Source organism: Triticum aestivum, chromosome 3D (assembly GCF_018294505.1).
Source record: "Triticum aestivum cultivar Chinese Spring chromosome 3D, IWGSC CS RefSeq v2.1, whole genome shotgun sequence".
NCBI classification, from domain to species: Eukaryota; Viridiplantae; Streptophyta; class Magnoliopsida; order Poales; family Poaceae; genus Triticum; species Triticum aestivum.
Window position 1 is genome coordinate 532,678,437 of NC_057802.1, and position 72,089 is coordinate 532,750,525.

The window sequence follows — 72,089 nt, forward strand, 5'->3', positions numbered from 1 at the left end:
ATGACAACTAGAACCAGATACTTAATAAAACACACCCTTCCAAGTGCCAGATACAACCCGGTGATCGCTCTCTCACAGGTCGATGAGGAGAGGATCGTCGGGTAGGATTATGTTATGCGACACTACTTGGAGGAATTCAATCTACCCTCTTCTACATGCTGCAAGACGGAGGTTGCCAGAAGCGTAGTCTTCGACAGGATTAGCTATCCCCCTCTTATTCTGGCATTCTGCAGTTCAGTCCACCGATATGGCCCTTTACACATATACCCATGCATATGTAGTGTAGCTCCTTGCTTGCGAGTACTTTGGATGAGTACTCACGGTTGCTTTTCTCCCTCTTTCCCCCCTTTCCCTTCTACCTGGTTATCGCAACCAGATGCTGGAGCCCAGGAGCCAGACGCCACTGTTGACGATGACCCCTACTACACCGGAGGTGCCTACTACTACGTGCAGGCCGCTGACGACGACCAGGAGTAGTTTAGGAGGATCCCAGGCAGGAGGCATGCGCCTCTTTCGATCTGTATCCCAGTTTGTGCTAGCCTTCTTAAGGCAGACTTGTTTAACTTATGTCTGTACTTAGATATTGTTGCTTCCGCTGACTCGTCTATGATCGAGCACTTGTATTCGAGCCCTCGAGGCCCCTGGCTTGTATTATGATGCTTGTATGACTTATTTTATTTTAGAGTTGTGTTGTGATATCTTCCCATGAGTCCCTGATCTTGATCGTACACATTTGCGTGTATGATTAGTGTACGATTGAATCGGGGGCGTCACAAGTTGGTATCAGAGCCGACTGCCTGTAGGAATCCCCCTTCCCAACTCCTTGGCCGAAGTCGAGTCTAGTCATTGAAAAACTTTTACTAACATGGCTGTGTGGCTTACGGGCCCACGTCGCCATTGGGTGGTATTAGAACTTTTATTCCTCGACCTATACTCTGGGACTCTGACCTCTCTTCTATTCGGGTGAAATGATTTTACTAACTCTGACTCTAGGTTCTCGTAACTACTTCCTCCCGGAGAGCCCCTCACTCCAGATGATTGCTTGGTGCACCGAAGGATTTCGAAGATACTCTCCGATGCTCTCGAGACTTTGTGCTCGTTGCTTTCGCAATTCCCTACCACTGATCTATCCCTATGGATAAATACTTACACCTTTCATTCTTACTTTTATTCCCAGTCGATCTTGTTATTACAAAATACCCTGAGAATACTTTGTGCCTACTGCCTTGCAGTTCTTTGCCACCTGAATACCCCTACGAATAATTTCTCGCACTTATCGAGTATCCGCTCATCCCCAAATGATTCATGTATTTCACAAAGTCTTCGAAATACCATTCGATCTTCCGAAAATCCTCAGCAACCTAATTCTCTGGAATTTCTTGCTTGCTTTAATTATGATTAATCCCATAAGTCTGGTAATCTTATTGGCATCCTTTGTCATTATCATTTGAGTCTGTTGATTCAATATGTTGCGATGCTCGCATTCCTCAGCCGAATCCTAGAATTCATCCTTCCGGCTCAGATGTCATTTGAACAGGAGCTGGTTCTCGACTAATCAAATTACTGTCGATTGTATCCCTAAGGCTATTCAACTTATCCATCCCTAATCAAAGCATTGCTTCGGATCCCTTGATTTGGAAATCATAATTCCTTTGCCTTTGAGCTTTGAGTTAGTCAGTTGTTTCTATAATCTGATCTCCTTGCATTCTTCTTCCTCTAGTGGAGTACCGTTGCTCACATCAGATCCCTTGTGGACCACCAGATCCTTTGTTGGATTTTATCCGACAGCGTCCTTCATATTCAATAAGCCTGTGAGCCTTTCCTCGGATACATAATGCCTTTGGTAAATTGTATCCTCTGCTTTGTCAACCATGCTCTACTTTTGAGCTTGTGTTATTTACTCCTGAAGTTTGTGGTATATCTTTCTACGATGCCCCGATGGGTTGAACCTATGCCTTCCTTAATCTGTGTGAACCCGAAAGATTTCGTGGGACATACTTATCTGGTATTGCACCAGGTAAAACTTTCGACAACTAATGTCATTATCAAAATACGAGAGGCGAATGGAAGGTTATGCATTGAAGAAGTGGGAGTCGACCTTGAACCTTTGTGTTCATGCCCATGGACATGATGTAGATCCTATCATGGAAGCTTCTTGTAATAATAACTATTTCATTGATATAATATCCATTGGTATCGGTGAATTGATCCTTTGCAATTGTGGTCCCGACCATATGTTCTTCTTTGATCCCATTTCTCGGGCAAGTTTAAGTACTTGTCTTCTGCAGACCATTTCACGTGTCCACCCTCTACTCTGCTCTACCGTCGAGTATTACACTATGGCATCTCGAGAATATCATGGAACTGCATAACTTCTTATGGGTTCTCCACCAACTGTTCCGATTCCAATTTTCCTGGGTTCTGGGTTGTTGTCAACTGAGAACACCAAATAGTGAACCGAGTCCGCACTACGGTTCAACAACTTTTAGAAATCTTCTTTACTTATGGGTTTGTAGCCGATCACGTCATTCCTAGACTGTTTGTCTATATCATTATCGTGATGATTTTAACTGTGCTACCTGGTCCTTATTCCCGGAGCACCACTTCCGATGATGAGCTAAGCTTATGTCGATTTTCCTCGTCGTATCATTTAGCCTTGAACAACAAGCTTGATTTCGAGTTTGTGTCGTACCCCTGGTTCCAATAACTTTTCGCTTCATTCCTTTGACTTGATGTCATCGTCGATCGATTACCTCTTCATAAATTCTCGCTACAAATGTGTCGTGAACATCATCAACATTCTAAGCTCTTCCAAGATATCTATCGAATTCTGGATGAGAAATACCATCCTTGCCCTCGATGATTTGTTTTATCATCGACCATTTTATTGCCTTCCATTCAACACAAACTTGTTCGTGTTTTGTGTTGTACCTTGATTTCCTTGCTATCCAACTTATGTTAAGTTCTACCGCGGAGTATTACCATCTTTGATGTCAAGAATGTTGTGAGGATTGCTCCACCTCTTAAGAATTCTTGCTATAATGATACTTCTCACCATCACCATTCTTTCTTGGTCCTCGTGTTGATTCCAACCGGGGTACCCACAAGTGAACGGTGTTGTTTGGATTCTGCACTTCTAGCAACCCTATTGCTTTGAAGTTAATGATCGATAATTCATTCTTAGCCTATCGGTTGCTGAACCACCATTCTAACATTGATCATGCTACCTAACCCCATATTTCGGGTGCACCTTTCAACCAATGTTTAATTGTGTATGTTTTCCTCGAGCATACATCATTATACCATTTGATCTGACAAATGTTATCTCCTTGTTCACATAGTTGTGGAAATCCATCTTTTGTTAATCTCGATGAATTGTCGCTGATTCCATCAGCCACCTCCTCATCCTCTCGTTGGTTTACTAATGGACTCTTGTTTCGGAACTCGCTTCCATAGTTCATTTCCCGAGAATCTTACAATGTCATCTCGTCAAATTGTGCCGCACCTTTTCTTCTCAGGCATCCTGAGTCCGAGGTATCATGACACCAATCGGATCTGAATCTCGGTCAGATATGATGGTTGGAACATATTTTCAAGAGTTATAACATTGGTAGTTATATGACCCGGTAAGGTGGTGTCATGCCGAGTACACCTGGCCGGATGACCTGATGTTATAGTTTCCTTATTAGCAAGGTTATCCATTCTTCCAAGAGGAAATTGTAAGACTTATTCTACAAGTTGTTCCTGATGGATCCTTAGTGAATCCAAAGTCTGATCTTTACCCAATGACCATGTCAATGCTATCTCGAAGCATGTCTGTGGTACTCCGATTTTCGACAAGAACATTTGAAGCCCAATGCTAAATGTTTCCTGCTCAATTATCCAAACACCGTTGTATGGGTAATGTCATGCAATTACTCTCCCCTTTCCTAAAAGGTTTTCTACGTTATATCCTGTCATGGATATCATGCTCTGTTTGTCCTTGGGAAGGATATACCCCCTGAGAATTGTGTTTAAACACATTTTCCTTTCCATTGTTCTGTTTAATATGAAGATCACCTTTTCCTTTCCATTGATTTGTTTAACCTTTCTGGTGATCTATATGATCTAAGCAGTAATTCTTCTGCTTATGTAAACACCTTGGTGTACAACCGTGTCAGTAAGACCCTATTGCTTTTGTTGATAGCATTCCGGTAACCACCGATGGACGAGAACCTTGCCTATTGGTCCGCCTCGTTCAACGAGCAGGAAAATGGTTCTCTTCGTCCCTCGCCCTTGGTACCGACGTTGTTGCTGACATAATCGACAGGCTACCCTCTGACATGCCTTGCTTGCATGATCACGCAAGACGTCTCCGCCCTTCCTACTTTTAACCCACATGGGGGGCCCATAACCCACAGTTCCACAGGATCGAAACCTGACTCTCCTGTACACCCCTGTTTGCCATAGTTATTCCTCGTGTTTGACCGGGTCACCTTCCTAGAGATCATCAATTCTGGTATCAGACACAGTACTTATTCCCGTTGCTTTGAACCCCTTTCACGCCCTGTTTCAGGCAACGAACGATTGTCTATCCGTTTGAAACTTCCCATGATACCTCCTTACTTTGCTCTCGATATTTTCTTAAATTTCAATTCGAGAGTTACTTTTCGCCACCTTCCCTAATGATTATCTACCAGATAAGCAACCGTGTAGAGTTCCGTTCTTCCGAATCTACCCCTTATCCTTTCGTAAGTACGATGGAGTTTCCGAAGAAAGGATGACAACTTCATCATGATGACCTGAAGCAGAGAAATGAAGACATCAGCGCTATGGATCGACCACTTCGAGAAGAGCAACCAAGACCGAGAAGATTCGTTAGGATTTCGTAACCAGACCTTTCCCCCTTACTCCACCTCTTAAATCTCGGGACGAGATTTCTTGTAGTGGAGGAGAATTGTGACGCCCAGATAATAAAGTACAGTAACCCTCTACTAATAATGCCACGTCACCATGGTTACTATTGATAAACTCGCGTTGATTCAAACCTTGTTCAAATTCAAATTTAAAATCAACTCAAACTTCAAAAGTTTTCAAACATTAAAACAAAAATGTTCGGACCGTGCCAAATATTACATAGGTAATTATAGTGAAGAAAACACATGTTTAGAAAATGCTAAGATGCTCTAAAATAAATAAAATAGAAAAGATTAACTAAAAAAACTAACTAACAATAAAACAAAAAGGATAAGAACCCTCCCTAGGCCGTTTGGCCCACGTGGCCACTAGCAGGCTGGCCCACCCACTACCCCCGGCCTACATACCCCGGTCCAACCCCCCCCCCCCCGCAAACCTTAAACACCCCCACTCCTCCCGATCCCCTTGCTCCTCTCTCCCCCACGACCCGATCTGGATCGGGGGCGCTCGCCCCCCTGACCTTGGCGACCCGTCACCCCGCCGCCGACGCCTCGCCTCCTCCCCGGAGCCCCCCCCCCCCCGCTCGCTGACGCCCCCCGTCGGCTCACCTCACCGACCGCCCCGCCGCTCAACGTCGCCGGGCCTCGCCGTCATCGCGCCACCACGCCCTGGAGCCGCCTCGACGCCGCACGGAACGCCTCCGCCACAGCCACCTCGTCGTCGACCCCGTCGCCGCCTCGCCGTCCTCTCCGCCGCCGACTCAGCCCCGACCTCGCCACCTCGTCGCCCGTTGACCGCCGGATCCCGCTTCCTCGCCGGATCTCCACCCCGCCGTCGCTCGTCCCCATCCTCCTCCTCACCGGTCTCCAACGAGCCTCGCCGCCCCCTCTTCTCGGCAATGTTGGTGAGGCCCTGCCTCCCTTCGCTCCCCTGCTCATCGCGCTGACCACCCGCGCCGCCCGCGCGATGCGCGCGTGCCCCGTGCACCTTGTTGCACGCCTAGTAGCACTCGCCCACGCCCCACAGCCGCCGTGCTCGCGCCCCGTTTAACCCTGGTCGCCCCCGGAGCGCACCCACGTGCTCCCGTGCGTCCGCGCCGGACCCGATCCCTGCCTCCGGGCACGCCATTGGCCGGCCAACGCCTCCCTGCCTCTTCCACCTCCACCGACCGCCTCTGCCCCCCCAGCTCCACCCGGCTACAGCTCGCCGGAGCTCGACGGTGGCGCGCCGGCGCCATGTCCCACCAGGCGCACGCAACGCCCAAGTCGGGTGCACCCCCGCGGGGCCAGCACCCATTCGGGTGAGCCTGACGCCCGACCCGCTATGGCCCCTTTGGGCCATTGACAACGGGGCCCCACCCCCAGAACGGTTTTACAAAAAAGGGATTAAAATAATAATATTAATAATAAATTTAATTAATTAATTAACTAAATTAATCCTGCTTAGGTATCCTAATTATCTATTGTTAATTAATTAGACAATAATTAGATTCGTTAAACCCTAATTAGAATAAACAGAGTATGACATGCGGGACCCACACGTCAGCTTGACCCGGTCAACACCTCTGTTGACTGATGATGTCATGCTGTCGTCATGCTGATGCAGTAATGCCATTTTCGGATTAAATTAATAATAAAAATTTATACATTGATTTAAATCTTTAAAAATGAATATAAAATAAACCATAACTCGGATGAAAATGTTTTGTACATGAAAGTTGCTCAGAACGACGAGACGAATTCGGATACGCAGCCCGTTCGTCCGCCACACATCCCTAGCTTAGCGAACATGCAACTTTCCCCCTCCGGTCCATCTGTCCGAGAACGCGAAACACCGAGAATACTTTCTCGGATGTTTTCCCCCTTCGTCGGTATCACCTACTGCCGCGTTAGGGCACACCTAGCACCGCGTATTGCCATGTTACGCTTTGTGATGCTTTGATTGCTCTGTTATTTATTGTGTTCCCCCTCCGTTACTTCTTTCCGGTAGACCCCGAGACTGTCGGCGATCCCCAGTTCGACTACGGAGTTGACAACCCCTCGTTCTTGCCAGAGCAACCAGGCAAGCCCCCCTCTTGATCACCTGATATCGCCTATTCTTCTCTATACTGCTTGCATTAGAGTAGTGTAGCATGTTACTGCTTTCCGTTAATCCTATCCTGATGCATAGCCTGTCCTTGCTACTACTGTTGTTACCCTTACCTGCTATCCTAATGATTAGTATAGGATGCTAGTGTTCCATCGGTGGCCCTACACTCTTGTTCGTCTGCCATGCTATACTACTGGGCCGTGATCACTTCGGGAGGTGATCACGGGCATATGCTATATACTTTATACTGTTACATTACTTATGATACTGTTCGGAGATGGGGGCTGAAGGGGCAGGTGGCTCCATCCCGGTAGAGGTGGGCCTGGGTTCCCGACGGCCCCCGACTGTTACTTTGTGGCGGAGCGACAGGGCAGGTTGAGACCACCTAGGAGAGGGGTGGGCCTGGCCCTGGTCGGCGTCCGCGGTTACTTCATAATAACACGCTTAACGAGATCTTGGTATTTGATCTGAGTTGGGTCGTTGAACTTATACGCACTAACCGCCACGTGGGACAAGATATGGGCAACCGGCGTCCTGGTATCAGCCGAAGCCTTCGTGACGTCAGCGACTGAGCGGCACGCGCCGGATTGGACTGGAACGCCTGCTCTTGTATTAGGGAGGCTAGGTGTGCTTCCGGCCGCGTTCGCAACGTGTAGGTGTGCAATGGGCGATGGGCCCAGACCCCTGCGCGCATAGGATTTAGACTGGCGTGCTGGCCTCTCTGTTGTGCCTAGGTGGGGCTGCGACGTGTTGATCTTTCGAGGCCGGGCATGACCCAGGAAAGTGTGTCCGGCCAAAGGGGATCGAGCGTGTCGGGTAATGTGGTGCACCCCTGCAGGGAAGTTTATCTATTCGAATAGCCGTGATCTTCGGTAACAGGACGACTTGGAGTTGTACCTTGACCTTATGACAACTAGAACCGGATACTTAATAAAACACACCCTTCCAAGTGCCAGATACAACTCGGTGATCGCTCTCTCACAGGTCGACGAGGAGAGGATCGTCGGGTAGGATTATGTTATGCGACGCTACTTGAAGGACTTCAATCTACCCTCTTCTACATGCTGCAAGACGGAGGTTGCCAGAAGCGTAGTCTTCGATAGGATTAGCTATCCCCCTCTTATTCTGGCATTCTGCAGTTCAGTCCACCGATATGGCCCTTTACACATATACCCATGCAGCATACTAGGCAAAGACAGGTCCACCGGAGGGCGCCATGTGTCCGGCGTTGTTTGCCGAGTGTCATATGGTGCTACTCGGCAAATGTTTGTCGAGTTCCCTCTACAAGGTGCTCGGCAAAGAGCGACCAACAGGAGGCAACACGTGTCAACCTTTTGCCAAGTACCCCCTTGGCGACACTTGCATCCACACCTTTCGTCGCCTGAACCGTCCAAACTGGCAACAAAGGGGCGACTACGGTTAAATCACACCAGGATGAAGAAAACAACAAAGGATGAGAAAAACAACTCTTACTTTCTCACGGTGATAGCGGTCAAATGACACCCTCGTTTGGGTCGCCCGTGCGACTACACGTCCCCTGAAGGAGACGACCCTTGCTCTCGTAGGGTAATCGATTAATCCTGCGCTCTTATGACAGAGCCGAGGCTAGTTTTGATAGTCCCCATGAGAAGGCCCAAGTTGCCACATGTCATATCCCTGGGGTCACTTGGCCCCATCCCCCTCTTCGCTACTACCACTGGGCAAGAGAGAGATGGGCCTGGAGGCTACTGTCAGTGTAAACAAAACTAGGGTAATAACATTCTGGTGTAGTGGGCCTAAAAAAACAAATCGGGCTGTATGTTTTCGTGTGCATGAAGGGAAGCCTTGGAAGAGCTCCACAACATCCGGCGGACTTGGCCCTGCGGTGGTACGAAGCGTCCTGAGAAGATGATACCAGTTGTGCTCCTACGATTACTTCCCGGGGCCTTCCCATGAAGGACGCGTCAACACGTCCGAGAGGGGAGAACCTCGTCCCCAAAGCAGACGAGCGGTGATCCATGCCCAAAGGACGATTGCTGAGGCTAGGTGGCAGACTAAGGGTGTACCGCTCAGGCCTCCCGCTTATGCTCATAAGGGATCCGTGTAAACCAAGTCATCCGTGGTGGTCATGATAAGATTCGTGTGTTGTCCATGATGCAACATTGGCGGTACTTCACCACCGACCGACGAATACCAAAGGAGGCAGGCAAGTATCCGGGGGGAACACGCTGCCCCGGAAAGACGTCGTCATCACTCGTACAAGCATGCCATGGGCAACCATGTCGCCATGGTACAGGCTACACAAGTCTACTCCAATGTATATTCAACCAATTAGAACCTCCGGCAAGGCCTCCCTCGACGCTATAAATAGGGGAGACCCGAGACTCATAGGGGGCCGATCTTTTTGGCCTAGGAGGAGACATAGGCCGATCTTCTCATCTTGTAACAAACACATTGTAGCTCCATACCATTGCAATACAAAACAAAGTAGAAGTAGGGTATTACACAAAGAAGATGGCACGAACCTGGGTAGTTCCTTGTGTTCATCTGTAGTTCATCCACCATATTCATCCATGACTTAGGATTGGTGGACGTGTTCGGTCCCTGGCCGAACTCGCAAAGGGTTGTTGCTCACAACTCATATGTAGGTTCTTAGAAACCGACAATTTATGATTGGGATATTCATTGAAAGTAACTGAGTCTTTTCTGAACTTTATTATGCATGATTATTATAGCTTTGTATTTCTCTCCGATCTATCCGTTTGGTTTGGCCAATTAGATTGATTTATCTTCAGTGGGAGATGTGCTTTGTAGTAGGTTCAATCTTGCGGTGTCCTCACCCAGTGACAACAGGGGTAGCGAGGTACGTATTTGTATTGTTGCTACTAAGGGTAAAATGATGGGGTTAAATCATATTGCTATGTCATCTTGCTTAAAGCGTTACTCTGTTTGTCATAAACTTAATACCATAGATGCATGCTGAATAGCGGTCAATTGGTGGAGTAATAGTAGTAGATGCAAAATCGTTTCGGTCTACTTGTCACGGACGTAATGCCTATATACATGATCATTGCCATTAAAATCGTCACAACTATGCGCTTTTCCAACAATTTCTCAACAGTAATTTGTCTACCCACCGTATGCTATTTTTATGAGAGAGAAGCCTCTAGTGAAAATTATGGCCTCGGGGTCTATTCAAATCATATTACAAAAACAAAAAATACTTCCCTGCAATTTTACTTCTTTTATTTTAGTTTGCAATTTATCTATCTATTACTACCAGATTTAATCCTTGCAAGTAGCGAGTTTAAGGGGATTGACAACCCTCTTGCCCGCGTTGGGTGCAAGTATTTGATCTTGTGTGTGTAGGTACTATTCACTAGGCATTTGCGTGGTTCTCCTATTGGTTCGATAACCTCGATCCTCAGTGAGGGAAATACTATCCACTACTATATTGCTTCACCCTTCCTCTTCGTGGAAAATCCCAATGGAGATCACAAGTAGCAAAGGGTTCCAATCAAGGATCCAAGTGAAGCTTTTGCTATTGTGATAATCTTCAACTATGGTGAACCTAGTCATGATAAGAAGGTTACAAGAAGCCCATGGTTTGTTTCATCTGTAAGATGACAAACCTTCTCGTGGAAGTATGCCCTTGCCTCATCTTATGGATATATGTGTGGTAGTGTTGCACCTGGGCTGGGTTTTTATCATGTGGAAGTACCTATAGACATAGAGTTCTCAAGAATTGTGGTACAGTTTGTGTGGAAGCCAGGGAAATATCAAAATCGGAGCTAGCCCAAGAGTTCTTTGTGATTTATAAAACTAACTAGATCATTGATGTTGTGTCCATCCATTTGTCCAATAAAACGGTAAAAATTTCAATAAATATAAGGTGCCATGGAACATGAAACTTCAATAAAAACTGAGTTGTGCTGAATTTAAGTACAACTTCCAACTGAATTTTCATGACAAGAATACATACAACTCTGACAAAAAAGGTAAATACATGTGTTCCAACCTGCTAGGAGTTTTAGTTGCACCATGAACCATTGTGGGCAAGAGGGCAACTGTAATACAATAAATACACAGTATTCTCAAGCATTGAAAGCATAAACACAAATGTCTTATCATAAGTTCCATACTCCCATATCCTCCATTATATCCATTCTTATAGGAGGTATGTGTTCATTGCTATCCTTCTCCTCTTTGAACCATACTTCTCGTGACAGTTCATTAGCGAGGACCTTGAAATGTTTAGGAAACCATAAATTAATAATTTTCCAATCATATGTGGATGCACTAAAATCAAGGAAAACAGTGTGGGTTATGATGGGCAAAGACAACCCAACTACCATAACAATCAAGAGAGGAGAATTCATTAGAGAAACCTAGATTACAGCGATGTTTTTGGCGCAACCAGGGTTTTCTAGCTCCACTCATCGGTGCCCCTTTGATGACTATATTTTCTGCCCATGACCATGCTTACTTGAAGCCACAGGGGCTTCCTACGTTTGCACATGGCCCAGTTAACTAGAATAGTCTGATTTTTTCACCGAAGCTACCCCTTATGATAGCCAACCCATTATTGAGTAAGCACGCAATTAATTAGGTAGTAATCGACAGCCCAAAACTACTCAAACATGTGATATAACAGCCAAGAACGCTAAGGGCGTGTGAGGGGTGGATAATGGCTTAGTTTTTTACTGTCCTAAATTGACCTTGGCTGATTAAAGAGAATGATAAGTGGACCGTCGTTGTTAAATTTCCAACACATATCCTAGTGGAGGAACTTCCAGGCTATCCTAGGTTTGATTTAGTCAATGAGGGGGTCATTATTAATGTAATTGAGTGGAATGAGAGCTTGGAGGCTTTTCACAAGCTACATGAGATTTGGGTTCAGATTAGAAACTCGCACACCCAATGGTCCAGGTGGAATATCTTACATCAGTTAACATCCTGCTTTGGCCTGCTTTTGTATGTGGACTGGCAGGGGCTGTTCCAAACTTTCTAAGAAATTGTGGGAGTTAAAGTGTTCTACGGAGATGCTTCCAAGATACCACATGAAAGAATGTTTGGCATGATGAGTGAAAAAACAGTGGCACATGTAATACTTCTACCAATCAATCTGGAAGGAATGGTGGTGGGGGTAGAAAAGTGGCTATGGATGCCTTAAAGGAGGTTGAATTCAAAAAAGAAGATGATGAAAAGGATGGACATGAACGGGGTTGTACACTATTGGTTTGAACAACTATAAGTCGTAGGGGTTGTATATTCCGCAAGGAAGTTTGTATAGCAAAGTGGTACAAGTCTGGACTAGTGTTGCAAGAGGAAAGCATAAAGACAAAGTTGACACCCTGTGTAACCCCTTTCAAATTAACTATTGATGAGGAGTGCATGCAAACAGAAGAGGGAGTCAGTCAGGTAGAAGATGAACACCAGATGATGGTTGGAATGAAAATCAAGAAGAAGAAAAGTGTTAATGAAAAACAAGTGCGAGAAAATGTGGATAGAGAGACTTTAATGGACATGATGTCTTCATATTTCCCAGCAGATGTGCCACATCTTATGTGCATGTTTTCTGATCAAAGTCCATGGATGTACATTTCCTTGCTAAAGTGTGAGCCTTTGTGTTTGAATCACGTTTCTCATGGATGATGACCATCTTGTGGCAACAAGACCCAATTGAGGGGCATACACTGTAGATGTCGACTGTGAGCCTATGTGTTATAAGTAGAGTGTGGGTGATGATCTTCTTTGTGTGAAGTGATCACTTTGATTCGTTACTATCTTGCAAGGGTTCGTAGTTAGAGGCGTCTTATATTTGATGATTCATACAAACCTGACAGTGTTCCACCCAATAGTGCTATATCGAGGCCCATTGTCTCGTGCGGATCCTACTGTGCGTGTAACACGGTAGATACGGAGCAAACACGCACCCCATGTCACTGGTTTAGGTTGGCCCTGTGCGAGGCACGACAGGGCGCATTATTATCCTGTTTCGCCTTTTCATTTCTTTCTGCATAGTTGGATCAGGCCGCACATGGGTTGGGCGTCAAGGTTTTTTTCTTCTTCCTAGTTTTGTTCTTTCTTTTTGATTTTTTCAGATTCCCGTTGTATTTTTATCTTTTCGCCTTTTCCATTTAATTTTTATAGTGGATATTGTTTCCTTTATGTGTTGTATTTTTCTTTTCACCATCTTTTTCTAATTTCATGATTTAAAAAAAATCCATGTCCATTCAGGGACATTTTATTAATTTGTTTGAATATTTTAAATTTATGAACATTTAAGAAGTGTGCATATTTGTAAAATTCATGAAAATTTTCAAAATTTTATGAACCATTTTATATAATCATGAATGTTTAAAACTAATGATTTTATATAAAATTAATATTTTAAATATTTATAAATATTTTAAAAATTCATGAATATTTTGAGTTTGCTAAAACGTTTTAAAATTCTTAGCATTCATTGATTTTTTCTATGAAACAATAATATTTTCTGGAAACAATTAAAATTGGTTCAAAGCCGGGCATGGTCCCGCCTAGACGCTTCCTTTTGTTGAGACAAACGCCAAAGCTTTTTATTTAACCGTCACAAGGTTTATAGGGACAAAATCAAGTCCATTGGGCTGACCTAACCAAACATGGCGACCAGCCCCTAGGGATAATGCATGTTCACGAGTTTTTGAGCCTCGGCGTTCGAGCTCCTAAGTTCATGAATAATATTACAATTAGTAAGAGTGTTCTTCCTATGTATGATGGCACCATAGACCGCAGGATTCTTTTGATGAATGTCCTCGACGACCGCCTGTCAGTCCGACGCCACGTGTATTCTTCTCTCATAAAGATCATCATCCAGCGCCAAGGCCTCTCTGATAGCCAAACATTCCAGTGTAGCTGGGTCCAAAATCTTTGGAAACACGAGTGTTGGGCATTTCCTTACCAGGCCTAAACCAGGTGATGGGCCAGCCCAAAGGAGCCCAGTAACATTTGCTACAACGCCGAGGTGCGCATTTGCTCGCGCGCGGAACAGGGCATCTCCCGCTACGTACGTACTATGGGCTGGCCCAACTAGTTCCTCTCTAGTTTTGGGGAAGTTCTAGAACCTTCTGAGATCGGTTTATTTTTTCCCTTTCGGTTTTTTCGGCTATTTTCTCATTCGTTCATTTTTATTATTTTCATTTTCTTTCCTTCTTCTTTTTTCATGTTCATTTTTTCTTTTCATTTATTATTCATTTTATTTATTTTCATTTTATTTTGCGAACATCTTTTCAAATTTGTGACTATTTTCTAGAAAACGTGAATCGGTTTTAAATTATAAACATTTTTCTAATTTGTAGACTTTTTTTTCAAATTCTTGAACATTGTTTTAAAAATGCATGATTATTTTTCTTAAATCGGGTACATTTACCAAGTCCGTGAACATTTTTTTTAACTTTTAGTGAAAGGAGCCCACATTTTTTTTGGAATAGACAACATTTTGGAATCATTGATCATTTTTTGAAATTTGGTATCATGTTTTGAAATTCATCCACATTTTTTGAATACATATACAATTTTTTAAATCTGGAACATTTTTTGAACTGGTGAAATTTTTGTAATTCATCAACATTTTGTGATTTTTGTGAAAATTTTCTAAAACATTATGAACATATTTGAATTCACGAACATTTTAAGAATATCCAAGAATGTTTTTCGGAAAATAATGAACATTTTTCGTTTGCCAAACAGTTTTTGCAAAATTGTGATCATTTCTCTGAAAATGCAAACATTTTTTTCGAAATCATGAACACTTTTTGAATCCACGAAACATTTTGTGATTTCTTTAAAATTTATAAAAATTTACTGATAAATTTGAAACTTTTTTGAAACTGCGAATTATTTTAAAGAAGAAAAAATAGAAACAGAAAAGTATAAAAAGCAAAAAAAAAAAAGATATAAAAAACATTTGGTGTCCCGACCCCGCGACTGGGCCGGCCCAAAAGGGCTGTCTTGCCGTTGATGTCCAAGGTTCCGCCTACGCAAGCAATACATGTCCCGATTACAGAATCCCCTCCGACTCAGCCCCAACGCGCCAGCACCCAGCAGCAGCAGCGGCGGCGGCGAGAAAGCAACCAGAGCGTTCGCCATTGTTCCGCTCCCTCTCTCCCCGATAGTGCGAGGCAGAAGCGCAGCTGATGGCTTCGCCGTCCCTCCTGACCGTGCACCTGCGCGGGTCTGCTTCGCCGCCCGACGCCGCCTCGTCGGTGGCGATCGAGGTGGAGGGAGGCGACGGGGTGGACCTCGCCCAGGTGGGCCTCGCGCTGGGGCTGGATCCGGCCACTGTCGGCCTCAACGGCTACTTCCTGAGCTGCGGGTCCGGCTACGTTTCCTTGGCGGTCACCTGGGGCGAGCTCCTCGCCTTCTTCGCCACGGGCGGGCAGCCCACGGGTGCCGACCCCGCCGAGCCCGTCGCCGTCGACGGAGGGCCCGTACCTTCGCCCCCAGGTGCGCCTCCCTTTCCGGGAAGATTGCATGTTTGCATCGTGACATTTAGCGTGCCACTAGATGTCAGTAGCAACCTGTTGACTGTTGTTCTCTGATTCTCTGAATTTTTTGCTCCTTTAAACTAGTAGCATAAATAATTGTTCAGGGTCCAATTGTTCAGTTTCATATGTTAGTACACATTATATAGTAGTACTAAGTACTAATCTATTTGAGCAAGTTGGATACTGATTATCACTAAATGCGTTGGGATATTAAAGTGTCGCGGTAGCTATCAACTCAACTGTACTGTTCTTGTTCATAGATTTGCAGCATTTTCATGTGGTTGTTGCGAAGCAATTATCTCACATCAAGTGTTATTTCCTGATCATGTGATTCAGTACGTCATCTGTTTATGCTACAAGAATGCGTTTATGTCTACTGCACTTGAAGAAGTTAAACAAAATGTGATATTTTCCACGAAATTTTGATCTGAATCTGCAAATAATATCTCTGTTAGAGCCCAGAGTTGTTCTGTCCTCAAAGCGAAAGCCCGGGTTGGAGACCGAAAATTGTTCCAAGAAGAGCAAGCTCCAACACAACAGCTCCGCTCAGTCAAAAGCAGGCGAAGAGCTACTTGCCGATGAGATCACCTTTGGTTTGAAGAGAAGACTCACATTGGACGAGGCTAGTCCATCTAAGAAGATTAAGCAAGTAGACTCCGGTGAGTGACAACTGACAACTGAACAAATCCTTCAAGAGTCTTCACCAGTTACTGTATTTATATCACCAATAATCTACCAAATATTCTGAAATCTGAAAGGTTCTTGTTTGGTTTATTGCATTGGTTGGTTAATCAATGAAGTAGAAGCACAGCAGCCAGTTAAATACTCTTGCAGCTTCGCCAGCAGTCACGACAAGCGGCCATCGGATGAGGAGATGGTCATCTCACTGTCGCGCAAGGGAGTCTGGTGATGCCAGTGTGTTCTTGCAGATTGATATTTTAGTGTTACTCGAAAGAACTCACGGCCGTGTATATGGTGATGAACTGACATGTCAAAGAGGCGCAGTGATGTAGTGACTGAGATTTGATTGTCACCTTGTCGCAAGTCATTGTTACTCGAAACAACTCCCGAGTATGATGATAAACTGGCATCGCTAAGAGGCCTAGTGAGATTTAGTGATTCCCCATTACCATCATGTAGTTAGTTTGGTCCTGAGTCATAGTTTCTGGTTTGTAGACACAGTGCTAGTTACAATAGTTTCACGTTTGGATACAGTGCTAGTTAGAACAGTTGTACAATGGAGTATTTCTTGTGTACATCGCAGTATTTGATATAATGCCAGAAAACTTCCCGATGTCTTTCTGTGAGCATAAATAATGGGTGGGCTAAAATGGGTACATTTTGCCTGCAAAACGCTAGCGCTACTATCACTGTCAAATCTGTAATCAGCGCATTTGTTGCAAGACACTAACATCTACAGTATTATTTTTGGTTTTACCAAAACAGAAATATACTTTTTAATCACTCCTGGGTTTTTACGATTTTTTTGGAGGAATAGCAACTGCTGTTTGGTTTGATTGCATCGTATGCACAACTATTCGGTATTTCACAATGCATATGCATGCTGGAGATTCAAAAGAGAGAGAGAGAAGAAGCATTCAGTATTTCACCACACAGAGATGGGTTACTTGATATGATTAATACCCATGTAAATCCCTGAAGAATTATACTTTTTTGGGATAATAATTACAAATTTTGGGGTACATGATTGTATACACAAACGAGAGCAAAAGACATGCATACCACCAACAAAAGTTAGGTCTAAGGTCTTCTATTTCGCAACCGGTTTCTCCACGCACTTGGCAGCACTCCAGGTTCAGCTCCGTTGCAAAAAGAATGAATTTATGACATCATAAAAATTGATTTCAATCGATGACACTTTAGAGGGACGAACTGGATACACTGTAAATGTATTTAGACTTCTTTGAGGGAAAATGTATGTAGACTTGAACATATATGATGAGCACACGGTGACATGGATACTGATGCATTTGGTGGGTGTGTGTTTATTTTGTCGATCTAGCTGGGCTTATGCTGTAGCCACACATAGATGAGTTACCTTATTACATGGACATCATGGATATGTACTCAAGTGTACTCCCTCCGTTCCAAATTACTCGTCGTGGAACCACGACGAGTAATTTGGAACGGAGGGAGTACATGGCAGCACCACCGTATCCATCTTGGTTGATTACAACATAGCCTAAAGGGGTACCGGATTGAGGAAGAGTGCGGTGACGAGGTCCTTTAGGTCGCTACCAAAGGTATAGGCATCCCTGCCTTTGAGATAAATGATCTCGTTTGTCCTTGCCATGTTTACCACCACCTCTGCTGCCGGCATCAGTGCATGGTCTATCTCCATGGTCACCTGGTTCAATATTCTCCACCTATTCTCTAGGAGTGCGGCGACAGCTGCCATAGCTTCATCACCCGTTGAGTCGTTCTCTATCATGTAGCACTCCAGGGTGCTAGGCATATCCTTCTTGTGCTTTCCCAACTGCATACATATGTCCGTAAAAGGGGTACATCTGATGAGTATACACATATGCTCATGCACCATGCAATGAATGTACAACATATCACATTTTAATATGCAAACTTGTGTTTATTTTGTTTGGAAACATATATACCTTGTAAGAAGACATATCATTGAGGAAGCGAGTGACCTGTGAACCAGCGCGGACCATTCCAGGAACTCTATCTACCCATTCAAATACCTCTTGGGTTGCCACATCGCCATAGCCCATTAGTGTCACGAGAGTAAGCATCGGTAGACCCGAGGTCATGATAGATATCTCCTCATGTTCCTTGAAGCTTGGCCGATATTTCTTGCTAGACAAGACAACTTCACGTAGGTAATATTCTGATGATAGCTTGTACTGCATCATAATTTGAAACATGTGACATATGAATTAGTATCTCTGATAAATATTAGGAAGAGAGATAAAACAATTAATTGTACATACACATGCTCATACACTTTACAGTTGAATCTGTGTCTTAATATAGGGCACCATACCGCTTTTCTAGAGACATTTTACGGTGCATCAAATCAATATTGACCGTTCATTTTTTCATTTGGACGGTCCAGATATGAAAATACTACTGCAGATTTTCGGTAGTATATTTCCTGATCAGGGGCAGTTTTGGTAGTTCACAGTTTACCAGAAACGCGGGCTGGTTCTCTCGATTAGGTATCTCCTGATTTTATGGGATTAGGCATCTCCTGATTTGTTAACAAACCGTGCATACCCCGCGTCTCAGGCTCCTCATCCATCTACTTCCAGCACGGGATCCTCTTCTGCGATCCACATCCGGCGCTGGTGGCTCCTCATCCATCAAACTGTACGATATAACGTCAGAGCTGCCTACTTCAGGAGAGAAGACACCTCGAATGACATAATACTCGCCAAGAAATTACAAGAAGAGAGATACAAATGTAGGAGATGCTCAATACTTTTTTGGTTCATGATGATCATATATGTTGCTAGAATTTTAACCCACACTTTGTAAGACTAGATCTCAGCTAGAGATTTTTTTTTGTGGGATTGAGATCATGCATGGTGGTTTTCTTGCCATTACTAATTAATAATGTGCTTATGGTCCAACAGAAAGCGTCTGAACATTCACATGAATTATTGAAACATTATCGATCAATTCCATGTAATGTATGACTGGCCCATGCCTGCGTGGCCGCTGTGAGAGCATCTCTAGCAGACCCCTTATCGGGCGGACCCTTAAAGTGAGTATAAGGGCCGCAGAAAACTTGTTTTGGGGGCTGGCGCGGGGTGTGGCCGAACAGACCACGCAAGGCCGCAGCTTTGCAGGGTTTGTCCGGCCGTTGCTCGTGCCAGCCCTCAAAACACGTGTGTTTTTTCTCAATTTGACACATATGTCATATTGCATAGAAATATAAAATCAATATAAATTAAAATCTGGATATTACAATACAACAATCATTCAAATTACAATAATTATTCAAATCTAAGAATTAAACTTATAATTCAATAGAAGAATTGTTCCAAATACAACAAGGACACAAATCTTAAATTAAGTGAATGTAAAAATGCGAGGGATGCAAAGACGGCCGACGGTCGATCCTTGCCATCTCTTTCTGTTCCTATCCTCGAGCTCCTTCATGGCGAGGACCACCACCACCATCTATTGTCGATTGTTCTCGAGCAGCGTCACTATGTCCGAGTCGTCGGACAAGGACGAATCCTCAAGTAAAATTCCTCGCAAGGGCTCAAATCCATCTACAAACCGCAACGGAGCTCACGTGAACGGAAATCGTTCGCTAAATCTATTTTGAAGGGGCAGAAAAGGACTTACTGAAGGATTCAGGGCGGGCGGCGACTCGACGACGGTCGATTCGGGGCGTCGGTGAAGCGGCACGGTGGACCCGGGTCTGCAGTGGCCCGGCGGTGTGTTTCCGCCGGCAGATATGGCCGGAATCGAAGCCGGAAGATATAGCCAGCATCCATGTGCACAGCCGAGCATCAGAAGCGACGTACCTATGCGATGGATCTCAACCACGACGCGGGGAGGAACCGATCTCGGGCGCCGTCCGAAGATTTTGCGATGGAGAGAGGGCCGCCGGGCGGCGCGGGCCGACTGCGCCGTTGAAGATCTTGGAGCCCTGTCCAAGATCTTGCGGCGGCGACTGTAGGGCGGGAGACGGAGCTGCCGCCACTGTGCGACTCAGGCACGGTGATCAAAGGGCGGGAGAAGGAGCAGCCGCCCCTGTGCGACTCAGGCGACGAATGAAGAACGAATGAGAAGGGAATCCTAGAAGGGAAGCCTACGAACTAAGATAGGGCAATTCTTTTCAAGGTGTGATATTAATCAACTGCAATTACCCATATTATTAATCAATAACATTATCATTAAGAAAGGACTAATCTACCCTTACAGCCAATTACCAAAATGTCCTCAAGAGAAAAAAACAGGGATCAATAATGATCATTGGATCAATTATATACTCCCACTATTTACAGGAGTATGATGCACCGTAAAAAGTCTCCTTTTCTAATGTAGGCCATGCGATACTTGTGGTTTGGTTCCAACGCATCCACAAACTCTTTGAAATTGGCGAGAGTCTTGATGTACAACATGTGAAGATATTCTGGTAGAATAAAAACCTCATTTTCATGCCATCTACGAACAGATAGTACAATGATACCCATTAGAGATCATTATACAAGGTCCAAAGATGAAGTGAGAGTGAGAGATGGATCTAGTAAAACTCATGAATCAGATAACTAGTAGTCTACCTTTGCATTGCTTCATTGAGCTTGTGACACTCCTCTAATGTGGCATGGACATCAAAAGTATCATCTAGAAGCGACACCATTCCAAACACCTTAGCTAATTGGATCCGTGCACGAGAGTACTCCTCCTCATGAAGCATTCCACAAGTCCAAAAGTAGATCTCCACCATACAGTCACGAGCATATGGTAGCTTCACGGTCTCATATAGGTCCCTCCACCATCTGCATGTGAAAATAGTTATTTTAACTTAACAATCTTATAAATACTGATGACGTTTCTACTTCTTCAGGTGGGTTACCCTATCTATGCCCTATGTACATGTTCTGCTTCTACTTGAGTAGATCTTGTTTTAACTCTTATCTGGTATATATTGTCTAGCTACTTGGCCATGATGATGATGTGGGAAAAGGAGTATTTCGTTCGTTGAATTTATGTGTTATGACCGGCATATTAGGGGCTTAGCCCAGTGGGTTGTGGCCCAAATTATCTTATTGTTATTAGGGGCTTAGCCCAATTATCTTATCGTTATTAGGGTCGTTTGCTTAGGAGTCAAGTAAACCTCTCTATATAAGGAGAGGAGATGTATCAATCTAATTAAGCAAGAAGCAATCATTATTTGCTCGGCTTCCCGAAGGGATCCGGGAGACCTAACCCTAGCCGCCTCTTGCGCCGCCGCCGCCTCTTCTTCATCGCGCCACGGCGCCCCACCGCCGGCAGCCGCGATCGCATCTCCATCAACCCTCCCCTTTCACGTACAACCTACACCCTAGACCAGGTAGGATCCTAGCTCCTACCAATTTGGTATCAGGTAGCTCGGTTTCGACCATGTCTGCACCACCACCAATCCCGCCGCTGCCCACCACCACCGCACCACCGCCGATCCTCTCCACGGCGCCGCTGGCCCTACCCACTGCGCCGCTGGGCTCCACCGCCGGCGCCTCCACCGGCCAGTCGCCGCCCCCCTCCACGGGTCCGCCGCCACCACCCTCCACCGCGCCGCTGGTTTACTTCCCGGCGGAGATGACCGACGTCCTCAACGATCTCGTCACAGCCGTCCAGGGGATCTGCCTCTACTTGGCCGGGCCCTATGGGCTGCCGCCGGCTGCGTCACCAACCATCGCCACCGGGCCGATGCTGCTGCCGTGGCAGCCGGCGCACCCGGCGGCCTCCGTCGCGCTCGCCGGGCCGCTGCAGCCACAGCTACCGCCGCCACCGCCTGGCAGCCGCCGCACCAAGGGGCCACCGCGGCGCTGGTCGGGCCGCTGCAGCTGCAGCCAGCCCGCGCCCCCGCACCGCTCTGGCCTCACTGGCCGGCCGCGGCCATCGCGGCGCCCGCCGCCTCCGCCGTTTCCATGCAGCAGGAGCTGCCGCTGCAGGCGCCTCCGCCGCCCAGCACCGGGCTGAATACAACCGCGCCGGCGGGCTGCCGCTTCAGCAAGTGCGGTTCCCGCCCTCGCCGTCCCAGCTTCCGACCTGGTTGGCCGGGACGTCACTGCCGCCATTCTACACCATGGCCGCGGACCAGCCGGCGCCCTCCCTGCCATACGGCGGGCCCTCCGGCTCCGCGGGTTTCCACACTGGCTGTGCCGGGCCACCGCTTCCCAGCGAACCACCTGTGCACACCGGACCGGCGCCATCCTCTTCGCTGCTCCGTACCGCCGAGCCGTACGCTCACGGTGGTCATGCTCAGACACCGCCGCGCTTCGCCAAGCTCGACTTTGCCACCTACGACGGCGCCGAGGACCCCCTCAACTGGCTCAACCAGTGTGAGCAATTCTTCCGGGGGCAACGCACACTCGCGTCGGAACGCACTTGGCTCGCCTCATATCACCTTCGGGGCGCCGCACAGACGTGGTACTATGCCCTCGAGCAAGACGAGGGCGGCATGTCCCCATGGGAGCGCTTTCGCAGGCTATGCCTCCTTCACTTCGGGCCGCCGATACGCGGGAGCCGGCTGGCGGAACTCGGCCGCCTTCCCTTCACCTCCACGGTTCAGGACTTCGCCGACCGTTTTCAGGCCCCAGCATGCCACGCGTTGGGAGTGACGGCGCAGCAGCGGGCTGACCTCTTCGTCGGTGGACTTCCGGATCACATCCGCGTGGACGTGGAGCTTCGGGGACCCCAGGATCTCCAGACGGCCATGTACTACACCCGCGCGTTCGAGCGCCACGCGGTGGCCATCCAGCAGGCATCGCCGTCTCGGGCCGCTGGGCCGCTACCCTGGCCGGATGTTCCCGCGCAGGGTTGGCCTGCTTAGGCTTCCGCGGCACCCCTCGCCGCGACCGCGACGCGCCTGTTCCGTCGGCTCACCTCGGCCGAGCTACTCGAGCGTCGCCGCCAAGGGTTGTGCTTCAACTGCGACGAGCCCTACACGCCCGGCCACAACTGCCCGCGACTCTTCTACCTGGAGGCTGTAGACTACATTGAGGAGGACGCCGTCGCCGCCGACCTGGCCGCCCCAGCTGTCGCGAAGGTGTTTGACGCTGGTTGATCACCTCGAGGAGTTCAGCCAGTGCTTCCCCACCTTACATCTCGAGGACGAGCTGTTTGTGCAGGCGGGGAGAAGTGTTATGACCGGCATATTAGAGGCTTAGCCCAGTGGGTTGTGGCCCAAGTTATCTTATTGTTATTAGGGGCTTAGCCCAATTATCTTATCGTTATTAGGGTCGTTTGCTTAAGGGTCAAGTAAACCTCTCTATATAAGGAGAGGAGATGTATCAATCTAATCAAGCAAGAAGCAATCATTATTTGCTCGGCTTCCCAAAGGGAGCCGGGAGACCTAACCCTAGCCGCCTCTTGTGCCGCCGCCGCCTCTTCTTCATCGTGCCACGGCGCCCCGCCGCCGGCAGCCGTGATCGCATCTCCGTCAATCCTCCCCCTTCCCGTACAACCTACGCCCTAGACCAGGTAGGATCCTAGCTCCTACCAATATGATATTTAGCTTAAAATTAAAATCGTAGCAAGAGTTATTGATTCTCACGTATATATATTCAGTTGTCTCCAGAGTCCTTTCCCTTTTTGATGCCAATAAGCTAACAAAAATAGTATCGTGTGTCTCCAATGCTATTTTAATTAATTTTGCAAAAAAATCTCAATGTATATTATATCTTGCATAGTGAAAACAACCACAACGGGTCACTCCAAAACCAATGTCAAAACCATTCATACTCTTGAGGATTAATGTCCGACTAAGCATCAATAACAGTTTGCATAATTTTAAAAAACAATTCAGCTTAAGAAACACAGTGGTAAAGATCCTAAATGACAATACTTGAAGGTTAGGAGACAATATGGCACATTACATATGGCCCATATCCTAAAAACCCATCTAGCTAGCATAAGAAAAGACATACAACGCAACATCTACAACATAATAAACTCATACGTGTGTGTTGGTTTTATTATAGTGAAGAACTAGGATAAACATCAATGAGAAAAGTTCAACTTATGATAAGAAGACTTACAATGAGAGGTCCTTGAGCTCCTTGAGGTGAAGGATCCTAACGAGGTTAAAGTTCAGCCTAGAAAGCTCTAGCAACATGCCATCGTACACCCCCTCCTACTCATACTCATCAATGTAGCGCATGGTTTCAATCCTTCTTGTGAACCGTGGGAGGGGGATGTCTAGGGCGCAGGAGATCTTCTCTGCAATTGGCGACCCGACATTGCCTTTGATAGCCTCGAGGTGGCCCCTTGCAAAGGCGATGGCATCGTCGAGAGCGACCTCTCCTGGTGTTGCCATGTGAGATGCATTGTACAAGCTCAAAAGGCCCCTCGGGTCACTGCGAAGGCTTTCGCTGAAACTACCTTGGTCCTTTCTGAATTTATCGAATACATCTGCATGCACATTGATTCAAACATATCTTATCAACAGATGTAACATGCATGTTTTCAGCTGCTAAAATAACACGAATTGATTCAAAAGGGTTACTGATTAGCGACACTGTGCACTTAATTACCCTCAGATACCCAAAGTCCATGTTGCCGAAGTAGGCGAAACTTAAGTGTGGTGATGTGTAGGCTATGGTCGCACCTGACCGATTTCCACGCTCTCTCCTCAGCACGCGGACAGCCATAATCAAGTGCCTGGCGGTTTAGATCCCCCAAATCCCCCTCCCGTGCTGACGCAGCAGGCCCCTGGCCTACCGGGGGATGATCGAGACCGCCCTATCGTCGTTTCTTCCTCTCCTCTCGCGCCTCCCAGCCGTCGTTCTGCCTCCCCTGCCAGCTCGCACGCCCCCCATTCGATAGTCCAACGCCACCGCGCATTGCGACCTATCGGGACGCCCTGTTTTCGCATGACTCGGTGCCGCCGGGGTCATTATGCGCCTCGCGTCCCGCAGCAAATCGCTTTTACAGATATGGCAAGCCTGCTGACCTTCACCGGCGTTGCTTCCGCTGCCTCTCCTACAACCATAGACGACGCGATTGTCGGGATCCTGCTGTTTGCTGGCTGTGCCATCGTGTTGGCCACCTTAGCTTCCAATGCAGCATCCGCGTCTACAAGCCTAACCCTAAGCTCGGCGCCACCAATACTTATACCCCCTCCCCCTCTTGTTCACAGCTCATCAGTCCTCTCGACGCAGCTCCGGCCTCCTCCACCTCGCTCGCAATCATCCCTTTCTCCCCAGCCCCACCCAATCCCGCTCCAGTCGACGCCATGGAGCCTGTGATCCCAGGGCGCCCTACCTCGCTCGACGTCCACTTCCCGCTCGTTTCCGATCAGAACACCCTAGTTTGCCTCATCAACATCTCTCCACCCAAGTCCAACTTCCTTCCCTGGCTAAGGCGTGCCTTCAGGCAGCGGCTGCGGATTGGTGCCGTAGGCTTTGCTGGCTCCGCGGTGGGCACGGCCTTCGCCGTCTTTCAGAGGGAGGAAGAGCAGGCTGCGGCCTTCCGTGCGAGCCCGATCTACGTCGGCTCCCACACGGTCCGCATCCTCCCGCACGACGCGAGAGACAATGCCTTCTCCTTCTCCTACCGCCATGTTGTCAACCTATCGCTTGAAAAGCTGCCTCTGGAGCTTTGGAACAGGCGTGGTGTCGCTGCCACCGTCGCCGGCTTCGCAGGCATGCTAAGGGTGGAGCATGCCTGCCTTCACGGGAACGACTTCGCCAGCATCTTCGTGCTTGTCAAGGTCGAGGCGCTGCAGCACATCCCCCACCACATCGCCTTCCATCGCTTCGACGGCGTGGGGGCGTACGCCGACGTGCTTATCAATGAGATCTGGGACATGGCCCGGTCGCTCGGGGCCCCATCTGCGCCTCCACAACCTCCCTTTGCGCGCCGCTTCGGTGGAGGAGGTGGCTCCGGTGTTGGCCGTACGCTCCCGAGGACCCTTCCTCGTCAAGGCCGCGTCCCGTCTAGGGGCTCCGGCACGGCGCCTGGCGGCCAGCTCGATGACGACGGCCTAGCTACCCAGGCCTACCGTGCCTACCTGCAGCCTCAGATCGCTTCTGACCAAGACTTCATGGCCATGTTAAAGATCTCCTTCAAGCCAAAGTTCATCAAGGGGGCCCCCTTCTCCCTCCCCATGGCCGAGCAGCTTGCCCATGAAGACGAAGGGCGCGGCTACCTCCGCCCGGCGCTGGTTGTTGCTGACTGCGCCCGCCCTAGCGCGGCCGTCACCTTCGACCCCGACGCCATGACTTTCTCCTTCACGCTTGAGCTCAGCAACTGCCGGGCTGCCAAAGGTGTCATCCAGGTGCGAGCTGTCGCCTTGGATGATGGCTTCTTCCCCTGCTTTGATCTGTGCCATGATCTGTTGGCGCGGGAGAGCTGCCGCTCTCTCTTGTTCAAATTTTGGCCATAAGATGAAGCTGGCCTCATGTGCCCGCACACTTTGCCCCTTCTACCTTCCGTCGATAACATGCACCCTCCCAAGCCTGTCGTGCCTCATGGGCTGCTGCCCGCCGTTGGCCCACCCCTCTCCGCTGATGGGGGTGTCATTCTCCCTGCCTAAGCTTACTTCCCTGCGTACGCGCGTGCGCAGGCCCATCAAGTGCTGGCCACCAGGCCCATCTGCCCCAGGCCTCTCAGGCACGCCCTGCCTTGGGCGACGGCCTGCTTGGCTGCGACCGCTCCCCTGTGGCTAACACCAACCTGTTGCACGGGGCGTGCTCCTTGCTCCCCGCTCACGTCGCCACAACTTTCTGCTCCTGCCGCACGCCGCCGCCAGAACCAAGGGCCGAAGATCTCCGCCCCTTGCCCACGCTCCCACTCTTCGATGCTCCCCCCGTTGCCACTTGCCGGTGACGCAGCTCAAGCCGATCTGGGCCCGGGGATCGGTTCCCTCCCGCCCTCCGGTGACCAGATCCTCCAGGCGGTCACCACCGACCCTGACGTCGGTTCCGCTGTCCAAGCTTTGGCGCAGCTGCGCAGGTCCAACAGGTGGTGGCTGCTGGCTCTTCTGCCCAAGATCTGACGGCGCCCCCCTCGGCTGCTCGCCGCAGCCCCCGCATCAGGCAGATGTATGATGGGGAGTGTGTCGGCTCCGTCGAGCGCGCTTCCAAGCGCAAGGCGGCGGGCTCCGGCGCTAGCTCCGGTGGCCCTAGCCGCCGGCCCTCCTCCCGCGCCTCCTGCCGCAAGAAGACCAAGGTGGTGCCTGTTGCTGAACTGCTTGATCTTCAGTTCGACAGCACCCCCAAGCCCATGACCCACGGCAAGCTCAAGCAAATCGCTAAGTGCTGCGACCTCAATGTGGATGCCATCTTCGCTCAAGCTTCTTCCTCCTCGAACGCTGGTGCAGGCTGCTCTGGCTCTTCGGACAGTTCCTCTGCTTCCATGGGTGCGTGCTTTGGTTCGGATGTTTAAGGATCATTCTGATAGGTTTATGCCCGGTGCCATCCCGGGAGCTGTCGGTTCTAGTTCTGTATGCCTCTGCTTTAGGTTTATGTTCAGTCTTAGCCACCATCCTGTCATGCCACTTGCAAGTCAGTCTGTCTGTCTGCTTAGGTTTAAGCGTATGGTCTGTATCTCTGATGATGTTAAGATGTTCCTCTATGTTATTCTGGATCTTTCTTTTATCCTTTGTTGCATCTGCGTTGCTTCCCATATATTGCTGTTGCATGTTCCCGCCCGCTCATGCTCATACCTAGACTTGCTTTTTTCATCGTTTATGCACAGGCAGTTTTCTCACCTTGATCCATGAAACTTCTTAACTGGAACGTACGAGGCCTAGGTGATGAGAATAAGTGTTCTTTGGTTCGTGATGTTCTAACCTCCTGTCAACCTAGCATTGTCTGTTTTCAGGAAACAAAACTGGAAACTGCCCCAATTTTGAAGTTGCGGAGTTTTCTTCCTCCTCACCTCAACAACCAGGCGATCATGCCCTCTGCAGGCCCCTCGGGCGGCCTGTTGGTCGCCTGGGACGCTGTTGCTTTCTCAGGACAGATCGTTGCAACCCACAGATACCATGTCACCGTCAGGTTCTCATCAACATCGTCTGCATTAGTTTTCGCGATCACTACAGTGTATGCTCCTTGCACCCACCAGGAGAGACAGCTTTTCTTTGATGAGTTGGACAGCGTTTCTGGCCTGCTGTCTGAACCATGGCTTATCCTCGGCGACTTCAACATGTACCGGTTCGCCGAGGAAAAGTCGCGTGGTAGAGTCAACTGGGCTATGATGGACAAGTTTAATGATTGGATCAGATCTCATGGGCTGGATGATGTCAACATTTTCAACTGCAGATACACCTGGTCAAACAAGCGAGCGGACCCGACCATGGTTCGGTTGGATCGCGTGCTCATCAATGCTGACTGGCTGTTGTCCTTCTCCCAGACGTCCGCCTCTGTTGTGCCTTCTGTCACCTCGGATCATGTGCCTATCCAGGTTCAGTTTGGTAGCATTCAGGTAAAAAGCAAGTTTTTCAGAATGGAAAACCAATGGCTGGTGATGGAGGGAACAAGATCTATCATTCACAACAGTTGGCATCAGGGCACCAGGCCGATCCCCTCAGCCGCCTCTCTTATCAACCATAAGTTCAGATGTGTTCGTGCTGCCATCAGGCAGTGGAAAAGGAACAAGGACAGCTTAGATCTGCTCTCTTCAAATAACAAGGCAGTGGTAACCTACCTCGATGCAGTCGAAGAGCGGAGGTCTTTATCTCAGCTTGAGAAGGCCCTGAGGTTGTTTGCAAAACAGAAGGCAGAGCTGCTTGTCTTATGGAAAGCTGAATACTGGCGACGGAGGGCAAAACTACGTTGGTGTGTCTCCGGAGATGAGAATTGCAGTTTTTTCCACGCTGCTGCCAATGGTCACGCACAACGCAACAAGGTCAGGGTGCTCGTAAAGGATGGAGACTAATTTTTTGACAATCAACAGAAGCTCAAGTTGGCAACTGACTACTTTTCTGCTCTTCTGGGCCAGTCCTCTCCTTCTCTACCCACCGTTCAGCTTGGCCAGCTGTATGCACCCGACGATCTATCATGTCTAGAGAGGGAGTTCACCTGGGAAGAAATTGTTGATGCTATCAACCACTCGCCGAACAACCGCAGCCCTGGCCCGGACGGCTTCACCAATGAGTTCTACAAAGCCTTCCTTGGCGACATCAAGATGGATCTCTAGCTTTTATTCTCTCAGCTGTACCAGAACCAGTTAGATTTGAAAGGCATCAACGTGGCTCACATTTCCCTCCTGCCCAAAAAGGATACACCGCTCGAGCTAAAGGATTTCAGGCCAATCTCCATTGTACACAGTGTGCCGAAGCTTGCTAGCAAGGTGCTGACTAGAAGGCTTCAAGTCCACATCCCAAACCTAGTTCACAGCTTGCAATCCGGTTTCATCAAGGGCCGTGCTATTGTTGAAAACTTTGCCATGGCTGCCGACATGATACAAACAACTCACAAGAGAAAATTACCCATGGTGGCTCTTAAGTTGGATTTTCAGAAAGCCTTTGACACCGTCAGTTGGTCATGCCTTTTCAACATTCTCACTGCTAGAGGCTTTCCTCAATGCTGAATCAGATGGCTCGAATCTCTGCTGTCTACGGCAACTTCAAAAGTTATGCTGAATGAGGAGTTTGGGGACTCCTTCACCACTAAGAGGGGTTTCCGGCAGGGCGATTCTATTTCACCGTATCTCTTCATTCTAGTGGCTGATGTTCTGCAACGGCTATGCTGCTCAGCTTTTCAAAATGGCAACCTCATTCACCCGCTTGGCTCTGACAGAATGTTCCCAGTGCTGCAATACGCCGACGACACCTTGATCCTGTTCCATGGCAGCGTTGAACAAGCACTTATCATCAAACAGATTCTGTCTGACTTCTCAGATTTCTCAGGGCTAAAGATTAATTACCATAAGAACACCCTCATTCCTATTTGCATGGACAGCAGTATCACAGATGCGATTGTTGGTTTGTTTGGTTGCCCAGCCTCGAGTTTTCCATGCACTTACCTTGGCCTACCTCTTTCTTTGCACAAGATCCGACACGACATGCTGCTGCCAGTCATCCAGAAAGTGGACAGAAGGTTATCCAGCTGGTTGGCTACTCTCCTGTCTTGGGGAGGACGGCTCACCCTCATCAACTCAGTTCTGGCCAGCATCTCCAGCTACTTCATGTCATTTTTCTGCTGGCCTAAGAAGTCCTTGCAGAAGTTAGAGGGGCTGTTGAGGTCTTTCTTGTGGCAAGGCACGAACACCGCTAAGGGTGGTCAGTGCCTAGTAGCTTGGCACTTTGTCACCATACCGCGTTCTGCTGGTGGCTTGGGTGTGCGTGATTTGCCTGCACACAACCAAGCTCTGTTAGCCAAGTTTACTGCTCGAGTTCTGCAACACTCAGATGCTCCCTGTTATCAGTGGTTCGCACAGCAATACTGCCACAATAAGCTGCCCTTACGGCCCTACTATCGGGACACGGCTATCTGGAAGGGTTTCAAGCAGTACACCGGTATGATTATCAACTCTTCCAGGTGCTCCTTGGGCTCAGGAGAGCTTATCTCGTTCTGGCATGATATCTGGCTGCCAGTGGGACGGCTACGCTTTGCCTTGCCTACCTTATACACCTTTGCCACTGACCAAGCTTGCTCAGTGGCCTCTCAGTTCTCTCAAGCAACTTGGCAAGTCCAGCTGCACCCGAACCTGTCAGACGCAGCCAGCCAAGAACTGCACCTGCTTCACTCTCTCTTGCTTACGGCTGCACCTGTCTCTCACAGCCCGGATGTCAGGATTTCTGCCATACATAGCAAGCCCATCCGTGCTGCTCACATCTACGAGCTGCTCACTTTCAGAGGCATTTCTTGTGTCTACGGTGCGTGGATCTGGGACAAGATCATTCCCCTCAAACACCGTGTCTTCCTCTGGCTTCTACTCTGGGGGCGGCTCAATACCTGGGATAACATGATGAAGAAACAGTGGAGGTCCATCGTTACACATCAAGACTGCGATATCTGCCCTGTTGTTGAATCTGCTCTGCACTTGGTGTTACGCTGCTCCCGGCTACAATCATTTGGCAACTGTTTGATCTCGATACCCTTGCTTCCAATTCCTCGGGCATCGTTAGCTTCATACAGTGGGCTCAGCAACGGTGGCCAGCAACCAGCAAATTCAACATCCTCTTCGCTGCCGCTGCCGTTACTGCATGGCACGCTAGAAATGACAGGATTTTCAACTACAAGAGGTGGTCATCGCCATATATAAAGCAATATGTCGCATAGTTGCTACGTTTGTGGAAGAATAGGTGCCATAAACAAGATGATTATGATGCTATTGACGCTTGGTTACTTTTTCTAGCTTAGCACACCACCCCACCCCTCTTCTTATGCTGGCAGCTTATAGCCAGGGCACCTTGGGTGTCAAATATAAGCTTCATGTAATTGACCTTCGGTCCCCAGGCTTGGCCTGTTTTGAAATATAAGGTAGAAAGCTATCTACCTTCTTTTCAAAAAAGATGTGTAGGCTATTGGAGCCGTCAGTCTCTGCCTGCTTTGCATGGACAAGGTTTAGTGCCTCTTCAATCTCTTCACGGAAGTGATTGTCTATGCCTAGTCGTTCAAGTGTGTCCACATATGTTAGTGCATCGGCTATGGTCATGGTGTCCTTGCTCCCCTTGAATGTCTAACGTACTTGCCCTTTGAGCTGCTCTGCCCGCTCTCTCATCCAATCCTCTGATCTCTGCTAGAAACAACTCAATATTAATCTTTGGATGTCAATCGTGCGGGTAGGATAAAATCATTAACTTAGTCTATCCCATGAAAAAGAACTTCCTTAGTGAAGTGTCTGAAGTTTCATGTAGCTTATTTTACTCATAAGCCATGTGTTCTCATTTGCGTGGTATTTGGTTTCCTACGACCGTAATGAACTAATATCATGTACATCAAAAAGTTGACGAAATTCAATGTAGAGCATATATGGATGGTCCACGAAGCATGACATAGTTAATAAACATGTAGCAGCTTCAAAATCCTTGATTCTAAAGTACTTGAAAGTTCTACCCCAAAATCAAAATCAAATCATTGAAAGATAATGCATATAGTTAATGTGCGCGCGCATGTTAACCTGTGAGATAGGAGGGACGTAGGTGACAAAGAAGTCACCCCACACGGAGGGCGCAAACTTCTCGCTAGTATCGGCGCCACCGGCGGCCACCTGCAGAGTGCTTCTGTCATCGGCTTTGGTCACCATCTCATGGCCGTTCACGATAGAAGCAGCCTGGCTCGAGGGCGCCATTTCAAGGGTGTGCTGCAGCTACAATAATATTTGCTTCCTCAGCTGGTTGCAAATACTTGTAACAACTAGTGCTGTAGTGAGGTACTACAAGCAGTGCTTGCTGCAGGTGATGTATCTGAGGCTGCAGGGGTCTCTGTTTATAGACCAATATATATAGCAAACTTGGCTATAGTTGTATCAACTGGTTGCATTCCAGTACTTCAAATGAGCCTATAATTAAGCGGGCCCGAGATTCTCTACATCGTACCAGACCATTTGAAGGGCGCAGCCGTACGTTTTAATATTTGGCGTTAGGTATGGCTCATGCAAAACGCGTGTAACATAACTAACTGGACTAGTCTCTCTACTCGTGTAGGATGTGCATATGTAGCCACGTACCCTATATATGCCGGTGGCTTGGCAATCAATCAGAAAAGCAGCAGAGTAGAAAAGATGCAGCCGATGGAGGAGATATGCTATACAAATGAAGATATGCTATGCATCGTTTTCCTTACGGTCGCCGAGAGATCCTGTACGTACGTGTCCCCCATTATCATAGATGGAAGCTATTGCAGTGCTACCATAGGCTGTTTTATCTGTTTCTGCAAGCTTTTAGTCAGTAGATTTGATGTTAGGGCATCTTCAACGGCGACCCATAAACCGACCACACGTGCTGTCTGAACCGTGAAATCCATCCAAAATGGGCTATATTGGTCCGCAGGTGGTCTGGATGCGTTTTCCCCCGCAAACCGGAGACAAACGTGAAGGGCTTTGCGGGAGTCCGAACCGCTGCCACGCCCGCTTTTGACCACTCTAGCCCACCCAAACCCCCATCCGCCCCTCCCGCGCTTTCCTTCCGATGCACGCGCCGCTTACCGCGCCGCATTCATGCTGGCCCAGAGCACGCAGCGGTCGGCATTGATGTCGCGATGTGACCGGAGGGAGTGAGGGCGGAGCTGGCTGACACGACGACCTCTCGGGAGCCCCCGCTTCAATGCGGACACAACTTCCTGAGGAACCAACTCTGGCCGCTACGACGCATTGAAGCGGCTGACCGGCTTACCGCGCCGTGGCTACATAAGCCGCGCTCCGACGTCGTCCATTATCATAGACGAATGCAATTGCAATGCTATTGTAGGCTGTTTTATCTGTTTCTGCAAGCTTTTAGTCGGTATTTTCGCTATTGGTTGCTCTCTCAAGCACACATCTGAAAGCAATTGCAATCATACGTTTAATTCCAATGCACGGATCTCAAAGCAAGACATGTGGCTATCACTATTCTCTCCCATGCACACATCTAAGCTGACTACGAGCTGATGGCACTAAACAGTTCACTCAAGATGGCAATCTAAGTGAACACATCCGGGACGACAAATTGTGTTTTTAGAGCATGGCAACTTTGACCAGTTTCCTTTGATGTAACACAAACAATTTTCTTCTGCCACCATGGCAAATCCTTAACAAATTGAATTTCTTTAGGCTGGCAATTCTTTACATTGCACAGAAAATCCTTGAAAACTCATGGCAATTAGTTTGTTGTAGCATGACAAACTCCTTGCAATCTTTTCTACTAGCATGTCATTGTTTTACCACGTGACATATGTGGTAAGTAATTCAAACCAATTCAAAAAAAAAGCATGTCATTGTTTTCTTTACAACACGGCAAATCTTTATACAATGGCACGGCAAATATATTTGTTTTAGTGTGACAATTCTTGAGCATTCACTGGGTGTGATTTTTTGAGGGAATACTCGCAGATCGCGTGTGTTCGGTGGGATGACCTCCTTTTTTTTTGTGCGGGTGACCTCCCTGTAACATCAGCGCAATGTTTGGGTCCAAAACTTAAGCTCGAATAGTTAAAAATATAAAGTAGATTTCACTATTTATGAAATGTAAATACTAGTAGATATGTGAATTCCAATAGTGATATTTATTTGCCCAACAGTAACACAATAACACAAGCCCCAAAGTGAACCATGCATATGAACACATATAAAAAAGAAAGTTAACCATGAACAGTACGTAGTATACAACGATGAGAGCTGCGTGCTCAGCCTTCAGATTTCCACGGGAAGCTCCCTGGACGGCGACGGCAACAGGTGCAGCTGGTTTTTCCTCCTCGCCGTCGAGCCGACGATCATGTCCATGTCGAGCTCATCCGGCCGCATTCCGTTGGGGAGGCTCCAGTCGAAGTAGTAGAGAAGTCGCGCCACGATGAGCTCCAGCACGGCGAGCCCGAAGGTATCTCCAGGACACATCCTCCTCCCGCTACCGAACGGGAGGTACTCGAACTGCAAGCCTTTGAAGTCCCCCGCGGCGCCACCGTCGAACCTCTCCGGCCTGAACTCCTCCGCGTCGGGCCAGTGCTCGGGGCTCCGTGCCATCGCCCACGCGTTGACGATGACCTTGCTGCCCTTGGCGACCTCGAACCCGCCGATCTCGCAGGTCGCCCCGCAGAGGCGGGGAAGAAGGAGCGGCAGCACCGGGTTCAGCCTCAGGCCCTCCTTGATCACCATCTTCATGTAGCGTAGCTTGTCGATGAGGCCCTCATGGTCTTCCGGTCTCTTGCCGTCGAGTGTTTGTCGAACCTCAGCCTGCGCTTTGGCCATCGCATCGGGGTTCCTCATGAGCTCCGACATGATCCACTCGGCGGCTGACGACGTTGTCTCCGTGCCTCCGGTGAGCATGTCCTAAACCACGACGAACATGCATGTATGAATCAAAGAAGAGAGAAGGCCGGACATGGTTTAATTTGAGGGCGTATATGTCACCACTTACAAATAAGATTGCTTTGATGCTTGTCATGCTGATGGGGACCTCAAGCTTCCCCTCATCCTTGATCCGAAGCAAGACACTCAGGAGGTGTTCTTCTTCATCTCCGGTGGTCTTCGACGTCGTTGATGTCTTCTTCTTCTCCGCTCGCTGTGCCTCGCACTCAGCGATCATCTTGTCAAATATGGCGTCGAGCTGACGGCGCGTTCGCCACAGCCGGCGTGTCAGCCCAGTGGCGACGTCCACGAACCACAGCGACGGGAAGAGGTCCCCGGCGCTGAAACCCCCGCCTTCTTTCACAGCAACTTCGACGACCGGCATGTACTGCTTCTGGAGCTCCTCGTCACACAGCCGGCCGAACGTCGCCTTCGCGGTGATCGAGATAGAGCACGAACAGAGCAGCCTCCCGAGGTTGACCGGCTCGCCGCCTCGGCCCGCGGCGCCGACCTTCCTGACGAGGGAGCGGGTCTCGCCGTCCCGGACAGGCGCGAGCTGCCGCACCTTGTGCGCGCTGAGGAGCTCGATCATGCAGAGCTTGCGCAGCATCCGCCAGTACGCGCCGTACGGCGCGAAAGCGATGTCCATGTTCCCGTAGAGGATGATGTCCGAGGTGAGCATGCTCGGCCGCGACGCGAAGGTGAGGTCCTTGTCCCGGAGCACCTCCTGCGCCGCCGCCGGCGAGGAGATCACGACGGCGTCGACTTGGCCGAGCCGCAGGGACATCACCGGGCCGTGCTTCCTGGCCAGGTCCCGTAGCGCCGCCTGCGGCTGCGAGGTGAGGAGGTGGAGAAGGTTGCCGATCACGGGAAGACACCATGGACCCGGAGGCCGCTTCTTCTTGGAACTTGCTGAAGTTTTGCGGCTAAGAAAGGACACGAGGATCACCAGTGAGACGACGGAGAGGAAGACGGTGGCTGCGCTTAGCTCCATGTGGATGTCTTGGCTTGGTTTGTTTTGCTGAGGACTAACAGCAAGAAAATGCTCTTGCGGTTTTATAAGCCATGCGATGTCTGGCGGTATCAACTGTCAACTGCACTATGGTAGTATGAATTGAATTCAAATATAACTTATAGGTGCATGTGGAAAGATACAATACTTCTGCTTCGGTAGACCCCCTCTAAACACAAGGACGACTCAAATTAGCCCATACCTCTTCATAGGAAGAGGCATGATAGTCATATTTATAAATTCTTCGCCGTACATATACGCTAAACATTTTTTTTAGTCCATGAATGAACGCGCACATCCTCCCGCGCTGGACCGGCCCATGCATCATGTTTTTAGGATTCGAACCGCACTCCAGCAGTAGTTAGCACATGCGCAATAACCAACTGGGCAACCGAACAGCTTGTGGTAGATATATTGTTTTGACTAAAAATAGAACACAGGAAAAGCGCACTATATCCTGTTTGGTTTTCTTTTCCTCTTTATTTTTCCTTTTCTTTATTTGTTTCCCTTTTCTTTCTTAAATGCGTAAAGATATTTAAATTCGTGAATTTTTCTTCAAAGTGGGTGAACTTTTTTCTCCAAAAATGGTGAAGTTTTTTTTCCCAAATTCCTGAACTATTTAAATATTGAACTTTTTATAAAAATGATGAATTTGATTTTAAAAATCAATGAACTTTTTTTCAAAATCGATAAACTTTTTTTCTAATTTGTGAACTTTTCCGAACATTGATGAAGTCTTGTTTTACTTTTTCTGATCAATGAGCTTTCTTAAAATCCAGTGAACTTTTTAAATTTTTTGTGAACTTTCTTGAATTCCTAATTATTTATTTTAAAAATTATCTAAAGGTCAATAATCAAGTTGTAATTAAACTCCATCCTCTTTCTTAATGAGTGTTCTTTGAAATTCATCTTGGATGCTTGGCATGGTGATACTAGTGTGTGGAACAAATTCGAGTCCATTTTATTGATGTGAAAAAGTGCATCCAACCAGCCTACCCGAACCATCACCTTTGAACATGATATGCTTCTTGCCATGCACGAAATGACACCAAAACTTGTCAGTATGTGGCCATGCTCATGGTTGGCCTTCATGCAAAATTTGAAGGAATTCGGACACCTAACACACATTGTGTCACGTTCGGTTAGTGTTTTAGGATTTTTTTCACGGGAAAACCTTAGTAAATGCATAAAAAGTCAGAACTCAATGAAATTTATCATGGATGCTTTGCATGGTGATGTTAGTGTTTCGAAAAAAATTGGTTTCATTTTATTGGTGTGAAATAAAAGTTCAACCAGACTTGCCCTACCGGCCTACTCAAACCACCACCTTTGAACATGGTGTGCTTCTTGCCATGCATGAAATAACACCAATTTTTGCCAGCATGTGAGCATGCTCATGGCAGGCCTCCATAAAAAATTTGAAGAAATTTGGACACCGAACGCTCGTTGCGTCACGTTCGGCTAGTGTTTTAGGGTTTTTTTCACTAGGAAAACCCTAGAAAATGTATAAAAGGTCAGAATTCAATGAAACTTATCATGGATGCTTGACATGGTGATACTAGTGTGTGGAAAAAAATTGGGTCAATTTTATTGATGTGGGCATTTTTTGAAAGAAAAAGAATGAAGAACGAAAAACGAAAAACAACAAGAATGAAAAGAAACAAAAAAGAACAGTAAACCGGTCGTTGAATAATTTAGTTTCATTTTCCTTTTTCTATTTAATAGATGCTCAGAAATTTTAAAAGTGTCCGATTCTTTTATGTGAGCATATTCCTATTTAAACGAACAATAAACAAACATTTTTGTTTAAATGAACAAATTTTCTATTTAATAGATGTTCAGAAATTTAATCATATTAATGTGAGCATTTTCTATTTAAACAAACAATTTTTTGACATATCTGTAAAATTCTCTTGAAATGCGAATATCTGTACTTTATGAACAAAATTTTGAAAAGCGATTTTTTAAATTAAAAAAAAGAAGTGTGAGAATTTTTAGAGAATAAAAAAGAAACAAAAATGAAAAAAGACAAATAGAAAAAACGAAAAAGAAATAGTAATAACAGTACCGATTCAACAATGGGCCGGCCCAGCCGCAAACTGAAGTAGAAGAAAATAAAAAAAGAAGTAAAAACAGCCAAACATTAGGTTGTTCTAGTTGGTTAATGTGGTCTTCCTTAGACCAAGAGGTCTTGAGTTCGATACAAGGTGCCTGCACTATTTTTTGAAATTTAATAAAAAGTGGGTATGATGTCTCGTATGTGTCACATAAGCGTATGAGTATACGGTTTGATGAAATGACTATACCACCCTTATACAGTTTGTGGAGGGGGGTCTACTGAAGCAGGCCTCAAGATACAATTCTTTTATATAACATGTGGAAAGCAAATTGAAATAAAAAGATTTGAATTTATGAAAGTACATACTTTCAAGTTTAACATACTACTATCAAATTGCCCGTGAGTTGCATGATTCAAAGTAGAAAAATACATGTTCACAAACTTGCGGGGAAAACACTCTAGTTTCTATGGTGCTTTGTCCGTGATGCTCTGTGACCTGAGACTATGAGAGGTTGCTTTATATATAAAGCATGGTGAAAACCTGTTTTGAGTCTGTTTGGATGGGGCGAGGAAAGGATATAATTGATTTGAATAGACGGTGGGCTATGTTGCAAAAATGTCACAACTTAACTCAAATGTGTTAGATGTAGATCTGATGGTCAGAACTGATGGATGGAAGATACATCGTCATCATGAACCGAGTTTATATTACAGAAGTAAAGATAGGTGCATGACTACGCCGGATACAATCCAAAATTACTGTGTTGACCCGTCATCTTGATAAACAATTGGATGACCATTGTCCAACTGGACAGCTCATCCTGTTTGTTTGACAATAGCATTGTCACATGGACAGGTCATCTTGATTTATTCAAGAAATTGGATTGTTTTCTTCCCAGATAATGGAAGAGAATAAATAACCATCATTTGTGCATTCAAAGATGGAGACAACCTAAATAATTAGATGGTCAACACGACAAGCAAAGATGGAAACGGCAGCAAGCAACGTCTATTGCCAAAACTGTTGGGGCTTAATTCCCAGATAGCTCAGTACAACCTATTTCTACGGTGCTACATAGACCAAGAGGGGGACTGGTTGATAGATAAGGACATTTCTAACCGATCCCCAATAATCGGTTAGACGAGTAAAATTTCGGTTTTACTTCTCTAACCGGATCTAACCGATCCCCAATAGCCCATAGTGGAGTAAAAATTATATTCGGCTGCCACAAATCTCCCTATATTCACTCCACTGCTTGACGACATAGTAAAAAAATCTCTCCTCTCTTCCTCGCCTTTGCCTCCTCTTCTCACCTTCACCCCGCCGCCCCCTCTCCTCCCAATGGCTAGACGCAGTGGCTGAAGGTCCCCGCCGTCGATCCGCAGCGCGGACCCGTGCCGCCACGCCCGCGGGTCGCCGTCTAGCGGTGCATCCTCTAGCAGCAGCCGCAAGTCCGATCCGGCCGCACCCACCCGATTCGCTGACTTCCTGGAGCTCCCTCCGCCGCGGCTGCCGCAGAGGACCCGCCTCGGCGTCCAGCAACACTCACGGGGGACATGGGTGGCGGAGATCACCGATCGGGAGACCGATAAGAGGAAGTGGGTCGGGTCCTTCCACACGGCGGAGCTCGCAGTGATGGAGTACGACCGGTGGCAAGTCTTGTTTCCTGGCTCCGCCGTCCGGCTGAACTTCCCGTTTGGGACAGCACCGGTCCACCTCGTCCCACCGGAGCCGGGTGTGGTGATCACGGCAATGGCTCGGGAGGACCGAGAGCCGAGGGAGCGCCTCAAGGCGGAGGCCGCCGACGAGGCGTATATGGAGAACCTCCGCCGCCAGCACCCCGAGCTCGTGGAGGCAGAGTAGGCGATATTCACCGACAATGGAGGGAGGTCATCGCCATCTCCGACAACGAGGTGCAAGGCGACGAGGAGGGCGGCAAGGAGGACGGCGAGGAGGAGGAGGAGTTCGACGTCGAGGAGTGGCGGAGCATCTTTCCCGACTACGACGACGACACGGCCTCGACCCATGTCTCACCAGCGGTGGCCTGTCGAGGAAGGGCTCGACCTCCACTATGGCGATGAGTAGTCTAGTTTATTTTTAGTATTAAGTTTAAATTTATGTTTAATGTTTGGTTGTCAAGACTATGTTGAACTTACGTTTAAATTTATGCAAATATCGTTGAATCTAGATTGAATTTATGCAAATTTATGTTTTACTCAGCTAAGTTTAGCGGATCGTCTAGAACCGACCAAAACTTAGTGGGGTATAAATACTCCACTAAGGTTTACTCAGCTGGAAACTCCACTATTTTATATGGGGTCGTTTCGAAATGCCGTAAGTAAATTGAAGGGGATTAAAATTTAAATCATTCACTAATAAAAGAATAATGTAGTTACAACATATAAAATTGATCAACACAAAGCCAATAGAAGTATGTGAGCTTAGAGTACACAAATCCGATGTAGATGTACATGCATGTAGGCCGTCCCCAAGCATATATGAGTCAAATATAAAGCCCGCATGAACTAAAAGTCACACCATATGTGCAAAACAACACTCAAGGAAGAGGTGATGAATGGTCTCATCCTTATTACAAAAAGCACAAAAACTCTATGAGGATTTGTTGATCACTGTTTAGAATCGCATCAAGTGAGCATTTCAAGCGGCAAGACTCTATATCATTAGGTTCAAAGACATTTTCATGCTTTTTCATATTTTCATCTTTTATCATCTTTTTAGTAATTAAATTCCATGATTTTTTAGTTTAATACACTTGCATTTGTATCCAAGAAAATTAGACCTTAAATGTTTGCCCCAGCTAAGTTCAATTCTTGGATCTGCCACTGATTAGACCTGACTTTAAGTAGTTGGTCCTCAAAGCCTAGTATAAGTCTTGTAAGAGTACTAAGCTAGTAGTTATTTTGAGACAATAGGTTAAAACCTTTAGAAAACTAGCTAAAGGTTGGAGAGTTAATGCTCTAAATAGAGAGAACTAAAGAAACATTTTGTCATTGCCAGAGCATGATATATATTTATATATATATCGAGGCACATAACTACACTCATACTCCTTTAGAGAAAGCTAGACGGAATGTGATTTTGGCTAAGATTAATAGTCTATGGGTGACGTTGAAAATTAATTCAAGACAAAGGGCTAGAGATAGGGACACATTAGAGGAAGGTAGAAACATTGCATATTTACATGTAGTGGCTAACCAAAAGACAAAGAAATTTACTAGTCCCTAAGTAGAGATATGTTTCATCCTTGTGAAGGAAATATGCCTTAGAGGCAATAATAAAGTTATTATTTATTTCATTATATCATGATAAATGTTTATTATTCATGCTAGAATTGTATTAACCGGAAACATAATACTTGTGTGAATACATAGACAAACAGTGTCACTAGTATGCCTCTACTTGACTAGCTCGTTGATCAAAGATGGTTATGTTTCCTAGCCATAGACATGAGTTGTCATTTGATTAACGGGATCACATCATTAGGAGAATGATGTGATTGACTTGACCCATTCCGTTAGCTTAGCACTCGATCGTTTAGTATGTTGCTATTGCTTTCTTCATAACTTATACATGTTCCTATGACTATGAGATTATGCAACTCCCGTTTACCGGAGGAACACTTTGTGTGCTACCAAACGTCACAACGTAACTGGGTGATTATAAAGGTGCTCTACAGGTGTCTCCAAAGGTACTTGTTGGGTTGGCGTATTTCGAGGTTAGGATTTGTCACTCCGATTGTCGGAGAGGTATCTCTGGGCCCACTCAGTAATACACATCACTATAAGCCTTGCAAGCATTGTAACTAATGAGTTAGTTGCGGGATGATGTATTACGGAACGAGTAAAGAGACTTGCCGGTAACGAGATTGAACTAGGTATCGAGATACCGACGATCGAATCTCGGGCAAGTAACATACCGATGACAAAGGGAACAACGTATGTTGTTATGCGGTCTGACCGATAAAGATCTTCGTAGAATATGTGGGAGCCAATATGAGCATCCAGGTTCCGCTATTGGTTATTGACCGGAGAGGTGTCTCGGTCATGTCTACATAGTTCTCGAACCCGTAGGGTCCGCACGCTTAATGTTACGATGACAGTTATATTATGAGTTTATATGTTTTGATGTATCGAAGGTTGTTCGGAGTCCCGGATGTGATCACGGACATGACGAGGAGTCTCGAAATAGTCGAGACATAAAGATTGATATATTGGAAGCCTATGTTTGGATATCGGAAGTGTTCCGGGTGAAATCGGGATTTTTCCGGAGTACCGGGAGGTTACCGGAACCCCCCGGTAACTTAATGGGCCTTAGTGGGCCTAGGTGGAAGAGAGGAGAGGAGGCCAGGTGTGACGCCTCCGATTTGACCGTACACTAATCATGCACGCAAATATGTACGATCAAGATCAGGGACTCACGGGAAGATATCACAACACAACTCTACAGCATAAATAAGTCATACAAGCATCATAATACAAGCCAGGGGCCTCGAGGTCTCGAATACAAGTGCTCGATCATAGACAAGTCAGCGGAAGCAACAATATCTGAGTACAGACATAAGTTAAACAAGTTTGCCTTAAGAAGGCTAGCACAAAAGTAACAACGATCGAAAAGGCAAGGCCTCCTGCCTGGGACCTCCTAACTACTCCTCGAAGCCGAACTCCATGTAGAATCATCCTCGGGATCTCTAGCTCCTGGACTCCAGCATCTGGTTGCAACAACCAGGTATAGAAAGGGGAAAAGAGGGAGAAAAGCAACCGTGAGTACTCATCCAAAGTACTCGCAAGCAAGGAGCTACACTACATATGCATGGGTATATGTGTAAAGGGCCATATCAGTGGACTGAACTGCAGAATGCCAGAATAAGAGGGGGATAGCTAATCCTGTCGAAGACTACGCTTCTGGCAGCCTCCATCTTGCATCATGTAGAAGAGAGTAGATTGAAGTCCTCCAAGTGGCATCGTATAGCATAATCCTACCTGGCGATCCCCTCCTCGTCGCCCTGTTAGAGAGCGATCACTGGGTTGTATCTGGCACTTGGAAGGGTGTATTTTATTCAGTATCCAGTTCTAGTTGTCATAAGGTCAAGGTACAACTCCGGGTCGTCCTTTTACCGAGGGACACGGCTATTCGAATAGATAAACTTCCCTGCAGGGGTGCACCACATAACCCAACACGCTCGATCCCATTTGGCCGGACACACTTTTCTGGGTCATGCCCGGCCTCGGAAGATCAACACGTCGTAGCCCCACCTAAGCACAACAGAGAGGTCAGCACGCCGGTCTAACCCTATGCGCGCAGGGGTCTGGGCCCATCGCCCTATGCACACCTGCACGTTGCGAACGCGGCCGGAAGCAGACCTAGCCTAGTGGCGTTCCAGTCCAATCCGGCGCGCGTCACTCAGTCGCTGACGTCACGAAGGCTTCGGCTGATACCACGACGCCGGGATACCCATAACTACTCCCGCGTAGATGGTTAGTGCGTATAGACCAAATGGCCAGACTCAGATCAAATACCAAGAACTCGTTATGCGTGTTATGTCGAAGTAACCGCGAACGCCGTCCAGGGCCAGGACCACCTCTCGCCTAGGTGGTCTCAACCTGCCCTGTTGCTCCGCCACAAAGATCCACTTGCGGGTACTCCTACGAGCCGACCCGACTTTAGTCATCACATGTGTCATGTATATAGTATATAAGTATATACCCGTGATCACCGCCCAAGTGATCACGGCCCGATAGTATAGCACAGCAGACGGACAAGGATGTAGGGCCACTGATGGAAAACTAGCATCCTATACTAAGCATGTAGGATTGCAGGTAAAGGTAACAACAGTAGTAGCAAGGGCAGGCTATGCATCAGTATAGGATTAACGGAAAGCAGTAACAGGCTATACTACTCTAATGCAAGCAGTATAGATAAGAATAGGCGATATCTGGTGATCAAGGGGGGGGGGGCTTGCCTGGTTGCTCTGGCAAGTAGGAGGGGTCGTCAACTCCGTAGTCGAACTGGGCAGCAGCAGTGTCGGTCTCGTAGTCTACCGGAGAGAAGAGGGGGGAAGAAATAGTAAATACAATGCAAACATAAGCATGACGATGCGTGACATGACAATGAGCGGTGCTAGGTGTGTCCTAACGCGACAGTAGGTGGTACCGGCGAAGGGGGGGGACATCCGGGAAAGTATTCCCGCTGTTTCGCGTTTTCGAACAAACGGACCGGAGGGGGAAAGTTGCGAGTTCGATAGGTTAGGGATGTGTGGTGGACGAACGGGCCGCGTATCCGGATTCGTCTCGTCATTCTGAGCAACTTTCATGTACAAAGTATTTTCCATCCGAGTTACGGATTAAAAGATATGATTTTCAAAAGAATTTATTAATTTTCTGGAATTTAATTAATTATTTAATTTAATTCGAAATTTGGATTTATGACATCAGCATGATGTCATGCTGACGTCAGCAGTCAACGTTGACCTGGTCAACCTGTCAGATGGGTCCCACCTGTGAGGGACTGTTTAGCTAATTAACAGTGGTTAATTAGGTTAACTAGTAAAACGCCCGTGCGTTGCCACGGGCCTTTGAGAAAAAAGATAAGGTGCTACTCACTGAGTTAATATTACCGAGAACAATGTCGTTTAAGCTAACTCACATCTTTTTTTTCGATAGTCGGCTAACACACATCATATTATTAAACACAATAATCTTAGAGCACATACAGCTAATCCCCTCAAATCTACGGACACGCCCGATCGTTAACTGCACAGGAGAGAGAAGGAAAATGGTAACCCAACCCGACCCTTATATCATCCCCGGTCCAGGCTATCCGCAAACTCTCATATTGACACCAAATATGGGGAGTATATGAGGCTCATAGACGCGCATGGTCGATCCGCCACGTAGGATGTGGCCCACCATGGACTACCTTTTCTTTCTTTTCTTTCTCTCTCTTCATCTCCACCAAGCACATGCACGTCACCGGATATATAAGGGACAAAATGAGGAGTATGGTTGCATGAACGGACAAATAGAGGCTCAAAACGGACACTGACTGGGCGCTTCTGTGGACTTTTAGGGTGCGTGGATTTGCTAAATCCGGCTATAGATGCTTCTATTGACAACTCAAACAGTCATGTTTTTTTAGTTGAAATGAGTTTTGTTTTATTCATTCATTTTAGCACGATCCGAGACCAAAAACATCACGAATACGATATGATATGTACCTGGCCCAAGTTTCACATAACTTATTCGCACAATCCTCTTTAGTTAGCCAAAGAGAAGCTCCATTAGTCAAGCATCTCACCCATACCACCCTGAAACTCCTCTCTTGATGGTATGCACTCCTTTACCTCCTCAGCAATAGGCCATAGATTGATCTATCAATTTCCGAGCTTCTTAATTTAGCCGCCACTGTTTTTGAGTCTGCTCCAAGATAAGCTTTGCCACGTCCAATTCACGTGCAAGCTGAGCTGCCCATCGAATACACCGGACGACATTCCATTATGGAAATCTGGCAGAGAGGTGAACATCTACAAGGCTATAAATCAAAACGAACAAATCAACTATTCATAGATACCAAATTTAAGAAGCTCGCAAAATGTTCCTGCTATAAAACTGTATAGTGCTACCCATCTTCATGTTGTTCCCTCCGTTCGTTCAAACTGAAAATAAGTAGAAGAAAATGAAAAAGAAGAAAAAAAAGATTACAAAATACTCCCTCCGTTCCTAAATATAAGTCTTTTGGAGATTTCACTATAGACTACGTACAGAGCAAAATGAGCAAACATATACTCTAAAAGGCGTCTATATACATCCGAATCTAGTCTCTATAGTGGAATCTCTAAAAGGAATTATATTTAGGAACAGAGGGAGTACATGTCTCATGCAGTCAGGAACTTCAGATTTTGAATAAGCTTATGCTTGTACTCATCTTCCAGTACTCTATCAGGAGCCAAAGTAACTAAACATCCTCCATCACCTCTTGCAAATCTCAGAACCTCCAATCCTTGATGCACTAAACTGACTTTCACCACAACCAGTTCTTTCCCTCATCGCCCCGCTCGAATGAAAAGGAGACTGAAAAGAAAGCGATATAAGTACATCAAGGAATCAGATGAGGGCTATTGACAATCCATAAATCCCATGAGTCCTACTGGTGGTATACATGAATAACCAAATGCCATTTACAATTCTCCTGAAGGTGGGTAAATAGAATGTTTAACCAAAGCAAATCTTACAACCACATATTAGAGGTTCGATATCTTTCAGGCCAATTGCAAATAATGATGAACACTCTGACTACACTAAGAGAATGGATGCGACATGATGTGAAACATATACTGACATTGCATCATGTAAAGGGTTAGTGGTGGTACTGATTATTTGTTGTTATTAGCAAATCCTTTTAGAGACCATGGATGACTAACACGATGTTGCAATCAATTTGTAATTAAAGAGACCAAAAGTTCTTTTTTTTAACCAGAAAGTCCTTGCGCCGGAGTTCGGACAAACCCCTCAATAACATGACCAAATTTGTTTTGGCTCTGGTTATCACATATCAAGTACGAACCAGCAAACATACAGACTTGTGAAGCTGATAAGAAATCATCAAAGTTATGTGAACTTGAAACTAAAAGTCCAACAGAGGAGCGAGGAACTAACCTTGTTATCATTTCTCTGAAGTCTGAACCTCGCCTAGTTCTTGGTCCAATGTGAGTATGCTTCAGAGATAATGATTTCTTATGTAACATGCGCTTTCACATCTGAAAAAGCACATAAATATATATAATAGGAATAGTAATCAGATGCTCAAAAACTATAACCTGAACATATCAGTGCTTAAACCAAATTATCTATACACAACCATAGATACTAAAAGAACCATCTAACAGAACCATGGAAGGCTTAGGTTGCATGTCCTCAACTGAAATGGGTGAGTTCTGGACATCCTTCTAAGCTACTCTGTTTAACATAGCTCATGATCAATACTTCATGCATTTACCAAGCCTGCTAATGCTTTTTTGAAGTTGACGTCCCAATTTAAAATTCAAATATCAATTTGCACCAATAAAATCTTGATATGTAGGTGCATCCGACAAACTGTAGACACGAAATATTCATTGCATGAACCAAAAGTACATGAGCTACCTGTAGATGCAAGGAAATAATGACAAACCGCAACCAGTTCTCCTATCAGTATGTAACTGTGTGCCATTAATCTCAATATACCTCACTCTTGGGCGAAGTCAAGATCCATTCTAGATCAGTGCAAGAAGCTTCAATACTACACCTTCCATAAAATACAGGAACTTGTCCATATTTGACTGCATCTCCCAATAGTAGCAATATCATAATCTTCTGCCGCTTGCTCCCTTCTTCTAGTTTCGGCAAGAAAAAATTATTCAGTAAACTGAAATTGAAAATCTTTTGGGAAGTAGGTCGGCTCGGTGTGAAGCAATGGTTTTAGGTAACTGTCTCTGGTTCAAACTTTGCCAATGGGTGTGTATCGTCAACCATATTTCTACCTTCCAGTAAGCATGAAAGATAATTATTCCAAAACTACCTACGTGAACATCGTTGTCTGCATATATCGAGAAATAAAGATAAATTCCTATAACTACTGGCTTGTTCCTGCAGGATAAAGAAAATGTTCTTTTTTCGCTATTTTACCTTGGCAGACATCAGGGGCATTCAGTGATAACACCATTCTTAAATATGTCTCCACCAAAGTAATCATAGCATGCCCTGTTGGTAAAACATGAACAATTCTTATTTATTTGCATTCTCATAGTTCTGCTGTTCCAGATTTAAATACACAAATTTGATGACAAAGCATACTGGAGAGCAGGAAACAGCTATAAGTTTCTGAAGTTAGAAAAAAAATCAGTGCTTAAATGGCATATAGGCTTCAGGTCAGATCATTTTTTTATAAAATTGTCCTGTCGTGCTCACACAATATTATGCATCTAATCCTAGGCATTTAAGTAACCAAATTATTATGAATAATCTGTGGACACATATTTATCTATTCTGAGCCAACTTCTTTGGATTCCTAACTTGTATAGCTGAATCAAACTCACTGAATCAAGCGGATGCTATGAGCTGCAAGGCTAAAGAGAATATGTTACAACTATTTGTACTACAGTCAAAAAAATTGCACGCATGATAAATTTTGACATTCGTCAGTGAGGAAAGGACATCAAAAGCTGCTACTATATACTGGGTTAAGTGGACGGAACAAAAATCACAAATCTATACCAAAATAATTTGTATATAGCCATAAAACAAAATCCATTGCAAGAAGATGCTACGTACATACCTTGACCTACAGTAGCAGCAGCAGCCAAACACCAACAGAGAGCACCTTCAATGAGCAGACTAAGCAGCGTGTGGCGAGGGGAAGTGGCACCACTTGACCACCATACAACACTCATCATTAGGTCAATGTCCACACTACCCAAGCCTCAAACTCTAGGTTCATCTCTTTTGTCAATCTATTGAGTTGAATTGATGCTCTTGGGTAGTGAGAGACACGATCCATGGAGGTAGATTGGGTACAGGGGTTAGAACTTGGTCTTGAACTTGGTGTCGGGACGATGTGGGCGCAGCCGGGGCGTAAACCATCAATAACCATATTCCTTGTGTTGAAAACATAGTCATGTACCCTTGTAAATACAATCATAATAAACCTGCTCTAATGTCGGTCACTACCCGTCTCAATTCCCCTAACTCGAGGTTGCAACTTGCAACTTCAAGAATCATTCTAATAAAATCATACCGCGAGTGTTTTCCCATCAGGGGCGATGTCCCTGTCATGGAAGCACCACCTGTCAACTCCAAGCTTCTTCATGAACTCGAATTGAGATATCACCGAAACAGAAATCGAAGCATAAGTTGTTGATTCCAGCCATGGACCTAAGACACAAGATCAGGTAATTCCCATACTTCTTCTCTTAGCCATGGCCAGGGAATTTGTGCCATCCTCCCAAGGCCAGTTCTTTGTAGGTGCACCAAAAGGATCTCCTCCAGTACCCCGAAACATATGCCAGAATGCCACACTGAACCGCAACCTAACCTGTAGCACAAAACAAATATATAATCCTAGTGCAGCACATAATGTACAAGTAAATTAAAAGGATAATCCTAGTGAGCAAATGAATCAACCCTCTGTAAAATTTAATATATATCATGCACGCAAATATCAAAGGAATATAAGAAATGTAGGTGGAGAATATGTACAGGACACCGTTCATAACATGGAATTAACTAAGAAATTTCTAGCCAGTCTTACAATCCTTGTTTCTTGAGTTTGCCTAGATCATGAAGGTGAGAAAGAGCATCAACTGTAGTGAGCAGATGTCAACCCTCTGTACTCAGTAGAATGGTTTGTGATTTAGGAATATGTGGCCTGGGTAAGGAAAGTTAAGATTTGCAAGGAAAGATTAGTACGGGGATGGATCGGGCTGGGTGGGGCTCTCATGATCATCCATTTGGGTATGCTAGAAAAAAACCAGAGGAAAATCGGTGGGCTTTTCTTTCTTTGGAAAAAAAATCAGACGGGAGGTGGGCTAGCATTAAGAAAATCGGTGGAGGGGCTAGCAATTGAATTTCAGTTTCAGTACTATTAAGTACTTTCTCAACAGTACTAAATGCTCCTTTACTCGGTGGTCAAACGCATGCCATTGTTCTGCAGTATGCAGGTGTGTTATCCAGTAATCATAACTCGAGCGTCTAAAATAAAGCATGAAAATTACGAAACACACCTTGCCCATTTTGTTGTGTAATAGGAACGACATCCAATTCCAATACTGATGGTAAATGAGACCGGAGGAGAAGTGTCAACTCAAGTAAAATCATTTACATCGACCTTCACCTTAGAATTAATATGAATTAGTATGTAATCATCAACATCAAAAGCAGTATTTCCGATGGACTGAGACAATTCTCAGATGTGTCCATAAAAGGGCTACTAAGCAGGAACCGAAATCATGATTATCTTACCAAAATTATGCACTTCCGATGGGCTTGAACATGAGATCTCCGCGGTGTGGCAAATAACATCTAAACTACCAGTATCTGCATGATGCCAAGACGAGAAAGGTAGCGTCACCTCCACCGTGTCTCTGACATTCATGATCTGCCCCGCTGTTGTATCAATGGCCGTGGCAACTGAATATTTGTATCAACGACATGCTTTCATGCTCTGCTCGGCTGCTGTGTCAATGATGTAGTTGGAGTCCCTTCTTTGCTTCTCGAGGCATAGACCATGGACGCCCTCCTGGGAGCGACTTTCAGTAGAACAGACGCCTAACGCACGACCGACGGCAACACCCTCCAGTGCGCGACATCATTTCTTCGTCCTACTACGGCAGTCGTCCTTCGAGTTTCAAACTTTGTCCAAAAACTTTGAATCGTAGGAATTATCATTTTCGGAAATACGCTACACAATGAAACGAGTACACATGTGGCAGCTGGAATGTTTTTGACAGAAATAATGTTGTAGCTAAAAGCATTTCTAGCAACCTAAAGGAACAACCACTGCTGCTGATTTTATAGACACATACTTATGCAGATTATTGTATGGACAACCCCTAAACTATGTGTGTGTAGTTTCAGAATTTTAATATCACTTGACACCAAAGATGGCTATGATCAGAAGGATAGAAAGACATGCATACTTAGTGTTTATTCCCCATCAGTTTGTGATAAATGAAAGGTGTTAGCCAAGCATAATGTGCACAGGATCTGTCCTGGTAATTCATTTCCAATAAAGCCAGGTGATTTTTCAGCAAAAAGAATGGCATGTGATCCCATGATAGTTATTTTTTAATTTTTTTTGCGAAAACCATGATACAGTTATTAGATATATCTAGTGTCGATCGGTCCTACTGTGGCCTTAAGAGAATAAGTAGACATGCGGCCAGAAACATATATATAGGTAGATATCATAAGGTCCAGGTTCTGTCCAGAACAATCGTCTTTAGCAAGTCACCAAATCAAAATATATCCATTTGTACAATTGTACTGAGTTTGAACATGCTTAAATACATAGAAATTAGAAAGTAAATAGCAGATTATATTGTCTGAAACTGATCTTCCTGGAGAGGATTATATTAGCAGCAACTGGTTAGTTCTAACAAAATATGATTCGTCTATTTACTTAAATAATGGTTCACTTATTCACCTTCAATGTTTTGGCGTGATGGTGTTGATTCCCTTTCTGCCCTGCTTGTAATCTCATCAGGGCTTGAAATTTCCAATTTGTTGATGCTTGAAGGGCAACCATCTGCTACGTTCAACACGGACACCCTGCCATTACATATAATTTAATTGACAGATTCTTGCTAATGGTCAACGACTAACAATCAAACTATGAAATGCATCGCGGTTAATTCTCACTAAAACTAATAATTCATATATTTCAATGAATTTTACGTTAATCAAATAATCGAACTAATTAATTACCAGCATATGGCTGAAGAGGCAGTTGGTTGTGGTGCCTTGGACCTCTGGACCCGAGGCATGCGAGGTTGCAGTTGCCCTCCGGCCGCCAATCATCGGGTACGGACTGAAGCACGCCCTAATGGCCGCCTCCGCCTCCTGGAATGTAACAACATCAAACGGGGCATGGCATCAACTAACGGGACTGAATTAAGCAAGAAAATTAACTACTGAAGATCAGTCGATGACGAGGGGAAGAGAGATTTGTTTGGGTGGGTACTCACGAATCTGCCGCCATTGGATCTGCCAGTGCCCTTGTCTGTGATGATGACGACCTTGAGGATCTCGCCGCGCTCGAAGTGAGGATGACCTCGAGGTTGCCCACTATGAACATGTGCAAAACGAACACCTGAATCACAAAAAGAACATGGAGCAACATCATCAAAAAAAATCTCGCACGGCTGAATCCCGATTCGCTCATCTGTTTTTGGCCTGCAAAATAAACGCAAAAGTAAACAAAGGTGAAAATAATCCCCGCGCGTGGAGCAACTGGATGTCGCCTCGGGAGCCCCTGTAACAGTGTGACGTGGTCCATGTTTCCACCGGAGCCACCTCAAATCGACCCCAACCGCAAGGGGCCTGACGTTACCGCTGGGACCTCACGCCATCCGGGAGGTCGACGTCGTGCGGTCGCCATTGGATCGGACCGGGAGGAGGAGTGGAGAGGGCCGGATCCAGCAGCAAGGACCGGATCAGCACCATGGCGGCTGCATCCACCTCTCATGGACGCCATAGAGAGAATCCCCGCCGTGGAGGCAGAGCTGTGCGGGGCTAGCAGTGAGGAGTGGCGAGGAGAGGAGTGGTCAACAGACCTGAGGCAGTGCGTGACGGCGGCGACCTGGAGGCGGCGGTGTGGCACAACGACGACCTGGAGGCGGCGGCTCCTCTCGTTCCTCAGCGGAGGCGGCTCATCTCCGATCTCAGATCTCGGTGGCTACCTGTCTCGGGGCTGGGGCGGTCTCGAGAGATCTTAAGAAACAGATCGAGGGAGGCTCGTTGGCCAGGGCGGCGGCGAAGGGATGGAGCGGTGGCGGTGAAGGGACGAAGGGCGGCGGCGGGCGAAGGAGGGCACAGAGTCGGGCGACTGTTTCTCGCTCGAGGGCACGAGACCTCGCTCGTACGTGCGGGCGATTGGTTTGCGATATTTTTTTCGCTGGTTAATTTTCGCCGGTTTGTTTTCGCTGGTTTATTTTCGTTCGTGTCAGTTGGATACGACGGGAGGTTGGGCGCGTGGGGGTGGGTGAGGGACTCGACCGGAGGGTTTTTCTTGGTTCATCGCGGCTGAGCGGGAGGTGGGAGCAAGTACCAAAAAAGACCATATTAGGTGGGACGAAAATAAAATCCGGAACGCGGACTACCAACTGAGACATTAGGAGTAGAGACTAGTTATTAGGTTAATTAAGTTTAATTAGTTTAACTTAACAGGATTAATTGAGTTAATTAATTATCTTAATTAATTATCTTAATTAATTATCTTTATTATTTATTTATTTAATTATTTATTTATTTTTATTAATTTAATTTTTTATTATTTTTTATTTCTTTTAATTATCGATCTGGGGCTAGGCCCCACATGTCATTGGCCCATCTGGCCAGGGCGGGGGCCCCTGTGGTCAGTGACCCAGGGTGGGGCGGCGGCTGTGCCTCGCGCGCGCGGCCACTAGGCGAAGCCAGGGCACGGCGAGGCCGGAACGGGGCCGGAGCGGCGAGCCGTGGTGCAGGGTGGGCACGGTGGCACGGCCGGGCGAGGACGGCGCCGGAGCAAGGGGCAGCCGCGCGGGGAGGCCGGAGCAGCGCAGTGGACGGAGAGGGGGGAGGTCACCCATGGAGAGCAGGGCTTGAGGCGACGGCGGCCTCGCTTGGCAGCGAGAGGGGGCCGAGCCGTGGAAGTGCTGGGCGGAGCCGGTGCGGCTCGGCAGCAGGTCAAGGCAGAGGGGGGCATCAGGGTGGCGATGCGGGCGGTGGCCGGAGCTACGGGTGGTGGGTAAGGACATGCAGGAGCTCGTATCCGAGCTCGGGAAGGCACAGGGGGGTGGCGGAGCTCACAGCAATGCTGTAGGGACAGGCAGCGGGCTCGGGGTGGTCCGACGAGGTAGATCGACGACGGGGCGAGGTGGCAGCGATGGCGAACGGCGTCGGGTCGACGACGAGGCGACGCCGCGGCTTCAGCCGGGCGTCGCGCGAGGGAAAGGAGGGGCGCGGAGGAGGTCGGGGGTGGCGGTGCTCGGCGCCGGCGGCGGCATCTGAGCCCGATCCCGATTGGATCGGGGGAGAGGGAGGGGAGAGAGAGCGAGAGGGGGATCGAGGGGGAGTGGGGGGCGACGGGGTGGATAGGGTTCCACCGACAAGGGGATAAGGGGAGTGGGGCTGGGCCGCAGCTGGGCCGGCCTGTTGCTGGGCCGGAGCCCAGTTGGGGGGGTTGCTTTCCTTCTTCTTTTTTTATTTGTTTTGTCTTTACTTTTTCTTATTTTCTTTTTTTTATTTGTAGTTTCTTTTATTTTTTTAGTTTTACAAAAATTACCAGTAGTGCCCAAATTTGTATTTATCAACAAACTACTGTGAGATTAATCCTTAACCCATAATAAAATAGTTTTGGCATTTTATAAATTCAAAAGGCATTTGTTTAATTGTTTTCACTATTGTTTTAATTGTTTTAGAGCCTTTAAATATTTTATCAAAGCTTGGTTTCTCCACCATAATTACTTACGATTTATTTGACACAACCCGAACATTTTAGTTTTGATATTTGAAAATGTTACTGTTTGCCTATATTTTAGATTTTAATTTGAATCGTTTTTGAACTAACTCCAGTTATCAACAGTAACCGAGGTGACGTGGCACCATTAGCAGAGGTTTACTGTAGCTTGATTATCCGGGCGTCACACCAGGGCAGGGCCGCACGCCCCTCCCCCCAGTCCGAATAGGACAAGGAGAGGGGGGCGGCGCCCCCCCTTTCCTTCCTCCCCTCCACCTCTTCCCCCTCTCTCTAGTCCAAAATGGAAAAGGGGGGAGTCCTACTCCCGGTAGGAGTAGGACTCCTCCTGGCGCGCCTCTCCCCTTGGCCGGCCGAACCCCCCTTGCTCCTTTATATACGGGGGCAGGGGGGCACCTCTAGACACACAATTGATCATTGATCTCTTAGGCGTGTGCGGTGCCCCCCTCCACCATATTACACCTCGATAATATCGTAGCGGTGCTTAGGCGAAGCCCTGCGTTGGTAGAACATCATCATTGTCACCACGCCGTCGTGCTGACGAAACTCTCCCTCAACACTCGGCTGGATCGGAGTTCGAGGGACGTCATCGAGCTGAACGTGTGCTGAACTCGGAGGTGCCGTGCGTTCGGTACTTGATCGGTCGGATCGTGAAGACGTACGACTACATCAACTGCGTTGTGTTAACGCTTCCGCTTTCGGTCTATGAGGGTACGTGGACAACACTCTCCCCTCTCGTTGCTATGCATCACCATGATCTTGCGTGTGCGTAGGAATTTTTTTGAAATTACTACGTTTCCCAACAGTGGTATCAGAGCCAGGTTTTATGCGTTGATGTTATATGCATGAATAGAACACAAGTGAGTTGTGGGCGATATAAGTCATACTGCTTACCAGCATGTCATATTTTGGTTCAGCGGTATTGTGAGATGAAGCAGCCCGGACCAACATTACGCGTACGCTTACGCGAGACTGGTTTCACTGTTGCGAGCACTCGTTGCTTAAAGGTGACTGGCGAGTGTCTGTCTCTCTCACTTTAGTTGAACCGAGTGTGGCTACGCACGGTCCTTGCGAAGGTTAAAACAGCACCAACTTGACAAACTATCGTTGTGGTTTTGATACGTAGGTAAGAACGGTTCTTGCTAAGCCCGTAGCAGCCACGTAAAACTTGCAACAACAAAGTAGAGGACGTCTAACTTGTTTTTGCAGGGCATGTTGTGATGTGATATGGTCAAGACATGATGCTATATTTTATTGTATGAGATGATCATGTTTTGTAACCGAGTTATCGGCAACTGGCAGGAGCCATATGGTTGTCGCTTTATTGTATGCAATGCAATCGCCATGTAATTGTTTTACTTTATCACTAAGCGGTAGCGATAGTCGTAAAAGCAATATTTGGCGAGACGACAACGATGCTACGATGGAGATCAAGGTGTCGCGCCGGTGACGATGGTGATCATGACGGTGCTTCGGAGATGGAGATCACAAGCACAAGATGATGATGGCCATATCATATCACTTATATTGATTGCATGTGATGTTTATCTTTTATGCATCTTATCTTGTTTTGATTGACGGTAGCATTATAAGATGATCTCTCACTAAAATTTCAAGATAAAAGTGTTCTCCCTGAGTATGCACCGTTGCCAAAGTTCGTCGTGCCCAGACACCACGTGATGATCGGGTGTGATAAGCTCTACGTCCATCTACAACGGGTGCAAGCCAGTTTTGCACACGCAGAATACTCAGGTTAAACTTGACAAGCCTAGCATATGCAGATATGGCCTCGGAACACTGAGACCGAAAGGTCGAGCGTGAATCATATAGTAGATATGATCAACATAGTGATGTTCACCATTGAAAACTACTCCATTTCACGTGATGATCGGTTATGGTTTAGTTGATTTGGATCACGTGATCACTTAGATGATTAGAGGGATGTCTGTCTAAGTGGGAGTTCTTAACTAATATGATTAATAGAACTTAAATTTATCATGAACTTAGTACCTGATAGTATCTTGCTTGTCTATGTTAATTGTAGATAGATGGCCCGTGCTGTTGTTCCGTTGAATTTTAATGCATTCCTTGAGAAAGCAAAGTTGAAAGATGATGGTAGCAATTACACAGACTGGGTCCGTAACTTGAGGATTATCCTCATTGCTGCACAGAAGAATTACGTTCTGGAAGCACCGCTGGGTGCCAGGCCTGCTGCAAGAGCAACACCAGAAGTTGTGAACGTCTAGCAGAGCAAAGCTGATGACTACTCGATAGTTCAGTGTGCCATGCTTTACGGCTTAGAACCGGGTCTTCAACGACGTTTTGAACGTCATGGAGCATATGAGATGTTCCAGGAGTTGAAGTTAATATTTCAAGCAAATGCCCAGATTGAGAGATATGAAGTCTCCAATAAGTTCTACAGCTGCAAGATGGAAGAGATGAACTATAACATGCAAGGGATGAATAAGACAATTCCCGAGCTCTTCGCAATGCTAAAGGCAGCGGAGGTAGAAATCAAAAAGGAGCATCAAGTATTGATGGTCAATAAGACCACTAGTTTCAAGAAAAAGGGCAAAGGGAAGAAGAAGGGAAACTTCAAGAAAAACAACAAGCAAGTTGCTGTTCAGGAGAAGAAACCCAAATCTGGACCTAAGCCTGAGACTGAGTGCTTCTACTGCAAGCAGACTGGTCACTGGAAGCGGAACTGCCCCAAGTATTCGGCGGATAAGAAGGATGGCAAGGTGAACAAAGGTATATGTGATATACATGTTATTGATGTGTACCTTACCAGAGCTCGCAGTAGCACCTGGGTATTTGATACTGGTTCTGTTGCTAATATTTGCAACTTGAAATAGGGACTACGGATTAAGCGAACACTGGCCAAGGACGAGGTGACGATGCGCGTGGGAAACGGTTCCAAAGTCGATGTGATCGCCGTCGGCACGCTACCTCTACATCTACCTTCGGGATTAGTATTAGACCTAAATAATTGTTATTTGGTGCCAGCGTTGAGCATGAACATTATATCTGGATCTTGTTTAATGCGAGACGGTTATTCATTAAAATCAGAGAATAATGGTTGTTCTATTTATATGAGTAATATCTTTTATGGTCATGCACCCTTGAAGAGTGGTCTATTTTTAATGAATCTCGGTAGTAGTGACACACATATTCATAATGTCGTAGCCAAAAGATGCAGAGTTGATAATGATAGTGCAACCTATTTGTGGCACTGCCGTTTAGGTCATATCGGTGTAAAGCGCATGAAGAAACTCCATAATGATGGACTTTTGGAATCACTTGATTATGAATCACTTGGTACTTGCGAACCGTGTCTCATGGGCAAGATGACTAAAACACCATTCTCCGGAACTATGGAGAGAGCAACTAATTTGTTGGAAATATACATACAGATGTATGTGGTCCGATGAATATTGAGGCTCGTGGCGGATATCGTTATTTTCTCACCTTCACAGATGATTTGAGCAGATATGGGTATATCTACTTAATGAAACATAAGTCTGAAACATTTGAAAAGTTCAAAGAATTTCAGAGCAAAGTTGAAAATCATCGTAACAAGAAAATAAAGTTTCTATGATCAGATCATGGAGGAGAATATTTGAGTTACGAGTTTGGCCTACATTTGAAACATGCGGAATAGTTTCGCAACTCACGCCACCCGCAACACCACAACATAATGGTGTGTCCGAACGTCGTAATCGTACTTTACTAGATATGGTGCGATCTATGATGTCTCTTACTGATTTACCGCTATCGTTTTGGGGTTATGCTTTAGAGACGGCTGCATTCACTCTAAATAGGGCACCATCGAAATCCGTTGAGACGACGCCTTATGAACTATGGTTTGGCAAGAAACCAAAGTTGTCGTTTCTTAAAGTTTGGGGTTGCGATGCTTATGTGAAGAAACTTCAACCTGATAAGCTCGAACCTAAATCGGAGAAATGTGTCTTCATAGGATACCCAAAGGAAACTGTTGGGTACACCTTCTATCACAGATCCGAAGGCAAGACATTCGTTGCTAAGAATGGATCCTTTCTAGAGAAGGAGTTTCTCTCGAAAGAAGTGAGTGGGAGGAAAGTAGAACTTGATGAGGTAACTGTACCTGCTCCCTTATTGGAAAGTAGATCATCACAGAAACCAGTTTCTGCGACACCTACACCAATTAGTGAGGAAGTTAATGATAATGATCATGAAACTTCAGATCAAGTTATTACTGAACCTCGTAGGTCAACCAAATTAAGATCCGCACCAGAGTGGTACGGTAATCCTGTTCTGGAGGTTATGTTACTAGACCATGACGAACCTACGAACTATGAAGAAGCGATGATGAGCCCAGATTCCGCAAATGGCTTGAAGCCATGAAATCCGAGATGGGATCCATGTATGAGAACAAAGTATGGACTTTGGTTGACTTGCCCGATGAACGGCAAGCAATTGAAAATAAATGGATCTTCAAGAACAAGACTGACGCTGACGGTAATGTTACTGTCTATAAAGCTCTACTTGTTGCAAAAGGTTTTCGACAAGTTCAAGGGATTGACTACGATGAGACCTTCTCACCCGTAGCGATGCTTAAATCTGTCCGAATCATGTTAGCAATTGCCGCATTTTATGATTATGAAATTTGGCAAATGGATGTCAAAACTGCATTCCTGAATGGATTTCTGGAAGAAGAGTTGTATATGATGCAACCGGAAGGTTTTGTCGATCCAAAGGGAGCTAACAAAGTGTGCAAGCTCCAGCGATCCATTTATGGACTGGTGCAAGCCTCTCGGAGTTGGAATAAACGCTTTGATAGTGTGATCAAAGCATTTGGTTTTATACAGACTTTTGGAGAATCCTGTATTTACAAGAAAGTGAGTGGGAGCTCAGTAGCATTTCTGATATTATATGTGGATGACATATTGCTAATTGGAAATGATATAGAATTTCTGGATAGCATAAAGGGATACTTGAATAAGAGTTTTTCAATGAAAGACCTCGGGGAAGCTGCATATATATTGGGCATCAAGATCTATAGAGATAGATCAAGACGCTTAATTGTACTTTCACAAAGCACATACCTTGACAAAGTTTTGAAGAAGTTCAAAATGGATCAAGCAAAGAAAGGGTTCTTGCCTGTATTACAAGGTGTGAGATTGAGTAAGACTCAATGCCCGACCACTGCAGAAGATAGAGAGAAGATAAAAGATGTTCCCTATGCTTCAGCCATAGGCTCTATCATGTATGCAATGCTGTGTACCAGACCTGATGTGTGCCTTGCTATAAGTTTAGCAGGGAGGTACCAAAGTAATCCAGGAGTGGATCACTGGACAGCGGTCAAGAACATCCTGAAATACCTGAAAAGGACTAAGGATATGTTTCTCGTTTATGGAGGTGACAAAGAGCTCATCGTAAATGGTTACGTTGATGCAAGCTTTGACACTGATCCGGACGATTCTAAATCGCAAACCGGATACGTGTTTACATTGAACGGTGGAGCTGTCAGTTGGTGCAGTTCTAAGCAAAGTGTCGTGGCGAGATCTACGTGTGAAGCAGAGTACATAGCTGCTTCGGAAGCAACAAATGAAGGAGTCTGGATGAAGGAGTTCATATCCGATCTAGGTGTCATACCTAGTGCATCGGGTCCAATGAAAATCTTTTGTGACAATACTGGTGCAATTGCCTTAGCAAAGCAATCCAGATTTCACAAAAGAACCAAGCACATCAAAAGACGCTTCAATTCCATCCGGGATTTAGTCCAGGTGGGAGACATAGAAATTTGCAAGATACATACGGATCTGAATGTTGCAGACCCGTTGACTAAGCCTCTTCCACGAGCAAAACATGATCAACACCAAGACTCCATGGGTGTAAGAATCATTACTGTGTAGTCTAGATTATTGACTCTAGTGCAAGTGGGAGACTGAAGGAAATATGCCCTAGAGGCAATAATAAAGTTATTATTTATTTCCTTATATCATGATAAATGTTTATTATTCATGCTAGAATTGTATTAACCGGAAACATAATACTTGTGTGAATACATAGACAAACAGAGTGTCACTAGTATGCCTCTACTTGACTAGCTCGTTGATCAAAGATGGTTACGTTTCCTAGCCATAGACATGAGTTGTCATTTGATTAACGGGATCACATCATTAGGAGAATGATGTGATTGACTTGACCCATTCCGTTAGCTTAGCACTCGATCGTTTAGTATGTTGCTATTGCTTTCTTCATAACTTATACATGTTCCTATGACTATGAGATTATGCAACTCCCGTTTACCGGAGGAACACTTTGTGTGCTACCAAACATCACAACGTAACTGGGTGATTATAAAGGTGCTCTACAGGTGTCTCCAAAGGTACTTGTTGGGTTGGCGTATTTCGAGATTAGGATTTGTCACTCCGATTGTCGGAGAGGTATGTCTGGGCCCACTCAGTAATACACATCACTATAAGCCTTGCAAGCATTGTAACTAATGAGTTAGTTGCGGGATGATGTATTACGGAACGAGTAAAGAGACTTGCCGGTAACGAGATTGAACTAGGTATCGAGATACCGACGATCGAATCTCGGGCAAGTAACATACCGATGACAAAGGGAACAACGTATGTTGTTATGCGGTCTGACCGATAAAGATCTTCATAGAATATGTGGGAGCCAATATGAGCATCCAGGTTCCGCTATTGGTTATTGACCGGAGAGGTGTCTCGGTCATGTCTACATAGTTCTCGAACCCGTAGGGTCCGCACGCTTAACGTTACGATGAAAGTTATATTATGAGTTTATATGTTTTGATGTACCGAAGGTTGTTCGGAGTCCCGGATGTGATCACGGACATGACGAGGAGTCTCGAAATAGTCGAGACATAAAGATTGATATATTGGAAGCCTATGTTTGGATATCGGAAGTGTTCCGGGTGAAATCGGGATTTTTCCGGAGTACCGGGAGGTTACCGGAACCCCCCGTTAACTTAATGGGCCTTAGTGGGCCTAGGTGGAAGAGAGGAGAGGAGGCCAGGGCAGGGCCGCACGCCCCTCCCCCCCGGTCCGAATAGGACAAGGAGAGGGGGGCGGCGCCCCCCCTTTCCTTCCTCCCCTCCACCTCTTCCCCCTCTCTCTAGTCCAACATGGAAAAGGGGGGAGTCCTACTCCCGGTAGGAGTAGGACTCCTCCTGGCGCGCCTCTCCCCTTGGCCGGCCGAACCCCCCCTTGCTCCTTTATATACGGGGGCAGGGGGGCACCTCTAGACACACAACTGATCATTGATCTCTTAGCCGTGTGCGGTGCCCCCCTCCACCATATTACACCTCGATAATATCGTAGCGGTGCTTAGGCGAAGCCCTGCGTCGGTAGAACATCATCATTGTCACCACGCCGTCGTGCTGAAGAAACTCTCCCTCAACACTCGGCTGGATCGGAGTTCGAGGGACGTCATCGAGCTGAACGTGTGCTGAACTCGGAGGTGCCGTGTGTTCGGTACTTGATCGGTCGGATCGTGAAGACGTACGACTACATCAACCGCGTTGTGTTAACGCTTCCGCTTTCGGTCTACAAGGGTACGTGGACAACACTCTCCCCTCTCGTTGCTATGCATCACCATGATCTTGCGTGTGCGTAAGAATTTTTTTGAAATTACTACGTTTCCCAACACCTTGGCCCACCCTACTTGAGGTGGTGTGATGTTGTTAGGCTCCCCTTCATTATAGATTTGCGCATCCATGCATACAACCTTTGTCTTATTGGTGATGAGCTCCATTGCCTCATTACGGGTTTTTGTGTGTGAAAATCTTGGCAACCCATTGTTCAAGAACTAACCCATTTTTTTAAGATAAATTAACCCATTTTTAACAATTAGCAAAACATAATTATCATAGTACGCTGGCACGATGCCAAACCTAATTCTCCCAATAGCCTAGCCTTTGGAGTCAACCTAATAGCCATGAATCGAAGACATATTAATTTTCAACTAACTTAGTATCTGAAAGCTGTCATGCATATGGTCCAAGACATATTAATTTTCAACTAACTTAGTATCTGAAAAAGAGGTGATCCGCACACAACTCTAATGTCTTGGGTCACACCCATTAGGAGGTTAGTTGTTTTCTCATTTTTTTCCTACTTATGCTATTTCTTACTTTTTATTTTTTTATTAGTTCATAAATTTTAATTTTGTTTTAGGTTTATTTATTAGTTCATTCACGTATTAATTATAAAAATGTTTTACAATAATCCCCATAGGTATTACTTTTTCATATTAAATTTTCATTGTTCATTGACAAAATATTACCAATATTAAGGTCCTCATGTTTCGTCTTGGTTAGGTGAAAATTTATTCTGATAATCATGAATGATTTTTGAGCTACATGACATTTTTTCCTTTCCTATTTTCTTTTGAAAATATATTTATTTCACTAGTTACATGATTTAAATGGAAAAATATTTACGTGTAGGTATCCATTAAAGAAGTAATTTGGATACAGCATATTTCGAATGAAAAATATATTCAGTTAAAATATATAAATTGGAAAATATGTATATGGCAGAAATGTTCAGGAATACATAAAAATAATCATGTAGTTTAAAAGAGAACTCCTACTCCCCGACCAACACGGAGAATAGAGAGAACACGGCCCCCTCCTTCTGCGCCGCTAGATTTGGCCCGGCCATATGCGCGGCAAAGCTCCACTGTTTCTGTTTGGTTTTTCTTTGTTTTGCTTCTTTAAAAAACGTTTGGGATTTAAAAAAAACTGAATTTAGAAAATTTTCCACAATTCAACAAATGCGCACGGATTGAAAAAATATTCCCAGATTATAAAATTATTCATGAATTTGAAAAAATGTTCCAATTTCAGAAAAAAGTTCACAGATTCTTAAATGCTTCAAATTTCGGAAATTTATCATGAAATTGGAAAAATGTTTCTCGATTTCAAATTATTAATTAATTTTTCAAGAAATCACGAATTCAAAAAAACAAATCAAAAATTGATCATGATTCAAAAATATTCACCAATATCAAAAAATTCAAAAATGTTCATGAATTTCAGAAGTTGTTTCCAAATTTCAAACTATTTACGAATTTTGAGAAACATTTTGTGATACAAAAAAATTCCATGATTCAAATAATGTTCGTGAATTGTAAAATGTTCATGAATTTCAAAAAAATCAGAAAATTTAAACGTGTTCCTGAAATTCCAAATTTGTTCTCAGATTCCAAAAATTCTTTCTGAATTTGGAAAAAAATGTTCAGAATTTTAAATAGAACATAAAAAATAGAAGTAAAATGAAAGGAATAACCGAAAGGAAAAATGGAAAGTAGAAAGAAAAAACAAAAGAAAGAAAACATAAATTGTTTCTGGGAAGGTTCTAGATGTGGAGGATACCCTGAATGGGCCGGCCCATGTAGCACACTGGCGCTTGCGTGTGGTCTTGGGGGTGCGCGTTTCATCTCTATCCCCCGCGATACGTGGGGAATAAGATCCGTTGATTTAAAAAGTGTTAATGGATTTGTAAATCATTTAAATGGGTCGAGATGGGAGCAAGGACCTCCCCATGGTCCAAGGTCCGAGCCCGAGCCCCTGCTAGAAAGAAGATCACGCTATTGGTGTCCAAGTGGGCTCAGACCCTGCTGTTGCAGCGATATTACATATCCGACTACAAACCACTACGCGGCGGACACTTGTAGAACTCCCTCCAAGACAGCGCGCCAGCAGAAGCATAGCCAAAGCAACCAGAGTGTTCGCCATTGTCCCCCTCTCTCTCCTTGATCATACCGGCTGTGAGCATCCAAGAATCATCGCTAATGCCTACGCCACCGCCGCTCCGTATCGTGCACCTACGGCGGTCTCCCTCGCCGCCTGACACCGCAACAGAGTCGGCGGCGAGTGCGGTGGATAGAGGCAGTGGGGTGGACCTCACTTGTGTGGGCCACGCACTTGGGCTGGACCCCGCCAGCGTCCGCCTCAATGGCTACTTCGTCATCCGCGACCCAGGGCACGTCTCCACAGCGGTCACTTGGGGTGCGCTCCTTGCCATCTTGCCGCCTACAGGCTACCCACCACCAGCGCCAACCCCGCCACGCCCGTCAACGTCCGTGGTAGGCTCGCGCCTTCGCCACCACGCTCAGGTGCACTTCTTATACAGTATAGTACGTACTCTCTCTGTCCTAAAATTCTTGTCTTATACTATTTGTCTAGATACGGATGTACGTACCGTATCTAGACAATTTTTTTGAGACGGAGGTAATACATATTACTATGGTTCTTGCGGTGCCGCCGTCTTTGAGGAAGCCCTGGTTTCCTGATTCTTTTTTTTTTTTTGAACTAGGATTCCTGATTATGGCACTACGGAAGATAGAGAGCGACATGTTGGATGGAAGATTTGAAGAATACGTGTTTGCTTTGTGACATTTAATCTGTCAGTTTGCGGCTGTGGATGTACATTGTGCGACCGAGAGTCCAGCCAGCAACCTGTTGATCTCTGATTCTCTGAAATTGCTCAATTTAGCTAGTACTCTCTGTGTCTCATAATATAATATATTGTTATAACCAATGTGTGAGTATAACCTGAAAAGATTTTCTAGCGTAACCAGTTTCTATCGGATAGGATGATGCCGTCCATATTGCTTGGGAATATGTGCATGTATTACTCTATATCAAGCATTGCCTGACACATATACATCATACTACTTTCTCTCACCTTCAATCCATCTAACTTTCTTACCCAGCTATGTGACTCTATGACGTGTGGGACAGCTAGCGAGGGGCCCCACAGCAGAGTGACTAGTTGAATGTTTGACATTAAAAGGCAGCATTACATCCCACCCATCCATGCTTTCAGTTTGATTATATCCAATTCACAAACTGTTTGGATATTGGTACTTTAAATCTTCAAAGTAAGATCAATTTTGAACATGTTTGAATTTTTCATATTCAGAATACTTTTTCGTTAAATATTTTCATTGCTTTTTCATCCGGATATCAGTACTATTTCATTCATGTTTCATTTCTACTTTTAGAATTTTGAAATAATTTTTCATATCATTTTGTTAAATTATCTTTCATGGTTGGGTTGGGTCCTAAAGTGTTTTTTTTTCACATATTTCTACCCGATTTCATTTATGTGCCGTCGCCATTTTACATGTTACATTATTTTTCATGCATTCGCTTTTGCATGTTTTCGTTATTATTCCATTCCACAATTCATTAATGTTTCATCTTGGATTTGATATAAGTTTCACCAGGATTTACTATGTTCTCCTTTGCATGTTTTTATTATTGGTTCATCGTGGTTTCATTAATGTATCATCTCGTATTTCATATAAGTTACATTATTGTATCAACATTTGAACTTAGTCTTGTTCAAAACATGTCCAAGATTGATCCTGTTTTAAAGATTTACACATTCTGATCCCATATGAACAAAAGAATTGTAAATCGGGTCATTGGTTCAAAAGTTACAAGTGTTACAAAGTGTAGAAGAACACTAAAAGTATGAGCGGATGGACCATTGGGTGAAAGAATAAAATATGTTGAGTGCAATAAAGTCTTGCTCCTAAATAGTGGGTGGGCCGCAGCAAAAAAGATAAATCACATATGATTTATCTAATGAGCGGAATACTTCGTATGTGACATGTGTATGTGAACACATGGCCCACTGCAATTGTCTAGCAGGACACCGACAGAAACCGATTCCGCTAGAAAATCATCTCTCTTGTAATAACATCTTATATATGTGACGGAGGGAACATCATTCAATGTTGTTCGGGGTCCAATGCTGGATTCAGTTTTGGGTCAGTTTAATCAAATATTAGTACACGATATTAAGGGTCCAAAGATATGAGCAAGTTGCAAGCATATTCCGATCAGGGGTATTAGAAATTCTACTCTTCCTGGTATTTGAGCAAGGGCATTGTGATATTGAACTACCCAAGTACTAATGTGTCTGTTATTTTCCAAATCTACTCTTCCTGATTTCGGTACCATGCATCTCACATTTGACATACACTATGCTCATAGTCTCACAATATTCTCATCTACTTGTTGCAAAGATGTGTTACTTATGTGCATAGTGCTAGACGAATGTTGTTACGCTGCACTCGATAAAACGCTTCATACGAAGAGATATTTCCATGAAATTTTGACCTGAATCTTTGCATGGTATTCCTATTAGATCATAGAGTTCTTTAGTCCTTGAAGTAGAAGTCTGGGTTGGAGATAGAAATGTTCCAAGAAGAGCAAACTCCAACACAATAGCTCACCTCTTTAAAATTCTAGTGAGGAGCTACTTAGTGATGAGATCACCCTTGGTTTGAAGAGAACACTCAGATTGTTGAACATCATGAGTCCATCTAAGAAGACCAAACAAGTAGACTACAAACAAAGTTCACATAGTCTTAACGAATCACACATATTTGTAAATTAAATACATCAAATCCCAAAATATGAATTCTTCCTTGTTCGATTGTTCTTACATTGGATCATCAACGAATGGAGCAGAAACACAGTCATCAGAAGATTATTTAGGAGGTAATATCACCGGGAGTCATATAACTTGCTCTGGACGTTCAGTTTGGTGCTAAAACTTTAAAAATACGGATTTGTGGTCACCTAACTTGCGATCTCGTGCAAATACGGTCACAAAGCACGCCGGCATATCCGCTGCTTGCATGGCGTGCCATGTGTGCATGTCCCCACTGTCAGCGCCGGTTAGTGGCGGAGGCGCTAGGTATGATGTCCTTTTTTGCGGAAACACCCTCAGCTTGTTCAAATGATTCACACAATTACATATGTATAAATGATCTACACGTAATAAGTACTATAATTGCCTCTGTCCTCTTCAATTCCCGCGCGTGTGCTAAGCACCACAATGGACGTCCTTTGATGTCTAATACGGAGATGCATATGCTATTATATTGGTCAACTGACAAATAAATTCCTTATTTCGGCCGGGACAACCGTATACAAAGACACCACCGATGTCAGCAATAAGCTTGCTCTAATATCGAGTTATCTAAACGAATTCAAAGGGTGTGCGAACTTTTTTTCATTCCACTCAAAAGATTTCGGTTGGTTTGAATTCCTATTTCAAAGCGGACTTGGATCACTTAAAATTAAAATCCAGTTTTGTACTGTTGCGATAGGTCAGTTTTCTTCACACATCTAGGCCTAGAGTTCAAATCATGAGGCAATTAGCCAATTTTGTATCTCACAAAAAAAGGCAATTTTATACTGCTGTGGTAGGTCATTTTGATTATTTTTGTATCGAATATGTGTTTTGGCAAAAATATAACCTACACAAGATTCGAACCTGGGCCAGTTGCTACCTAATTAGTGGGCCATTTGCTAGCTATATTTTTTAATCTAGATTTTACATTTTAAATTATTTGAATTCAAACAAATAATTTGTTGATTTGTCTGTTGGCAATGACGACTACTTGAGGGTGAGCAGATTTTTTTCGCTCGAATTTATTCAAACGGATTTCGAATTCAAAAAAACTTGCACTAAAAGATATATATAATTGGTAGATACTGCGGTGTAAATACCAGTTAAAATTGCAAAAGTTTAGTGGTGGAGACCATCGGAATCGACATGAAAATATCAACTAAAACCCTGCTTTCTCTATAAAATAAAAGATGATGTATCTCTTCATAGACATGAAAATGTGCTCGGTGTAGTGGTTGGCACAGGGCATGTTTGTACATGACGACGTGAAATTGGACGGATTAGACTACAAGGAAAAACACAACGCAGCGGCAGCGACAGCCCGCTGGCCTTTATTCATCTAACAGACTGTCAAGTGGGACCCACACGTGCTGATGCACAATTAAATATAGGGCAGAGGTGTTTCTAAAAAACATGCGCACACTTGCTCCGGTCACTGACAGTGGCCCATAGCCATGTTGGCATGCCACTTAAGTGCTGGATACGGGCAAAGTAACCGTATTTGCATGAGAACCCAAGTTTGGCGACCACAAATCCGTATTTTTAAAGTTCTAACACCAAATGAACATCGAAAGCAAGTTCTATGACTTCTAGTGATATTACCTCATTATTTAGACTACTTTTCAAAAACTGCCTATTATACTACGATTGCATTGTTGTATTGTCAATTAATAAAATTATGCTTTTGTACTAGGTATTGTCATTTGATACAATTATGGTTTTGTATTCGGTGACTGATATGGGGAGTTCAGCCTTGGATGAGTTTGGTAGCAAAAAAAGATGATGCAAGATTTTGTTGCTTCTTATGAAAGTCCATCTCAAAAGATCAATAAGATGGGGAAGGGTGTATCCTTTCTTACGAAGGTGCAAGTGGTGTTGTTGTTCTATTGCTTTGAAGTAACAAATATACTCTTGGATAGAAGAGTCGTTTTGCTTTACTAAGGTATGGATGGATAATGATATTTTTTTCTACTTGTTAGGACCGAGTGTATATTGACTAGAGGGTGGTGAATGAGAGATTCAAAATTTTCTTTCAAAACTTCGAATCAAAACCAATCACAACAACGGAATAAAAGATATAGACAGAGCACCAAGTGAAACAGATTGAAGACACGGCTGAAAGATACAAGGAGAAAGACTAAGAAATCTTCCAAGGAAAGATATGATGGTCTTTTGGGTATAGTAGCATAAGACTTCCGCTATGACAATGGTGGCACAAAATCAAATCAAGATGAACAACATGGATGACCAGAGAAGAACAGAGGACAGAAGATCTACACTTCTGATTTAGCAAGGAGATATAAAGCTGAACTAGACTAACGAATAACAAGCTAGTAGCGAGAGGATGTGAGAGTGAATGAACACACACACACCACAATGGAAACCAATAGAGATACGTAACAAACAAAATATGGATACATAAACTTGACCAGGGAAACCAATCAGTACACATTGCAATGAAGATAAACTATTGAAAGTATTGCAGTAGATAGAATGAACCAGTGATGCTTGATGGAGACAGATGAGTTGGTAGACCAGTCCACTCTTCTGCAAAAGAACTACGTCTAGTTGGAGCGACTTGTGATTGAACACAGGATCAAACCTCTCTTCGTCCTATTCTCCTTCAAATGGAAGCTGATCAGACTTTACTTGAATTCACTCGAGGTAGATACTTTCGGCTATCTCCAAACCTTCGACAAACTTTTTCGCGGACAACAATTACTCTTTGGTTCTTGAATACTTTGCTTGGTGAAGATAATTACTCTTCGATATTCAAGCCGACATCTATCCTTCTAGAGAGTGTGCAACTCTCAAGAGCAATAGGTACAAGAGCTCCAACTTAGATCTATTGTGATGCTCAACGGTTGTCTAAGTTTCGGCTCTTGATTGTCTCTTAGTGGATATTAAACTCAAATCTCTCGAGAGGGGTGCTCAATCAATCTTCTCAGAATCTCAAGTGGAGTAGCCAACAAAAAACGTTGTAGCGGGGTGGCTATTTGTAGTCACGGCCTTCCCAGATAAGAAATGACCATTTAGGACAAGAACTCCAAACAATGGCCAACTAACACGTTTCCAACAGTTGGAATTTTGAGCACAACGGTAATTAACATTGCTTGCAGAACAAGTAATGCTAACTCCTCGATCCGAAGGATATCTCTTGCAGCACAGAAGAACATCGTCTCTGGCTGGCAAGTAATCATTCAGATCTCAAAGAGATTTCTCTCAGTCTTTCATAGGTTACGGCTAAGCATCACAACAGACCTAGGCATCGAGAACATATACCCCTCTTAATAGTACGGTGGTCCTAAGACTCAAATAAGAGAAAGAAGAAGAACGAAACAAATGCTACGGCTTCGCTTCGCATTCAATCTTCTAGACTGCAGTCATTCTTCTTCCGACACACCGAATGAAAATTTCTTTGCATTAGCAATAATTTTTAAGATGTCAATTCCTTCACACAAATCATCTCGGTACTCTCTTTACTCAAAATGTATCTCTTCCTTCTCTGTGACGCGGATGATCTTTGATGAAGTTCTTCGAACTTCAAGGCAAAATGTAGCATTCTTCTTAGAACTCCATGGACTATTTCTCTCTGTGGGCACTAGTAAACCAATCAGTCCATGAATGTTTCTGGCATCAATCTCCAAAACACAAGGGGGCAAGATGTTGCACCAACACTGCTACTTTTTTTTACTACCATTACATCTTAATTAAGAAGGTTCCCATCAACAAGAAGATTTTGGGATGGTACACTAATTAGAATTTTTTTTCTTTAGCCATAATCAGTTGTTTTGTATTTATGTGATGTCTCAACTCTTGGTAGCATTTTTTGGAATTTTACATCATTCTCTTATAGTGTCATACAAGCTTTAGTGGGAGATTTAATATAGCATTGGTTAAGGAAATTATAGCAAGAGAACTAAACATTTCAGTTTTTATCAAAGTATTTTAGTAGTGATATCATCCAAGTCTAGGGATTTTGGTCTCAAATGATTTATATGTTTTTAAATTCCATAAATATTTGGTGGATTCTAGTATGAATGGAACTACAATTCCAAACAAACGGTGACTATGTTCTGAAGTTGTATTTGATCACATATTGAACCCTTAATCATCAATATTTGCCACTAATTCTTCTATAATTGTTTGTTCTATTTTGCACAGATTCTCAGTCGTACTTCTTGTGTTAATCAATTCCTCTATCAAAAGGAAGGTGTCAAGACTGGAGACTGTTTAGATGTGCTATGACTCTTTTTCGTTATTAGCTTGTGGCATAGAAAAAATTGGTGCCCTTGGCGTTTTAGTATAAACATGTAATGAATGGCTCGTGGCTTTAAAAGCAAGAGTGGGTGATTGGATGACTAAACAACTCTAAAAACATGCTAATTGCATATTTGTTGAAGTGATTTTCCCTTTTCCTGTTTTATGGCTGTTTTCCTGTTGTGTTTAAATAACCCCATCATCCTTTTTAAGTTGTCAGAATCACAAATATTTCTTTATGAAATCGCTTTCGTTTATCCCTGGTTTAAAACTCTTTATTTTGTCTTTAGCTTTATCAACCATATTCTTAGATTCTCGAACACATCATCAGATTGATTTTCTCATCCGCTAAAAATATTTCGCATAGGTGTTATTTTTTTCATATTTAATTTCTATTGTTTGGAAATAATTTTAGCACTATTAAACTCTTCATGTTTTCTCTTCGATAGGTGGACATTTATTCTGATAAACATTTACACATTTTTTGTGATACATGAACATTTTTTCTGGATTTTGATACCAAATATTGGTTTTTACAAACATTTTTTTGGTGATTTATAAAAAACACAAATTGTAACAAATCTAGTAATTGACATGGATAAATTGGAAAAACAATTATGTGGTTTTCCTTTCTTATAAACGTCAAGCGTTAAAAGCGTCGTTTTATTTCATTTTCTTAATTATCTATTTTTTTAAATACATGCATTTTTGTTTAAAAAAATAAGTATATGCACTAAATGGGACTGAGTTATGGTAACCCATTTTTTGCAGCGCTTCAGAAGGCTCCCCAATAAGCCTGGGTGAGCTCGCCAAACGGATTCGCAAATATGTCTGTTTAGGCGCGGCCCAACAATTTTTGTGTGTGCTATTTTCACATATATTATTTGAAAAATTATGATTATATCTTATATGCAGTTTAAATGTTAAAGTGAAAACATTCACATGTTGGAAAACTGTTCACACA

The 72,089-nt window shown here is 45.2% G+C and overlaps 2 protein-coding genes, 1 long non-coding RNA gene and 1 pseudogene across 12 annotated transcripts; 1 reads left to right on the top strand and 3 right to left on the bottom strand.

Annotated features, from left to right (window-relative positions):
- Positions 1-15,014: 15,014 nt before the first annotated feature.
- LOC123075232 (uncharacterized) lies at positions 15,015-16,779 on the top strand. Of its 2 annotated transcripts, none has more exons than XM_044497890.1 (3): positions 15,015-15,450; positions 15,947-16,150; positions 16,292-16,779. In XM_044497890.1, exons 1-3 carry the CDS (start codon positions 15,141-15,143, stop codon positions 16,399-16,401), a joined length of 624 nt encoding a protein of 207 aa, XP_044353825.1. In that variant the 5' UTR covers positions 15,015-15,140; the 3' UTR covers positions 16,402-16,779. The 2 variants fall into 2 exon arrangements, with proteins under 2 accessions (XP_044353825.1, XP_044353826.1); XM_044497891.1 differs by having other exon boundaries at positions 16,295-16,779.
- Positions 16,780-17,694: 915 nt separating this feature from the next.
- Positions 17,695-32,429, bottom strand: LOC123076453 (eudesmanediol synthase-like; annotated as a pseudogene).
- A 1,891-nt stretch (positions 32,430-34,320) lies between these two features.
- Positions 34,321-36,133, bottom strand: LOC123075233 (cytochrome P450 CYP99A1). Its single transcript, XM_044497892.1, has 2 exons — positions 35,188-36,133; positions 34,321-35,099 (listed from the first exon to the last, which is right to left on the bottom strand). Exons 1-2 carry the CDS (start codon positions 36,109-36,111, stop codon positions 34,467-34,469), a joined length of 1,557 nt encoding a protein of 518 aa, XP_044353827.1. The 5' UTR covers positions 36,112-36,133; the 3' UTR covers positions 34,321-34,466.
- Positions 36,134-45,742: 9,609 nt separating this feature from the next.
- On the bottom strand, positions 45,743-52,848 carry LOC123080281 (uncharacterized). 9 transcript variants are annotated; one of them, XR_006438285.1, is made up of 11 exons: positions 52,513-52,846; positions 51,925-52,049; positions 51,665-51,799; positions 50,201-51,508; positions 49,963-50,072; positions 49,145-49,274; positions 48,519-49,043; positions 47,870-47,944; positions 47,429-47,577; positions 46,862-46,962; positions 45,743-46,276 (listed from the first exon to the last, which is right to left on the bottom strand). It is a non-coding gene; the product is annotated as an uncharacterized lncRNA (long non-coding RNA). The 9 variants fall into 9 exon arrangements; XR_006438281.1 differs by having other exon boundaries at positions 48,519-49,274; positions 50,201-50,639; positions 51,384-51,508; positions 52,513-52,840; XR_006438284.1 differs by having other exon boundaries at positions 48,519-49,274; positions 50,201-50,559; positions 51,384-51,508; positions 52,513-52,839.
- Positions 52,849-72,089: the final 19,241 nt, after the last annotated feature.

Coding starts and splice junctions, on each gene's coding strand:
- LOC123075232 (XM_044497890.1), top strand. CDS start 15,141: ATGGCTTCGCCGTCCCTCCTGACCGTGCACCTGCGCGGGTCTGCTTCG. Junction 15,451..15,946: donor GCCCGTACCTTCGCCCCCAG/GTGCGCCTCCCT, acceptor TATCTCTGTTAG/AGCCCAGAGTTGTTCTGTCC. Junction 16,151..16,291: donor GATTAAGCAAGTAGACTCCG/GTGAGTGACAAC, acceptor TAATCAATGAAG/TAGAAGCACAGCAGCCAGTT.
- LOC123075233 (XM_044497892.1), bottom strand. CDS start 36,111: ATGGAGCTAAGCGCAGCCACCGTCTTCCTCTCCGTCGTCTCACTGGTG. Junction 35,100..35,187: donor GCATCAAAGCAATCTTATTT/GTAAGTGGTGAC, acceptor GTCGTGGTTTAG/GACATGCTCACCGGAGGCAC.